The sequence below is a fragment of the Pinus tabuliformis genome, chromosome Q (assembly GCF_031772625.1).
Source record: "Pinus tabuliformis cultivar Carrire ecotype Pingquan chromosome Q, CPIR1, whole genome shotgun sequence".
In the NCBI taxonomy this organism is placed as follows: Eukaryota; Viridiplantae; Streptophyta; class Pinopsida; order Pinales; family Pinaceae; genus Pinus; species Pinus tabuliformis.
Genome location: NC_142296.1, coordinates 643,013,354 through 643,085,442, shown reverse-complemented (window position 1 = coordinate 643,085,442; position 72,089 = coordinate 643,013,354). Strand labels below are relative to the sequence as shown.

At 38.1% G+C, this 72,089-nt stretch overlaps 1 protein-coding gene across 2 annotated transcripts; it reads right to left on the bottom strand.

The window, feature by feature from the left end:
- Window positions 1-46,149: 46,149 nt before the first annotated feature.
- Window positions 46,150-62,386, bottom strand: LOC149221106 (uncharacterized). 2 transcript variants are annotated; one of them, XM_089385006.1, is made up of 4 exons: window positions 62,150-62,386; window positions 61,517-61,725; window positions 47,386-47,706; window positions 46,150-47,022 (listed from the first exon to the last, which is right to left on the bottom strand). In XM_089385006.1, the coding sequence occupies exons 2-4, from the start codon at window positions 61,661-61,663 to the stop codon at window positions 46,375-46,377; spliced, it is 1,116 nt and encodes a 371-aa protein (XP_089241132.1). In that variant the 5' UTR covers window positions 61,664-61,725; window positions 62,150-62,386; the 3' UTR covers window positions 46,150-46,374. The 2 variants fall into 2 exon arrangements, with proteins under 2 accessions (XP_089241132.1, XP_089241131.1); XM_089385005.1 differs by having other exon boundaries at window positions 61,517-61,720; window positions 62,150-62,384.
- Window positions 62,387-72,089: the final 9,703 nt, after the last annotated feature.

Sequence of the window (72,089 nt, the reverse complement as noted above, 5' to 3'; positions counted from 1 at the left end):
TTATCAAAGATCTAGGAGGAGTGACACAAATGCACATAATTCCCCCATCTTCTCTACCAAATTTTCATGGTTTGAAAAATGAAGATCCAGATACATTCTTATTTGAGTTTGAAATACTTTGTAGAGGATATGATTATTGTACTAACAATCAAAGATTGAAAGTGTTTGCTCTTACTCTAAAATGAACAACTCTCTGATGGTCCATAAGCCTAGGTGGGAAGTGCATCCAAACATGGGAGGACATGAAGAACATATTCTTGAAGAGGTACCAAGACTACTGTAAATCCAATGAAGATGTTTTCTGTATGATACAAGGGGGAGATGAAAGCTTGGAGGACTATGTAGAGCGATTTCAATATAACCTTCAAAAATCAAAGCATAAGTATTTGGAAAAGGATATCTTAAAAACACTCATACTCAAAGGAATCAAAGATGAATTTTTAGAACTCTTAAATCTAATAGGAAAAGGTGATGTTTTTCAGTTTTGATATGATGATGTTTGTGAATTGTGCATAGGGTATTCAAGAGGAATCTCCAAGGCTGGTAAGAATTCTAGAGAATTTTCTTCTTTATTTTCCAAATCTACTACAAGAACAGGAGACATAAGAGCTGAAATCAATGTTTTATTTGAAAAATTTAAAGTTGATTTTATTAGCTCTTTAAATTCAAAATTGGATGTTTTGCAGGTTCAAAAAAATCAAGAAATTGAAGAAGTGTTTTTCCCTCATTACCGAAAGGAGCATCCAATAGATAGTTGTTCTTCCTTATCTAGGATGGAAGTAGCATATCAAAGAGATGGGGAAGCTGCAACAAGGTCAAAACCATGGAAATCATGGCCTACAGGTATGGTTCAAAACACTTCCTCTCCATTCTCTTACTTGCATAATCCATTATGGAATATTCATGTGTTAGGGCAGCCATGTCAATCTCAATATAACCACCACCAATCTTGTCTACAAATTTGGCATGGTTCATCTTATGATTATATGACTACTCTGCCTCATCTTGTAGCACAAACACATCCTCCATATTCTCCACCATTTCTTCCAAAACATCCTGCTTGCCTATCAAAATCATCCACTCAACCCAATCAACTACATCATCAAAATGCTGCATTCTGTACACAATTTCCTGCTCAACTCATTTCACACCCTCACCATAATAAACCAGTACAACATACTTATGGTGTTGAGCTGCAAAATTTACCCACCATTCCCACCCATTCTATCTCACATGTGCCATTGGAGAAAACTTACAATGAGATTCAGAATGTTTCAAATTCAAAAATTGTAGAAGTTATGGATGAAAATGAGGTTTCTTTTAGTCTGCATCAACAAGCCATTTTAAAAGCTCAAGAACTTCATGATATGGTGGCTATGGGAAATCAAGAAAGTAAAGGATATGTTGAAGATTGGTTTCACTCCATCATTTGTTTGCAGCATCACTCCATACTTCAACAATTTTTGGCACCATCTTTTCAAGGGAAGTTGGCTTCTCATACCCTAAAATTCATTAACATGCATTTTTCAAATTTGGGTATGAGCATACTTGAAGCCTTATTTCGAAAATGGTTCCACTGGAAGTACTCTTATACATAATCATATTCATTTTTCAAATCAAATTAGGTTAGTGTAAAAAAATAAAATAAATAAGAACATAAATAAATGCATTTTGTTTTTAATGTAAAAATAGTTGTTTTTGCTGCAACGCGCTGTGGAAATCAACATCGGTGATAAATATTTTAATTCATTTGTGTATGTATATTAATTATAATGGAAATAATATTTCTACAAACACTCATACTCATTTTTACCACCAACTTAGAAAAAATGCTTGAATATCATATTTTTTAGCTTGTGGGCTTGATGAAATTTCTAAAAACACAGTCGGGATAGTCATGTTTTGAGGGATCAAAAAGGGAATTTTTTAAAATCTGTTTCTTTACTAAGTAGCCCTTTATGTCTACTTTCCAACCCAATTTGAATCACTCAATTTGGACTTGAAACGAAAAACTTAGAACCAAAACATTGACAAGGTGTCTAGCAGGAAACTCAAGAACAAAGTTGGGACAGTCTGTTTTTGAAGGCCTAAATGACCATATTTTTGAAACCTGTTCCTATGTTATATTCCCCTATGAATCTAGTTTACAAGGCAATTTGAATCACTCATTTTCGATATCGTATGAGGAAGTTATGACAAACATACTGACTGTCTATCGTAAATTAGCACTCTTAAAACTTTATTTTTTCGGTTGTTTCTTAGAGTATTTGACCTTTCAATTATTCTTTTCTTCAAAACCTGTTTCTATTGGGGATAAATAAATGAATCTACTTTCATTTCCAATTTTAATCATTCGAATCCGACTTCAAACGCAAAATCTATGCTTAAAATATCCACTGTTGTTTTAAGTGTGGTAATCGAAAATGGCTCTGTTACGCAGGTTGTTCTAAGTAAAATTGACATATCATATAATTGAATCTTTAATCTATTGGAGATATACCTTTGAATTAGCTCTCATCTGGTTTTTTAATCAATCAAATTGGACAAAAACAAAGGAGTTGTGATTAAAACACTGCTGGTTAGTATGGTCGACCATTGCTCTCCCGCGGGTGAAAAATAAATTTTACTTTGTTATTTTCTCCATGGATTTGTTTTACAGAGTAACTAATTGTTATTTTTTGCATCATTCTCGCATTAGGGGAGCCCGATCACCTCTCTTTCTCCATGATTTAATGTTTTATTGCAGGTAGACACTCGTTTTTTGCAGGCCCTGGGAGAATAAAGAAGGTCAATTTATGGACGAGTGATTCTTGAAAGAAATTTTAATGAAACAAGGGAATTTCATCCAATTCATTACCCAACATATTCATAACAAAAGCAATGAACAATTGATTTCCATTTGAAGATTCATGTCATGTCATTGCTACCAAAACACTTTTCAAAGAAATCATTTTTTTCCTTGCCTTAGTAAATAACATCATAGTTGTTGTAACTTAATAAAGTGTTGTTTCTTTTCTGTTTTATTTTATGTTTTTGTGTTTCAGGTGTTGCTCCCTTTAAATTATATTTTTTTCTCCATTGAACAATGAGGACCCCACAATACAAATTCCTTGCTACAGAAGGAAACTCTTCAATAACACCAGTCCACTAAACAATTTATTCTCTTGAAACCTGTACATAAGTTTACCTTTTTTGTTGTTTTCTTTTTATTTGATTGGATTCGCTTGGATAATAGATTGTACATTAGTTTTTTTTTCTATTTTTCCCTTGCTGTTCCAATTTTCATATGAATTTTTTTGTTGTTCTTCTTAAGGAACATTTTTTGTTCCTCTTAAGGAATAGCAGCTATTCCATTTAAGGAACAACAGTTTCGTATGTTTGTCTTTTTGCTATTCCTCTTTAGGAACAGCTGTTGTTCCTCTTAAGGAACACTTGTCGTTCCTCTTAAGGAACAGTAATTTCGTATGTTTGTCTTTTTGTTGTTCCATTTAAGGAACAGTTTTTGTTCCTCTTAAGGAACAGCAGCCGTTCCATTTAAGGAACAGTAGTTTCACGTGTTTGTGTTTTTGTTGTTCCATTTAAGGAACAGTTGTTTTTCCTCTTAAGGAACAGCAGACGTTCCATTTAAGGAACAGCAGTTTCGCATGCTTGTGTTTTTTCATTGTTCCATTTAAGGAACAACTGTTATTCCTCTTAAGGAACTGCTGATGTTCCTCTTAAGGAACTGTTGTTGTTCCTCTTAAGGAACAACAGTCGTTCCTTTTAAGGAACAACAGTTTTTGGGCAAATTGGCCAAAAGTGCAGCGCCACTTTCCACCTGCTTTTGGAAGTCTTCACTTTAGCAAAATTGGGCATGCAATATCTCATTGGAAAGCTCGAGTCTACTTTCTAGAAAATCTTGAATTTTTCAATTTGGAGTTCATTTTCCCTGTCAAAAGTCCAATCTCCCAATACTGGTCAAAATGTGCAAATGAGGCTGCCGAAACGCATAGTGATGTTGTAGTCAACTTTTGAAGGCCTTACTCAACTCCAAATTGAGCACATGATAGCTCATTGGAAATCTATCTGTGTCTACTTATCAGTTTACTCATCAAGAAAGTCATTTGGTCATTTCATATAGGCGAAAAAATGATTTTACCAAGGTCACTCCAAAGGTGCATTAACCCTCCTGAGGCAAATGATGTTTTCGACATTTCTCCCAAACCATGAAGCTTGTGTAAAAAATAAAAGAGGTTTTTCTTCTTAAGTAAATGATGGAAAAAAACCTTTCTCACTTTTCTCAAATTCATCTTTTCTTTCCCAAAAACATAGTTTGAAGAAAACCGTCCCTTATGTGTGGAGAATGGCTTGTTCCTTGGAATGACTTCTCGACAAATGATGGAGACCTGATGTTTGATGATATGAAATGGTCTCATACCTTCTGATATCTATCATACCTCCTCTGCTTAGATATCTATGAACAACACTTTTCCATGTATTTTCCTTTGCTGTTCCCTACAAAGAACAACACTTTTTTGAGTGTTTTTGTTGTTCCTTCAAAGGAACAACACTTTGGGAGTATTTTCAAGAACAACCCTTCCTTCCTCTTGTGGGATTATTCCTAGTTCATCTCAACCACATTTTACTGATTCCGTTTCATGGTATGAAGTACACTACTTTTATGAGGACAAGAATTATGGATTCTATTGAAGCAATTTAATATCATTCACGTTATGATCTTTAACAGGACAACTCCTAGATGATAGATTCTTTTCAAAAGGGACACAATTATTTATATACTATTTTACTGCATTGTTTTCTGCTGTACACGATATTGATTGATCATCTTAATACCATGATGGTTCCACCCTTCCTGGTTATAATGTTCTCTTGTCTGTAGTAAATGAGATTATGGGTATATTTTTTTCTAATGACATGTTCAACTTCTTCCACCATCCCTACTCTTAAGCAGTACTGAGCCTCCTTCTTTTTATCATAAAAATGTGTAATAACAGTGAAATTTTGTTTGCAAATGGAGGATAGGGGGTCTCATTATGAGTCGGCCTACCATGTTCATAAGGATGTAGCGAAGTGACATTCCCACTATGGCCACCACACCAGGGTTATGATCCATTGGATAGCCAAAATATCCTTGGAATAGGAGGTCTCATCACAAGCCGACCTGATCACTTTTGCTACATCCCAGTGAATGGCAGTGTGATTATATGATTACCACGCCAGCACACTGATCTCTTCTATAGAATATCACTAGAACTCTCCATTTATAAATTGATGATCCAAGCTCATACGAGTTAAAAAGCGACCTTGTCGAGGCTATGGATGCCTATCGGCAGCAGAGGCTCTGCTTATGGTATTGAAGTTATATCTTATCGACAATTATTACTATAATACCCTTTTCTTATTCTCTTTTTTTATCAGAGAAGTTATTTCCTTAATTTTTCCCTGTTTTGAACCTTTACGCATGAGAAATTGTTTTTCAATCAATCACATCATTTTCAGCTAGAATACCGTCAGCAAAGCATCTTTCTGGCATATTGTTGTCCTTTCTCTTTTTCGCATAACTTAACATCAATCCAAAGCATCCTATCTCTTATTCATAACTATCTTTACACACGCTGGTCTCGTTATAACCATAAATTTCGTCATCCTATCATTGATATGTGTACTCTACTTCATTCACTATCGTATTGTTCATTCCATTGCCTTGTCGTCAGCACAACACCTTTAATATGATTTATGGTCATGGAATCCTTTTCTAATTGGAGGGGGGAATGTATGCATTATTGGATAGCATATGATATAATTATTGAACTCTGCCATAACTTGTTGATTTGACAAAAGATTAGTATTGCATATATACAAAAGTTTTTCTGATTGAAATTTTTGCATGCATCTTATATGTTGCTATTCAAAACTAATACTGTGGATTCAAGAACATTGTATGAAAAATAGTGATTTTCTTACAGGAGAACAACAAGTATGGGGGGAAACTCTATTCACAGCATGACCACACTATTGCAACTAACAGAAAAGGCTCAAGCAACTCACGAACGTGAACAATTGTTTAGACATGATGTGTGTTAGAGTCGGTCTGGTCAGCCCTCCGTCAGAGATCAAAGCTCTTTGTGCATTTCAATTTTAGGTGCCCCTCTTCATCCACTCAGCTGCATTTCGCTAGGGACATGTCATGGTCTGACGGAGAAAGTCATGCTACTCATTTTCCCTCATGTCTAGCCTCTGCTGGTTCAGGTCTTGGTCCAAAATCAATCAAATTTATGATAGTCAAGGTTTGGTCCTGTTACAGGACAGAGTCATTTTTTATGGTTTGGATCTAGAAATTCATCAATTTGGTCTCTGAAAACATGCCCAGAACAAAGTCATGTAGGCCAGAGGGAGGTCTTATACACCTACAGTACAGAAAGCTTCATCATCACCGCAAGAGACATCGACTCTTCTTCAAAACTTTGTTTTGAAGAAAAGTCAAACAGTGCCATTTATAGCAAAATTTTCCAAAAAAAAAATCGACAGTTGACATTTTCAAATGCAGTCATGGATTTCAAAGCCAGAGGTCCAGTCACACAGTCCCCGCAAAGAAATGCCGAAAATTTCATCAAGAAAGCCACAATTTCAAAGAAAAAATGGAAAAGCAGAGTGTTTAAAAATCAATAAAAAGGTGCAAAACTCAACATTAGAAAGTGGGTTTTTTTTAAAGAGGAAAAAATCAAACCAGTTTCTCTCAAGCCTATAAATACATATTGTGGCCCAAAGCAAAGCCATTGTGCCATTGAAGACTTGGAAAGACATTGCATAAGGTGGGAGAGTGAGATTAGTGAGCGTTTGAGTGAGTTGGGAGGTGATTTGGGAAGCGCAGTGCACACAGGCAGGAGCGCGGCGCACTCACCGTACGCGACGCATACACAGCCAGCCCGCCGTTGAACGAATACACAGGCGCGGCGCATATAAGGCGCGCGACGCACTGGGAAGAGCGCGTGGCGCACACAGTCCAGTGGCCCAAAAACGGTGCCAAAACACTTCAACAGTTGGGAAAAGCGATCAAATCGACAGGTAGGCCTTGTGACATCCCCGCCCATCAAATTTTTGTCAAGAATATGCTATTTGTGAAGAGGTTGAATGATATCCAAAGCACAATGGCCAACCATAAAAATTCACCAAGTAAAACAATGGATGGGGTTGCAAGTTTGCATTGATATCACCAAGGTTTTGCTCCCCTCCCCTTGTCCCCTCACTCCGCATCATTTTCACCTCCATTCCATCATGATTCCTAAAGAAAACACCCTAAAACCTCCTCAAAACCCCCTCCCCTGTTTTGCAAGCAAAAATGGTGTCATTTGACCGCACGCGGCGCACACACAATGTAGCGTGGCGCACTCAGGGCACGCGGCGCACTGGGAGCCTAGCCACAGTGCTAACAATACACTGGCGCGGCGCACTGGGCAAAGCGCACGGCACGCAGGCCTGTGAGCCTAAAATGGCACCAAATCTCTCAAATTTTTGTAAGTTGGCTCTCAACATTGCAAAATTGCCCATAAATCTTTTCACCACTAATCCTAAACTCAAAGAAAAAACATGTTTTGATGGCCATGAAATCAAAAGGAAATTTTTATTAAACAAACAAAAAATGACACAAAGAGGGACAAAGAACTAGGGTTTTGCTACAGTAACTTGATTATTAAATATGCTCCTATCCTATCTCTAACTGCTAAATTCTCCTGGGGCAAGTTTTCCTAATAGTCACCCTAGCTGCATTGTAAACATATCCCTTTGTCCCCTTTACTCCTATAGCTCAAATATTCTTAACCCTACCTCATCAAAACCACACCCCAAACACTCCCAAATACCTGATAAATTTCCCCTCTAAACCCCTATCCCTATTTCATCATTCCCCTCCTCATACTCCCTATTTTATTGTCCCCTTGGTGACAGATTTTCAGGGCATCTATCAATCCAATGGGTTAAGAGGGTAGCGAAGAAATTCAGGGTACAATACAGCAGTAATGGCATCAGAAATTTCATCAGATTATGAGGGGGAAACTCACAGTGATACAGCTTCAGGAGAACAGGCTCCCTAGAGACCTAGGAGTGGCAGACATGTCAGGGATGAACCAAACACCCTCACTGAGTTGCAGGCATGCCCTCTCGCTATGTCTTGTTTCCAGCACTTAGCATGTTTCGAATTTTGTCAGAGGGTGGCAAATGTCAGAATTCATCATGAGTTGGCCCGTCTTTTTGCACTTCACCTACATGGAGGTCAGTCTATCTTGGCAGGGGTCACTTTCACATTGACACCCGAAACCATATCAGTGGCAACAGGCATACCGAATGTTGGAGAACAGTGGCACAAGAAGATGAAGGTGGAGAGGGAACTTTATGAGCCTTACATTAAGGCCAGTTGTTTGAGTCATCTCACTAGAGTTTTCCCATTCAGGTTTCTGAGAGATGATTATGCTCCGCTCATGAGATTGATCATGAAATACTTCAGTTGTGAGGGGAGGTTTTCTTGCCTTTATGCATATCACATCAGGTTTCTCATGCACTTTACCAGGGTGCAGATGATGAACCTCCCATTTTTCATTTGCGGGAACATAGAGAGGATGAGAAAATTCATGCAGCACAAGACCCCTCGGCAGCAGCTCAACAGCGTATATCACTTTGCTCTTATCCAGATTTTGGTGGACCATCAGCTGGGATTGCAGGGCATTGCTTGGGAGGACTTCATCTCCCGTGACTTCTTCAGCGCCCCACAAGTAGTATCAGAGGCAAAACATGAGACAGGTGGTCCTTCTCATCAGCATGAGCACCATGAGACCACGGTGGTGCCATTTTCCATCACATATCAGAGAGGCTATCAGAAAGGCACCAAGCCTTTGTTTGCAGCAGCAAAGCGAGTGCTATCTCCCCCGGGGTGGAAGGGGCCTCGCTTCCTACATCGGCAATACAGGTACAGGACGGGCAAGAAGCCCAAGCATGAGGAGGGGCCTTCAGGTGTGCCACCAAGTGAACGAAAGATCGGACTCAGTCTCCTTCGTGATGATTATGATACAGATACACGTCCACAAAGTGAACAGCTGAAAGAGATCTTCCAGGAGCAAGAGACAGAGATTCAATCCTTGACCCTCAAGTTGGAGATGGCCAAATGGAACATCAGGTATTTGGAGCAGAGGAAAAAACAGCTGGAAGACTAGCATGTGATCATGGAGCTGCAGAACATCTGTGAGGATCGCCTAACTGCCCAGCAGAGGAGGATTGAATTCACTTCATTGAAACAACAGGTTATTGATGATCGTGAGTCTGTTCTCGAGAGAGTCAACATGCACCTGGAAAACATGTTGAACAACGCCGACGAAGACAACACACTACTGTGACATATGGCTCGTCATTACAGGGCACGGAACTTGAGTTTGAGAGCTCAAATAAGGAGTTTGAAAGCAAAATTGAGGAAGGCCACCAGAAGGGCAAAAAGGGAAAAAGAGCAAGATAGGCTCAGAATCTTGGCTGAGGCTTCCTTGGCTTAGCAAGGCACCCCATAGAGAACTTCCAGCCCAAATCTCGAAAAATTTGGGCAAATTTTGGTCACAAGGAAACTTTTTGGGCAAAAACCAGGGATTTTCTCCCTATGCGCGGCGCTAAAATTCTAGAACTCAGATTAAGGAACGGCTTGCATTTTTCGATTCAGCATCAAAAAATACATCTACCGGTGTACGGGCTAGAAACTTTGATAAGTTTTTGGTCTCCTAAAGGTCAAAAAACACCCAAAAATGGCCTCTCTACCACTTTTTGGACACACAGAAAGCAGTCTTGGGAGAATGAAGATTTGGAGGGGCAAATGAGCACCAAATTCAAAAATTCCAGTGGGGTTAGAAATTAGACAGGCCAAGCTTTCCAAAAATCCCAATTGGGCACATTTTGGACACCTGCAAGTGCCCCAAAATAGGCCCCAAAGTAGCGCGACGCACAGAGAAAAGCATGCGGCGCACAGAGGAAATTTTGCCCAATTTGCTCCCGTTTCGCGAAATTTCGAGTTGCGACTTCTCCAAGTGGGCCCGGTCATCCATCCTTCGGTTTTTTGGCACCAACGGTGGCTTTTGAAGAGTTTTCTCTCCAGGTGGGCATCTATCCAAGTGGCGAAGAATGCAAAGGGTCACCACAGCCAAATGTCATGCTTGAGAGCGTTGCACCTGTAGCTGATGGTTGGCTCTCCATCTCCATTTCGAAATGATTAGAGTAACTGCCAAACCCCTGGGCGTTCCATCTCTTCTCTACACTTTCTATATATTGTATGTATTTCATTTGCAAAGGGTTGGCTGGCTTGTAACTTCTGGGAGATTGTGGGAAAGAAACTCTGTTTCTGCACTGTGTATATTTTTATAGAGAGTTAATGAAAGGCAGCGGCTCTATTTCATGAGATTCTTGTGGTTGTGAGTGTAGCAAATGTGTTCCTATGTTCCATATGTATCTTGTTATGTTTCATAATTCATTTCATGTTTCATTTCAGTGAAATTTTCTAAGTGAGATTAGGTAGAATTCAATTTATATTTCTCTGCTTGTGGGAAAATTTCATGTGTAGTGTCATTCTTCTGTTGAAAAGTATTCATGCGACCATGCCCTTTTCACCATCTTCAGCAATCTTTCCATTCCATGTCACCTTAAGTTGAAATTGTTGCGCTTCCCGCCTACCTTGCCTCACGGAATAATCTGTGCCTTCATTCTCAATTCTTTGTTCTTTGTTAAGCGCCAGTCCCATATACATCCCAGAAGCTCGACCACTTTCAAAAATCTTTTCCAAAATCATTTTTCACTTACTAGCCTAAGGTAAACATCGTATTGTAAGTCATATCAAACCATTTTGCATATCCATTCGCTGAGTGTGACTCGGAGAGAGCCCTCTCCTGCTCTCGTAGGGCTAGCTACGAGACTGAGCGTGGTTTGTGGTTACCCTAATTTTTTCCTTCTTCAGCCTAAGGCAGATTTAGGTGCTAACATAGTGGCGACCATACTAGGGACATCAAGTTGAAAATCAAATCCCCTTGTTTCATAAGAATTCTAGGCTCCCAGATGATGGGCTTAGGATTGGAAAGGCTGAATAAGTTGGTTGTGTCCCGTAATTTTTCTCAATAGCACGTTGGCTTCAAGACGATATACCAGAGTGAATCCGGATTCAGATCCTCCTCACATTTACGAAAATCCCAATTTGATCCCAAAACTCCTTCGTCAAGAAAGCACCTTCACTCCCGTATTCAAATCCCCTTCATGTCCCGACATTTTTGAATACCTTGAAGAGTTTGAGTTTGACGAACGATTTGAGATATCTTTGTTTGAATCTAAATCTGAAAGGGCTGTTGATTACACCGTCCCCGATCCTAAATTTCTTGTAGACCTTGAGACAGAAAGAGCTAATAGATTAATTGATAATTACATTGCCACACAGCCCCAAACTCCAAGTGCAAGCCCCTTGCAGACTGTGCACACTCCTCCAACACCTCCAAGGCCAAATCCACCCAGAATGATGGCTGCCCGTTTTGCTCCTCTTGTTCTCCCCCAAGTCCTAGATGACATGCCAAATGATTATCAAAGTAAAATTCCATTTTTTGATGGCACTCCTAACGGTGTTACAGCTCAACAACATGTAGACAAAATGGCAGACTTCTATGAACTTCATGAGATTGATGCGGAGAACGTGGCAATGAGGCTCTTTGTACAAACATTTGCAGGTGATGTGAGGAAATGGTTTAGAGGTTTGAAGGTTGCAAGTATCACCACCTTGGCTGAGCTACAAAGACAATTTTTGAACAGGTGGGAAGTGAAAAAGAATCCCCTTCAAATTTTGGCCGAGTATGAGCAAATCAAAAGGAATGCAGGTGAGTCGGTCCAAGATTATTGTGTTAGATTTAATGCAGTCTACAACGACATCCCAGACCATCTAAAGCCACCTGTGGGACTAGAAATGATGAAGTTTCCGGATGGTTTCGATGCTGACATGGCGTACCAATTGAGAGAGAGAGAACCGGCTACAATGGAAGATATGCAGAAAATTGCAGTCAGCGTTGAGGCTAACCTGTTGTCCAAAAGAGCAAGAGCGAAAGCAGAGAAGAAAACCACGGTGAAAGAAGAATCTTCTTCCATGGATCAGCTGCTCAAGAAGGTAGAACAGATGCTTGAAAGAGTGAAAATTGACAAGCCTGAGCCACAAGTTAGGAATCCTAACTTTCGCGGCCAGCAGCAGCAGCCACAATATAGGATAAGACAAAGAGATCAGTGAAACCAAGAGCAGGCAGCGCAGCAGCCCATACAGACACCTTTGCAGCAGAATTTTGTGCATGGACCAGAATCAGATGAGGAAGGGAATGTAATAGGCGAGGAAAATCACCTCTTCACTCCAGATGAGCTGCCTACTTACATCACCGAAGAAGAAGAATGTGCAGTAAATTCAGCTACACACCGAGACACTGATTTTATTCTAGCTAATGAAACTGTGTTGGAAGAAGAGTCAGAAGAATACCAAAGAGGCTATATGAATGCTCTATCTGCCCAACAGAAGCGATATTCACTGAGGAATAGAGATGTGCCAGTCAAAACAATTCAGAAAAAGAAGGAGGATGAAACAACAAAGAAGGATCCATCAGCTACACAAAGAAAGGGAAAGGAGGCAGTGGTCCCAGAGAGCAGCAAATCGAAGTCAGCAGAACAATCACAATAGCAAGCTACATCAAAAGAAAAGGAAAAGAAAGAGACTCCAGTCAAAGAGGTAGAAAATACTCCCACTTTTAGCTTAGAGAATGAAATTTCTAAGTTAAAAATATCCATCCCTTTGACTGAAATCATGAAATACAGCAGCTATAGAGGACAGATTTCCAAAATGTTGAACTTGGACCTAACGTCCGACATGGTAAACGTGGAAGATGATCAGCCTGAGATGATTTTTGGGCCATCAATGAATGGCGAGTCTCCCGAGAGCGAGGTGCCACCCTTCTACATCAGTTTACGATTACATGACTTTGTGCTACACAATGCCATGTTCGATTTGGGAGCCTCTCACAATATCATGCCCAAGTCTATCATGGATAAGCTTGGTCTGGACATCACTCAGCAATATCATGATCTCTATTCATTTGATTCTAGCAGAGTAAGGTGTATAGGGCTCATCAAAGACTTAGTTGTGAGTTTAGATCAGCTTCCTATGAAAAATGTTCTGATGGATGTAGTGGTAGCAGACATTCCTCCAAGGTTTTGCATGCTTCTTTCCAGGTCTTGGGTGGAAAAATTGAAGGGGACACTACAGTTGGATTTCTTCTATGTGACAATCCCGGTGTTTGGAGAAATGAGGAAGCTATATCGGGAAAAAAAGATGAATTATATGATCACAAGCAAGGAGAAACCGATCAATCATCCTGTAAACTATGTACATACAGATTTAGAGTCTTTTGTTTTGTTTTTAGATAGTTTAAATGAAATAGATAGTCAGATAGTAGAAGCAGATGACATTCCATAGATAACATAAAATTTTAGAGAGATTTTGAAGAAAGAAAGACAAGAAAAGCAACAAGAGATTGGGCAATCAGTTGAAAACAATGGACAGCCAACAAACAATAGACAGCAAAAGGATTTTCAGCACTTGCAAGAAGAAGAAGAAGGCTTATGGACCATGGATTTTGATGGAGTGGTAGGGAATGATGGCACTGGTATTGGTATTTGGATACGCAGTCCTTTCTCCTCCCAAAACAAAGTACCTAGCAGCGTGAGAGTTTGCTCCTACAAGCTGGCCTTCGAATGTTCCAATAATGAGGCTGAATATGAAGCTCTGATTGCTGGCCTAAAAATTCTTAGAAAGCTGAATGCAAAGAGGATTTCAATATATGGTGACTCCGAGTTAGTAATAAAACAGGTCAGAGGTGAATATCAAGCAAAACATCCTAGGATGCGGGCCTATCGAAATGCAGTTTTGGACATCTTGAAGCTATTTTCCGAATACACCTTGACATGTGTGCCACGAATACAAAACAGTATTGCTGATGCTCTTGCCAAGGCAGCGAGCAGCTTGAAGATCCCCATGAACTCCAGCAACAAATTTGAAATCCATGTCAAGCACCGTCCAACCATTCCAGACAATCAGCGACATTGGCAAGTGTTCCAAGATGATGAAGAGATTAAGGATTTTCTGCTCAACCAAGGCAAGTTCAAAGAAACCTTAATTGATGCAGAAAACGATGAAAACAAAGGGAATGGTACAGAAGAAGTGCAGATCAATCAAATGGACGTATTACAGCTGAAGAATAACATCATTCCTAAAGGCTTGATACCCCTAGAAGAACTTTTCGATCAGGATGATGTAGCCCGCAAGCCAACATTGCAGCCAACGGAAAAGGGTGTGGAAGAAGTCAACATCGGTACAGCTGCAAATCCAAAATTGGTGAAATTGTCCAAAGCATTACCGCCAAAAATCAAGGACAAATATATCAGTTTGATGGCTTCATTTGCAGATGTATTTGCTTGGGATTATTCTGATTTGAAGACTTATGATACAAACATCATTCAGCACACCATACCTATCAAGCCCAATCAAAAGCCATTTAGACAAAAGCTAAGAAGGATCAATCCAAATTTGCTGTCATCCATCGAAAAAGAGGTAAATAGGTTGTACAAGTCAGGTATCATTGTGCCTATCAGATTTTCAGATTGGATATCTAACTTAGTGCCTGTACGAAAGAAGACCGATGAAATCCGCCTATGCATCGATTTCAGAAATCTAAACAAGGTCTCATTGAAGGACAACTATCCGCTGCCCAAGATGGACCATATACTTCAGCGAGTAGTGGGGGCATCTCGTATGTCGCTGCTTGATGGTTATTCCAGATATAACCAAATTTATGTCCATGAAGATGATAGAGATAAGACAGCATTCACAACTCCATGGGGAACATTTCACTATGCCAAGATGTCATTCGGTTTGAAGAATGCAGGTGCCACATTTCAGCTTGCAATGGACTTGGCGTTTGCAAATGAGAAGGATGTGTTTTTGGTGGTGTACTTGGATGACTTGACGGTGTTTTCAAAATCAGATGAAGAGCACATGCATCACCTAAAAATTGTCTTTCAAAAATGCAGGAAATATGGTTTATCACTGAATCCTAAGAAGAGCTTGTTCGCCATGGAGGAAGGCAAATTACTTGGGCATATCATTTCAAAAGATGGCATCTGTATAGACCCGGCACGTGTGCAAGCCATTCAGCAAATTGATCTGCCTAGGAACAAAGAGGAGATACAGTGATTCAACAGTAAGATGAATTTTTTGCGTCGCTTTGTACCTAATCTTGCGGAACACTTGAAAGAAATGACCAACATGCTTAAGAAGGACAGCCAGGTGAAATGGACGGATGAGGCTGTAAAATCTTTCAACTTGGTCAAATTGGCCCTTTCTTCAACTCCAATTCTAGTCAGCCCAGATTACACTCAAGATTTCATCTTGTTTTCATTTGCTTCTGAACACACTATGGCAGCAGTATTATTGCAAGAAAGGGATGATCATGAAAGACCCATTGCATTCTTCAGTATAGCTATAAGAGATGCAGCGTTAAAGTAAAACATCATTGAGAAGCAAGCTCTAGCATTGGTGAAAGCATTGAAGGATTTCCGGGTATACATTCTACACTCTCACATTCTGGCCTATGTTCCTAATACTGTTGTAAAATATGTTTTGGTGCAGACTGATCCGGAAGGGAGAAGAGGCAAATGGATTGCAGCCTTGCTAGAATACGATGTGGAGATAAAGCCTACAAAGCTGGTCAAAGGACAGGGGTTGGCGAAACTAATGGCTGAATCAAACTTGCATGCATTAGACATAAATCTGATCACTGCCATGTCCGATGAGAATGAGGAAGGAACTTCAGTTCAGGTATCCGAAATGTTTGCTTTGTCCCCATGGTATTCTGATATAATATATGTGCTGAAAAATCTATCACCACCGCCCGGCATGGCTAGGAACAAAGCGAGAACACTTAAATTGAAAGCTGCCAAGTTTTGTATTTTGAATTCTGCATTATATTGGAAAGATCACGGTGGCATTTTGTTAAACTGTCTGGTGGAAGAGGAGGCAAGGAAAGCCATAGAAGATTTCCACGGAGGAGTGTGGTGGACATCTTTTTTGGAAGTCAACAGCGAAAAAAATCTTGAGAGCGGGGTACTACTGGCCTACTTTGTTTGCTGACGTGCATAAGATGGTAAAGTGCTATCATAAGTGTCAAATTTTCGAAGGGAAACAGAAATTACAGCCTTTGCCACTCAAGCCTATCGAAGTGAGCGCTCCTTTTCAGCAGTGGGGGTTGGATTTCATTGGGGAAATTCATCCCGCATCTTCCGGACAGCATAGATGGATCCTTACAGCCACGGACTACTTCACAAAATGGATTGAGGCAGCACCTACCAGACAAGTGACGGACACGGTAATCATCTCATTTCTCGAAAATAACATCTTGTCTCGCTTTGGTTGTCCAAACAAAATAATCACTGATAATGCAGCAGCTTTCAAATCGAAAAGGATGGTAGAATTTTGTCATAGATATCATATAATTTTGGGTCATTCAACTGCCTATCATCCGCAAGGAAATGGATTGGCGGAATCTTCGAATAAATCTTTGGTCAACATCATCAAGAAGCTGCTGGAAATTAATAAGAAGAGCTGGAACAAGAGGCTGGTTCATGCACTTTGGGCAGATCGAATCAGTCAGAAAAAGTCTATTGGTATGTCACCGTTTGAGCTAGTTTATGGAATGGACACAATTTTTCCCGCTTCCCTTGCTGCCCCGGTGGTCAAACTTCTTCAGGAGGCTGGCAGTGAGGAAGATCCCATGTAGAGAAGGCTGAATCAAATGATCCACTTGCAGCAAACAAGAGAAGAAGTTTTCCAAAACACATCCAAGTTGCAGGAGAAGATAAAGAAAATCTATGACAGAAAAGCTAAAGCGGACAAATTTCAGTTGGATGATGTGGTGCTGAAGTGGGATGCAAGGAATGAAGAGAAAGGCAAGCACAGGAAGTTCGAAAATCTGTGGAAAGGTCCTTTCAAAATCGCAGCATATAGAGGTCAAAATGCCTTTCTTCTGAAGGAAATGAACGGGGAAGACTGTCCTGGAGGGCCGATCAATGGTCGGCTGCTCAAGCGGTATCATTGTTGATCTATTAACGTTGCTTCCACTGTCATTGTAAATACCATTTTTATTTTAGTTTGGTTTCAGTATGTACAGTCAGTTTTTGAGTTATTCCAATTGTCAAGTTTGAGTCAATTTCTTGGTTACTCCAGTTTTGTAAATAAGTTAGTCTTGTGCTGTTTATCAAAATGATGACTCCATAGCCCAATGGACCAAGAGGCACTGTCTAGCTCCTCCAGAGATCTGTTGTTCTTGGCACCTCCAAGGAGCTACCATTCCCCATTGGAGCCAATGTTAGAGTCGGTCTGGTCAGCCCTCCGTCAGAGATCAAAGCTCTTTGTGCATTTCAATTTTAGGTGTCTCGCTTCATCCACTCAGCTGCATTTCGCTAGGGACATGTCATGATCTGACGGAGAAAGTCATGCTACTCATTTTCCCTCATGTCTAGCCTTTGCTGGTTCAGGTTTTGGTCCAAAATCAATCAAATTTATGATAGTCAAGGTCTGGTCCTGTTACAGGACAGAGTCATTTTTTATGGTTTGGATCTAGAAATTCATCAGTTTGGTCTCTGAAAACATGCCCAGAACAAAGTCATGCAGGCCAGAGGGAGGTCTTATACACCTACAATACATAAAGCTTCATCATCACTGCAAGAGACATCGACTCTTCTTCAAAACTTTGTTTTGAAGAAAAGTCAAACAGTGCCATTTATAGCAAAATTTTCCAAAAAAAAAATCGACAGTTGACATTTTCAGATGCAGTCATGGATTTCAAAGCCAGAGGCCCAGTCACACAGTCCCCGCAAAGAAATGCCGAAAATTTCATCAAGAGAGCCACAATTTCGAAGAAAAAATGGAAAAGCAGAGTGTTTAAAAGTCAATAAAAAGGTGCAAAACTCAACATTAGAAAGTGGGTTTTTTAAAGAGGAAAAAATCAAACCAGTTTCTCTCAAGCCTATAAATACATATTGTGGCCCAAAGCAAAGCCATTGTGCCATTGAAGACTTGGAAAGACATTGCAGAAGGTGGGAGAGTGAGATTGGTGAGCGTTTGAGTGAGTTGGGAGGTGATTTGGGAAGCGCGGCGCACACAAGCAGGAGCGCAGCGCACTCACCACGCGTGAAGCATACACAACCAGCCCGTTGTTGAACGAATACACAGGCGCGACGCATATAAGGCGCGTGGCGCACTGGGAAGAGCGCGCGGCGCACATAGTCCAGCGGCCCAAAAACGGTGCCAAAACACTTCAACATTTGGGAAAAGCGATCAAATCGACAGGTAGGCCTTGTGACATCCCCGCCCATCAAATTTTTGTCAAGAATATGCTATTTGTGAAGAGGTTGAATGATATCCAAAGCACAATGGCCAACCATAAAAATTCACCAAGTAAAACAATGGATGGAGTTGCAAGTTTGCATTGATATCACCAATGTTTTGCTCCCCTCCCCTTGTCCCCTCACTCCCCATCATTTTGACCTCCATTCCATCATGATTCCTAAAGAAAACACCCTAAAACCTCCTCAAAACCCCCTCCCCTGATTTGCAAGCAAAAATGGTGTCATTTGACCGTGCGCGGCGCACACACATTGTGGCGCGGCGCACTCAGGGCGCACGGCGCACTGGGAGCCCGGCCACAGTGTTAACAATACACTAGCGCGGCGCATACCCGGCGTGCGGCGCACTGGGAAAAGTGCGCGGCGCACAGGCCTGTGAGCCTAAAAAGGCACCAAATCTCTCAAATTTTTGTAAATTGGCTCTCAACATTGCAAAATTGCCCATAAATCTTTTCACCACTGATCCTAAACTCAAAGAAAAAACATGTTTTGATGGCCATGAAATCAAAAGGAAATTTTTATTAAACAAACAAAAAATGACACAAAGAGGGACAAAGAACTAGGGTTTTGCTACAATAACTTGATTATTAAATATGCTCCTATCCTATATCTAACTGCTAAATTCTCCTGGGGCAAGTTTTCCTAATAGTCACCCTAGTTGCATTGTAAACATATCCCTTTGTCCCCTTTACTCCTATAGCTCAAATGTTCTTAACCCTACCTCATCAAAACCACACCCCAAACGCTCCCAAATCCCTGATAAATTTCCCCTCTAAACCCCTATCCCTATTTCATCATTCCCCTCCTCATACTCCTTATTTTATTGTCCCCTTGGTGACAGATTTTCAGGGCATCTATCAGTCCAGTGGGTTCAGAGGGCAGCGAAGAAATTCAGGGTACAATAGAGCAGTAATGGCATCGGAAATTTCATCAAATTATGAGGGGGAAACTCACACTGATACAGCTTCAGGAGAACAGGCTCCCTAGAGACCTAGGAGTGGCAGACATGTCAGGGATGAACCAAACACCCTCACTGAGTTGCAGGCATGCCCTCTCGCTATGTCTTGTTTCCAGCACTTAGCATGTTTCGAATTTTGTCAGAGGGTGGAAAATGTCAGAATTCATCATGAGTTGGCCCATTTTTTTGCACTTCACCTACAAGGAGGTCAGTCTATCTTGGTAGGGGTCACTTTCACATTGACACCCGAAACCATATCAGTGGCAACAGGCATACCGAATGTTGGAGAACAGTGGCACAAGAAGATGAAGGTGGGGAGGGAACTTTATGAGCCTTACATTAAGGCCATTTGTTTGAGTCATCTCACTAGAGTTTTCCCATTCAGGTTTCTGAGAGATGATTATGCTCCGCTCATGAGATTGACCATGAAATACTTCAGTTGTGAGGGGAGGTTTTCTCGCCTTTATGCATATCACATCAGGTTGCTCATGCACTTTACCAGGGTGCGGATGATGAACCTCCCATTTTTCATTTGCGGGAACATAGAGAGGATGAGAAAATTCATACAGCACAAGACCCCTCGGCAGTAGCTCAACAGCGTATACCACTTTTCTCTTATCCAGATTTTGGTGGACCATCAGCTGGGATTGCAGGGCATTGCTTGGGAGGACTTCATCTCCCATGACTTCTTCAGCGTCCCACAGGTAGTATCAGAGGCAAAACATGAGACAGGTGGTCCTTCTCATCAGCATGAGCGCCATGAGACCACGGTGGTGCCATTTTCCATCACATATCAGAGAGGCTATCCGAAAGGCACCAGGCCTTTGTTTGCAGCAGCAAAGCGAGTGTTATCTCCACCCGGGGTGGAAGGGGCCTCGCTTCCTACATCGGCAATACAGGTACAGGACAAGGGCAAGAAACCCAAGCATGAGGAGGGGCCTTCAGGTGTGCCACCAGGTGAACAAAAGACCGAACTCAGTCTCCTTCGTGATGATGATGATATAGATACACGTCCACAAAGTGCACAGCTGAAAGAGATCTTTCAGGAGCAAGAGACAGAGATTCAATCCTTGACCCTCAAGTTGGAGATGGCCAAATGGAACATCAGGTATTTGGAGTAGAGGAACAAACAGCTGGAATACTAGCATGTGATCATGGAGCTGCAGAACATCCGTGAGGATCGCCTAACTACCCAGCAGAGGAGGATTGAATTCACTTCATTGGAACAACAGATTATTGATGATTGTGAGTCTGTTCTCGAGAGAGTCAACATGCACCTGGAAAACATGTTGAACAAGGCCGACGAAGACAACACACTGCTGAGACATATGGCTCGTCATTACAGGGCACGGAACTTGAGTTTGAGAGCCCGAATAAGGAGTTTGAAAGCAAAATTGAGGAAGGCCACCAGAAGGGAAAAAAGGGTAAAAGAGAAAGATAGGCTCAGAATCTTGGCTGAGGCTTCCTTCGCTCAGCAAGGCACCCCATAGAGAACTTCCAACCCAAATCTCAAAAAATGTGGGCAAATTTTGGTCACAAGGAATTTTTTTGGGCGAAAAACAGGGATTTTCTCCCTATGTGTCGCGCACCCTGCGAGGCACTAAAATTCTAGAACTCAGATTAAGGAACAACTTGCATTTTTTGATTCAGCATCGAAAAATACGTCTACTGGTGTCCAAGCTAGAAATTTTGATAAGTTTTGGGTCTCCTAAAGGTCAAAAAACACCCAAAAATGGCCTCTCTGCCACTTTTTGGACACACAGAAAGCATTCCTGGGAGAATGAAGATTTGGAGGGGAAAATGAGCACCAAATTCAAAAATTCCAGTGGGGTTAGAAAGTAGACAGGCCAAGATTTCCAAGAAGCCCACTTGGGCACATTTTGGACACCCGCAAGTGCCCCAAAATAGGCCCTAAAGTAGCGGGACACACAGAGAAAAGCGCGCGGTGCACAGAGGAAATTTTGCCCAGTTTGCTTCTGTTTCGCGAAATTTCGGGTCGTAACTTCTCCAAGTGGGCCCGGTCATCCATCCTTCGGTTTTTTGGCACCAAAGCAGCTTTTGAAGAGTTTTCTCTCCATGTGGGCATCTATCCAAGTGGCGAAGAATGCAAAGGGTCACCACAGCCAAATGTCATGCTTGAGAGCACTGCACCTGTAGCTGATGGTTGGCTCTCCATCACCATTTCGAAATGATTTGAGTAACTGCCCAACCCCTGGGTGTTCCATCTCTTCTCTACACTTTCTATATATTGTATGTATTTCATTTGCAAAGGGTTGGCTGGCTTGTAACTTCTGGGAGATTGTGGGAAAGAAACTATGTTTCTGCACTGTGTATATTTTGACAGAGAGTTAATGAAAGGCAGCGGCTCTATTTCATGAGATTCTTGTGGTTGTGAGTGTAGAAAATGTGTCCCTATGTTCCATATGTATCTTGTTATGTTTCATAATTCATTTCATGTTTCATTTCAGTGAAATTTTCTAAGTGAGATTAGGTAGAATTCAATTTATATTGCTCTACCTGTGGGAAAATTTCATGTGCAGTGTCATTCTTCTGTTGAAAAGTATTCATGCGACCATGCTCTTTTCACCATCTTCAGCAATCTTTCCATTTCACATCATCTTAAGTTGAAATTGTTGCGCTTCCCGCCTACCTTGCCTCACGGAATAATCTGTGCCTTCATTCTCAATTCTCTGTTCTTTGCTAAGCGCCAGTCCCATATACATCCCAGAAGCTCGACCACTTTCAAAAATCTTTTCCAAAATCCTTTTTCACTTACTAGCCTAATGTAAACATCATATTGTAAGTCATCTCAAACCTTTTTGCATATCCATTCGCTCAGTGTGACTCGGAGAGAGCACTCTCCTGCTCTCGTAGGGCTAACTACGAGACTGAGCGTGGTTTGTGGTTACCCTAATTTTTTCCTTCTTCAGCCTAAGGCAGATTTAGGTGCTAACAATGTGCTTGCCTGGATTCCACCTTTTGCATCACTTTCAGCACCAACTCTACCTACATCAGCTTCAACAAATTCCAGTCCATACATGTCATTCTACATTTTTTTTAAGAGGTAAAACTTGAGGTAAAATAGCATAATTTTCTGATTTATTATGAATTTAGGAGAATTTCATGAAAATCCATTGAGCATTATTTATCATCATTCATTCCACATCTTTACCACTTCCCATTTTTCAGAGACATATGATCTTTCAGTTTGGGGGAGTGTTGCTTTCATTCATTTCTTTCTTATGACCATGTCATTAATATTCTTTATCATCCATTGATATTGTTATTCATTCTCAACACCTCCCTTATTCCACGTTGTTTTACACCAAGCATAGATTTCAACAGATTGTGGCAACCGCCTCTATTTGTTTTCTAGCATTGCACGAAGGCATGCTAATTCTTCAATTTGGGGGAGGAACTGCTACGCATGATGGATGTTTTCTACTTTCTTTCTCATTTAACACATACAATTTCATTTTTATACAGTGCAGAAATTGATTTCCATATATTTTTAAAACTATGAAATCAATTCTTGTGATTTCTAGATAACAAAGACGTATCATTAAAATACACAAACCCAGATAATTTCAAGTTAAATTAGTTCATAAAATTTCAGAAATCATGCACTACCACCTACAGCCATTTTGTTTATATCTCATGATCCGTGCATCAAAACGATCTGATTTTTGGATCATAGAAGCATTAATGTATTATAAATCTACTTGAAAATTTTCAGCAAAATCTGGTTTGTAGTTTTTGAGAAAATGGTTAATGAAGTTTGTTGTTACTTATATCATATTTTGTTACAACTTCATATACACATAAGTTGAACGTCAATGAAAAAATTGCTACGCCTTCATCAACATTGTTAAAATTGAATATTCATTATTTGAGGAAGAATTCAATATATTTAGTTTGGGGGTATGTTGGGCCGTTAATATGTCATTATTATTATCACTTTTTAACACTTATTTCATCCATTTCTACTCTTCTTTATCATGTCATTTATCGTGATTTATCATATAATCCCATTTTATAATTATTTATGCTCTTATGGATAAATATTATTTCTTCTCCTTTATTTTTAATAAATTGATTATTATGCATGTTTCTACCAATGATGGTTTATTAATAAATTGGTTGTAACATCACTCACCATTTTAGCCTCCAAGATATTTTCCATATTGCAGATTTGATCTCCAGCTCATCACTAAATGTGCCAACTCAGAAATTCGATGGAATAAGAAGTGACAATTTTGCATTAGTTTTGGGCAAATGGAGAAGAATCTAGAAAATCCGAAACATGGGTTTTGTCTAGAACAGACCAAATTAGTTTTGAAATAAGTCGTTTTCCCAAATTCGGTCCGTATTAAGAGAAATGGGAGGCTCTCTGAAGACGTTATTATCAGACTCACTGTTGTGGCCATTTTCCAAATTATCTCAGTTGCAATACCAAATTCGACCTGTCCCTGTTGAATGTTGATAGAAAGACATTTCAGATATAATCTTGTTGATCAATTTGTTGTGAACACTCCAATTTTGTAATGGGAATCACATTGTAATGATCTCTGTTGTAACTGCTCTCTGCTCTCTGTGTATTTAAATGAAAACAAAGATCAAAGCAAAAAATCAGAATTATGGGGAATTAGATGGATTATTATATTAGAGATAGATAGGATAGCATAGGAGGAGGGGGATGGAACGATTATTATTTCGAATTGTAATTTTATTTGCAGACTCTCGCTACTGAGAAGACACAACTTACTATAATGTTGTCCGATTTGATGATTAATATATAAGTAGAGTTGTTGTTCCTTCGCATCTCCTAAAGTAATCCGACGGTATTCACCAGCGGCTAAGGCCCCGGCTCCTAGTGGATCTACTTGTTGTTCCTGTATCATACAATGTGGTTTGCCTAATTTATGATTTCTACAACTGTGGTTTATTTAATGATTACCTTCTGCAATTGAATTGCGTTGCTATTCATTTCCCTCATAACAAGATCATTGTTTTCTGCAAGTATGTCGTTGTGTTGTTCATTCTAATTACAGAACTTCGTTGTTCATTACAGTAACTTAGTTTTGTTGTTCATTGCAGTCACATAAGTTTTGTTGTTCATTTCTATTATATAGCTTTGCTGCTCATTTACTTTCTGCAATCATCTATTTTTGCCTTCTAGCATTCTTACAGTTAACAGAATTATCTTATTTACATAATCTGCAGTGGTATTGTTGATTTACTTCACTGTCATTTCCAATTTGGTTATTTAGTGTGTTGTGTGTGAGGTCAATAGCTGTAAAGAACATTTGCTATTGCTGTTAAAGCTCTCAGATTGGGAATCTTATTTATGCTTGATTTAGTTTCCATTAGTTAAACAAGGAATGAGTTATTGCTACTCTATCCTTGACTGATAATTGTTGTTCCTTTGTCGAGTAAATGATTTAGTTTCAAAGCATTGAGTTTCCTTTAATTGCAAGTGAGTTTTATTTAAAGCATCCATTTACTCTTGTATTTGATAGCACTGTACTACAATTTAGAAACATTACTCTTGAGTAAATAGCCGCCACAAACTGTGTACACTCTTGAAATAGAAAATCTTGCTCGGATTGATAACTAATGTGACGATAATTAGGAGTTAAAAAGACACCTTTTATCACTCAACAATAGGACCACATACATTAGCGTGAATGAGATCCAAGATTTCTTTTGACCATGAAGCACTACTTCTAAATGGTTTATTGGTATTCTTACCCAATGTGCATCCCTTACAGACACCTTAATGATCCTCATTCAGATTAGGAATTCCATCCACTATGGAACTTTGAGTTGGAAGGATTTTGAAATGTAGATGACCAAATCTTCGATGCCAAAGTTCACATGGACTAATTTCAATGTGAAGTAGGGCTTGGGTCGTAGGAGATATCAGTCTATAGAGTCTTCCTTCTCGAATGCCAATAAATTTAGCTTGATCTATACTTGATTCTTTTCCCCAAACAGTGACCTTTCCATCAATAAAGGCTATTCTATCACCCTTATATTCTAGTCTTGAAATAGAAAGTAAATTATTGTGCAAACATGGAACAAATAGAATGTTGTTGAGGTGAATGTTGCTTTCATCTTCTAGCTTTATGGAGGTTGATCCAATACCTTTCACGGGATAGCTCTTGTTGTCTCCAAGTTCCACTGAATAAGTAGATTTACCTTTTCATAAGATCTTCAATCAATTGGAATGACCAGTCATGTGCCTTGATGCACCATTGTCAATTACCCAAATGTCTTCATCTTGAAATGTGCCAGAGACAGTCGAAAAGAGACCTTCATCCCTTTCTTTGATTGATACCTTCATTGTAGAAAATAAGAATTTCCATGCTTCCTTAATACCTTTCTTGAGATGGCTTGCAATATTCTTAATGAACTTATTCACTACAGAGGAGATCTTCATGATGCCCTTAGATAACCTTTGCTTTGATTCCTTGTTGAGAATTCAATAGGGCAATAAGTATGTTAATTCTCTTTAACTTGATAAATTTTTGTGTTACCTTCTTCCTTATTGTTACAGTGTGAGATACATCAAATAGCTACCAAAACAATAAGAATAGTGACATAGTATTTAGGCTACAAGCCAAGGCCAAAACCCCTCCTCTTGAGGGGAAAACCCTTAAATTTCTTCTCTTCTTATATATCTTTCAATTGATGAATACCATGACCTAATGACTTAGAAAAATACCCTCTAAGATCAATATCAATTTGGCCTTCTGCTGCAATCACTTCGACCTCCCACTATAGATCTGAAATTATGTCTTTGAGCAATTGTTATTGCTCCTCTTAGAGACTTCGATCTCCCTCAAATAGCCTTCTCTTCTCTTCGCTTGCCTTTCCTCGAGACTTAGGGATAATGAAATGCCCTAAGTGACCTTTTATTTCCTTTCCTTCTATCTTTCCTTCAAGATCGAACTAGAGATATTCCCAGTGCAAAAACCCTAACTTCGACTTTCACAAAAGAGAGAGAACTAGCCAAAGCACCTCAACTTCTTCGACTTCCTCTTCGTACCTTCTTCTTAGACCGTTCTCCTTCCTCTTCTTAGAATAGAATGGGATGAGTGAGTGTGTCTAATGGAGGACGAGTTCCTCTCTATATATAGGCTCCAAGGGTAGATGTGGCTCTTCATGTAGGTTGACTTCACAGCTCCTTAGGCCGACTTGATCTTGGAGGTATTTCGACACTTTAAAGACAAAATAATTATTTCTTTTTAAGATACAATGTGCCCATAGGGTCTTCAATACATGAAAATGACTCTTTAAGCTAGAACAAACCCTAGAAGCACTAAATGGTTGCTTGACCTATGAAATAAAATAACTTGAGCATGAAACCCGTGCTCCAATAATAATTTCTTTTCATTTTATTATTTACAAGAGTACATTTCATACTTATTAAAACCGAACCTAGTTACACATTTTTCAACACCAAATACCATCTCCACTAAATGCCCTTCATAGTTTTTTAATAAGTAAATCCATGTTGAAGCTTTTTGAATCTTTGATGTCCCAACCACCCGCATCCACCTCGCAGGGAATCACTTCTAATCGAACTAAACGAATTTTCTTCTCTTCACCTGTTCTAGCCATAGGAACTTAGCAATGATGGATTTAATTCTATTGATTATCACTTTAGGCAATTTATAGATATACATCCAATAAATGGATATTCTTTGAATAACGAATTTAATCATAATAATTCATCCTCCCATCAAAAGCCATTTGTAAGACTAACATTTCATCTTTTTCTCGAATTTTTTAATTAACCAATCCCAGTCCTGGATCTTATATGTGTTTGGTTTCAGATAGGAACCGTGGTATCTAAAACCTCCTTCAAAAGGAATTAACTTCACCTAAAATTTCCTAGAAATGTCCTCCATCATGGCTTCCCCAGAGTTCCAAAAGCTCCACTTTATTGTTAGTTCATTCGCCACTGAACCAGCTAAATAGATAATAACTCTTGGGCTTCATTATAATATACGCCCCATGGCCAAATACTATAAAGGATGAAGCTCCAACGAAAAAACCCATTGGATACCTTTCGCATATCTCCTTTATTTGACACTCTCTACTAGGTCGTTTTTCCATATTTGGCCCAATCTCCATATAGTATGTTGAACTTCTAAGACAAATGCTTATAATATCTGGCACAACATGATCAAAAATCAAGATGTTTCTTTCCCTCCATATACCCTCAGGATATAGAAGGGTAGTGCTCGAAAACGTTTTTAATTTACAAACCAATGTGATAGAAAATCCACCAGAAATGATTGATCCCAAGAAGCATGTAACTTGAGAATTTGCATAATCATGATCCATATTGACACTGAAAATGGACATTTGAGAAATATATGAACCACATCTTCTGACATTTCTCTGCAAAATGGGCATCTCCCCAGTCCTTGAAAACTTCTCTTTAATAGATTTTCGCAAGTTAAAATTCGATTGTGCATAGTCAGCCAAGAAAAACACTTTAAATTTGAGTGGAATCATCCATTTCCATATCTTTTGAAACCATAATTCATTTTCCCTCCTCTCTATACCCTACAAGATGTGAGAATATATTTCTTCAACAGAAACCTTATCTTTATAAACCCGACCATCCCATGACAAGAGATCCCCATTATGTGATAAAGAAATACTTGCTAAACTTAATTGTAATATGTACATATCTGATTCTGCAATTAGAGATCCACTAAGACCAATCTCTCGTGAATCTAACCAAGAATTCGACATCAAATTTGAGAGGTGATTGACATGTATATCCTTCAAGAAAATAAATCAAAAGAAACATAAAAACCTAATGAGAGTAACACATAGGTAATGGTTATCTTCCATAAATTTTATAGAAGCCAATCCTATCTCCACCATCAAGCCCTTTCTAACCTTCCATCTTAAAATTCCCAATAGTCAATGCATAATCTTCATCATACTCCTCCACACGAAAGATGCAACCTTCCTTTCATGGGGATTCCTCTCTAATCCAGGTAATAAGTTGTTTATTTTTAAGATATTTCACTTTGATGATCTGCTGCCAAATGTTGAGAATTCAATAGGGCAGTAAGTATGTTAATTCTCTTTAACTTGATAATTTTTTGTGTTACCTTTTTCCTTATTAACTTTGTTCCTTATTATTATAGTGTGAGATACATAAAACAGCTACCAAAATAATAAGAAAAGTGACACATTATATAGGTTGCAATCCAGGGCCAAAACTCCTCCTCTTGAAGGGAAAACCCATAAATCTCTTCTCTTCTTATAGCTCTTTTAATTGGCAAATACCATGACCTAGTGACTTAGACAAATACCCTCCAAGATCAAGATCAACTCGGCCTCTTACTGTAGCTTCGACCTCCCACTATAGATCCGAAATTATGTCTTCGAGCAACTGTTATTCCTCCTCTTAGAGACTTCGATCTCCCTCACATAGCCTTCTCTTCCATTCTCTTGCCTTTCCTTGAGACTTAGGGCTAATGAGATGCCTTAAGTGACCTTCGCTTGCCTTTCCTTCTCTCCTTCCTTCAAGATCGAACTAAATATAGTCCTAGTGCAAAAACCCTAACTTCCACTTTCACAAGAGAGAAATAACTAGCCCAAGCACTTCGACTTCTTCGAATTCCTCTTCGTACCTTCTTCTTTGACCTTTATCCTTCCTCTTCTTCGCATAGAATGAGATGAGTGAGTGTTTCTAATGGAGGATGAGTTCCTCTCTATATAGGCTCTTCCAAGGGTAGACGTGGCTCTTCATGTAGGTCGACTTGACAACTCCTTAGGCCAAATTGATCTTGGAGGTATTTCGACACTTTAAAGAAAAAAATAATTGTTTCTTTTCAATATACAATTCTCCCATCGGGTCTTTAATATATGACAATGACTCTTTAACCTAGAAAAAACCATAGAAGCACTCAATGGGTTCTTGACCTATGAAATAAAAGAACTTGAGCAGGAAACGCATGCTCCAATAATAACTTATTTTCATTTTATTATTTACAAGAGTACATTTCATATTTATGAAGATCGAACCTAGTTACACATTTTTCAACACTCCCTCTTAACTAGGGAGGTATCCATAAGAGGTACATGGTCATTCTCAATCTGAAGATATCTCATGAAAAGAGTCGGATTGGTAACCCATATGTCTAGAATCATATCAACCAACATTGTTACATAGGAAGGCCTTGACTAACAGCTCTATCCACATGATTAGAGCACAATGTTGGCGATACCAATGATTCATAGGCACCATAATCCTTGTCTTTAAAGGTACATACTCCACCCAGGTGTTCACAGAGTATGACCTTCCTTTGGACTATTCTTATCTTGGATATCTAGTCCTTAAAGAATATCGGTACGTGACTACTCTCATCTTGAATTCCCTACCACATTCTCAAAGAGTATTGAATGTCAGATGGTTATCCAATCCTCCATTATTTCTTCCCAAGTGAAGAAAATAATGTGGTGTCTATCTCTCCCTCTCAATTAGGGAGGATACATCGACCAAACCAAGCTTGTCCCTTAAATATACAAGCTTCTTGTTTGGAAGTGACTTTATCAATATATTAGCTACCTGCTCATCGGTGGAGATGGAGTGTAGCTATAGCACACCATTTTGTACTATCTCTTAGATATAGTGATACTTGTTATTTATATGCTTTGTCTTTCCATTAAACACTGGATCTTCATACAAACGTATAACACTGGTGTTATCACAAAGTATCATTGTAGGGTTCATCGATCCTTCAAACAGATCGGATAACAACTTCCTCAACCATACTTCTTCTCTGATTACTTCACAGGCCGCAATATATTCAGCTTTAGCACTACTCAAAGCAACTGAGCCTTGTTTTCTACTCATCCGTGTGACCATGGAGGATCCCAAACTAAAACATCCTCCCATAGTGCTCCTTCCATCTTTCTCACTACCTCCCCAATCAGAATATGTATATCCAATTAATTAGACAGTGTTCCTTCTATCATACTTTAGACAGTATTGGATGGTTCCTTGAAGATATCTCATAATATGTTTTGCTGCTACCCAATGATCATGCTTTGGATTCACTTGGAATTGACTGAGAACATTTACTGCAAAGCATATGTCTAATTGAGTATTCACTGTTGAAATTTCTAAGTATTACCCGTTAGAAATTTTATCTGTATTCTCTGGTTTATTTCTCCTACTTGTTAATTATGAACAAGTTATTTAAACATATAAGTATTGAAATAAACACAATACAGTCTCAACCATCTACAGATCAACAGCTGAAAGAAATAGCAAACACACAAGTGACACCGTTATTTTTTGGACAACTCGTCCCCGGAAAAAACTAACTTGGGAAAACCGATGCAACAATTCTAAGGCTTTATTTTATTATGTAGTCTATCCTTGAGTACAATTAGGTGCTAAACTAGCTCACCTAATAGAGAAAATAATTCGGCAGTATTACCTCTTTATTCAGAAGCAAATAGTCAAAAATCTGCCCCACGAAACCCTCTCCAGCAACCTCTGAAGCTCAGCGTCAGCCCAGAACCTTCTACATCAACCTCTGAGGCACTACACAAACTCTACAGCCCTCTGCACCACTCCTATTTCCCTTTACATGGATGACGCAGGCCCTTCTGGCCTCTGAGCAGTCCCTTCTGGGTCTGCGTGGCTCCCTCTAGCTCAGCGTCTACCTCTATCTACTTTTGCATTGGTCTCTTGGCACTATCTCTACTTTTCTATCCAGTACTCACTGCCCCTCACTGCAAACTAATCATTGATTTGACTTTTCTTAGCAAACCCCGCTCTAGAAAATCGAATGACTGATCACTATGATGTATTCTCCAATTGACCCTCAAGCCTCCTCTTATACTTTTCATGTTGGTCCTTCAACGACAGAGATTACACCTCTAATCAACAGCTAAGATTATATTTGTCTTGATCCATGTCATTTAGAGCCTTCTAACCCAGTTTTATATTAATACCCATTAATATTTTATTTTTCCTAAATTTAGACTTAAGAACTCCATTAAAAATATTAATTATTTTAATATCTCCTAAACCGTGTAGAATCTGCCCAAACCATTTCTGGGTCTCGGACATCTCATGTGTTTTAGCCTCTCCACCAATTTTCATGGCTAGATCACATCCGATGCTACCCCAAATCAACACTCCCTCTTAGTGAGGACTCTGCTCTAATAATACTCCACACTGAGCATCACCCTAATTATACAGCATCAGTACCTGTGTTGATGCTAGGCCTCCCCGCCAAACATCCTCTGCACTGTTGCATCTTGTATTTCTGCCCATAGCCCTGCCACTACCACTGCTGCATCTGTACGACAGCTCCCTCTACATCCGTGTTGCAGCTGGTCCTTTCTCCCAACATTGCATTTGCACTGCAACCCCCTTTCATCATGTTACATCATGCTACTCCTAACTGCTACTACACATAAACTCAGTTACTGAGAAGTAAGTAATTGATCCACCCAACTACTAACATCCTTGTCAAGCTAGAAACACTCCTGATGTTGAAGCTCTCTCTGTCGTTATCTTTTTCTCCCTCTATTACCTCTACACTGCTGCAACAATTCCCTACCTCTTGCACCATTGAAAACCTCTCCATGCCATCCTGCACGGCTGCAACCTCCTCTGTACCTCTCACATTGTTTCAACCCTCTATGTGCTTGCTGGGACTACTGCATTGTAGCACTCTCTATCACTTCATCTGCATCTGTTTCTACCGACATCCGCCATCTTGCTACTTCTCACTTCAGGGCTCTCATAGCAAGGTATGATCCAAGAGTTTGGGTACCTCAAGGATCATTCCCCTCATCGCATGTAGTCTTCCTAACTACAGCTCAATGTTTCCCCACCTCTTCTCTAGAGGTACATGAGCACTCATGGCACAATCGCCATCCTCCTCAACCTCCTTTTCTGCCTTCCTTGGTGATGCCTTGGAGTCAGACGCCTCTCCCTTAGTCTTCTTCCTCGGACACTAGTTCACATAATGACCCAATTCCCCACAGTTGAAGAACATAACCTTAGAGAGGTCATTTTTCTTCCTCTTCTCCTGCTTCCCTGCAAATGCCAGAGTTGCATCCTCTTCCTCTTCCTTCTTGATCCGGGCTCCTTTGCTGCTACTTCCCATCTTGCTAAGTTGTCTGATCTCTTCTTGGCGAAGAGCTGCCCATAATTCTTCCCAATCTGGAAGATTCGCCCTGCCCAATATGCTCTGGACAAATGTCTCCCACTCCTCGGAGACTACGTTTAGTGCGGTCTTCACCATCAACTCCTAATCTGGCGTGGCCCCTACGGAAGTCAGTTGGTCCCGGATCTCCTTCAACCTACTGAGGAAGTGATATATCTGCTCCCCCTTCTACATTTGTTATGACCGCAGCTGATTCTCAAGTAACATATTCCTCTGCACGGAAGTATGCTGGTACAACGTCTTCAACATGTTCCACATTTCTTTTACCGTCTCCTTCTCGGAAATATGTTGGACCACAAGATCCTTGACCCCATTAAGGATGATGCATTTCACCTTAGCCATTACCTCCTCGTACTTCTCATTATCAGTCGAGTCAACTAGGATAGCCACTATTCTCAAGGTGAAGGCCTTGATGTGATGTCTATCTAGAATGGACGAGATCTTGGCCTTCCAGACCACAAAGTTGGACGCCCCGTCCAGCCTGTCTTGATCCCTCAGTCCATTCATGGCCATCTCTCTGCTCTTCCTTTTGAATCCTCCAAGTCTCTACTTCCCTCTGGAATTTTTCTCTTCAACTCCCTCTGAGTCGCTACTTCTCGTCTGGAAGTTCTCTGCTAGACTCCCTCTGAGTCTTGATTTCTCTCCTGGAAATCTGCTTTCCAACTGTCGAGTCACACCTCTCTGATCTCCTATGCACCTGCAACACTGATCCAGATTCCTTGGCTCGAAATCCGCCTCGGTAGCAACTCCCTCTACCTTGGCTTTTTCTGTTAGGTACTGTTTTGACTTGGCATCAACATCACCCCACCATCTTCACTCCCTGCAATCTGCCCACAACCTCCTATGCCCCAGCACTAAAGGACTGAGCCTCTAGGCTCTACGCAATCCTGGCACTAGCTGAAATGCTCCCTAGCCAGCTACGTAAACCCTCTTGGTCTCTGTGTGGCTCTGCTTGAGCCTTTTCTACCCTCCTCAGCCTCTGCATTGGCCTCTCTCTGGCCCAAACTGATGACGCACTCCCTCTGCGTGAACCCTTCTCTGCGGCTTTCTACTAGGAACAAATTTTGTCACTCGGGTCAATTGTTTCTACTACAAATTCTCTACTTCAACTGGTGCCTTCAGCTCTCATGTGATCTGCAACCATGCTCTGATACCATGTTGAAATTTCTAAGTATTACCCGTTAGAAATTTTATCTGTATTCTCTTGTTTATTTCTCCTACTTGTTAATTACGAACAATTTATTTAAACATATAAATATCGAAATAAACACAATACAATCTCAACCATCTACAAATCAACAGATGAAATAAATAGCAAACACACAAGTGACACCACTATTTTTCGACATCTCGTCCCCGCAAAAACCCAACTTGGGAAAACCGGTGCAACAATTCTGAGAGTTTATTTTATTATGCAATCTATCCATGAGTACAATTGGGTGCCAAACTGGCTCACCTAAAAGAGAAAATAATTCAGCAGTAGTACCTCTCTATTTGAAAGCAGATATTCAAAAAATATGCCCCACGAAACCCTCCCCAGCAACCTCTGAAGCTCAGCATTAGCCCACCAGGCCGCAGCGTTAGCCAATAACCCTCTGCGTCATCCTTCTGAGGCATTGCGCAGCCTACGTCACTCCTATTGCCCTCTGCATGGATGACGCATGCCTTTCTAGCCTCTAAGCAGTCCCTTTTGGCTCCGCGTGGCTCCCTCTAGCTCAACGTTTGCCTCTCTCTGCTTCTGCGCTAGTCTCTCGCCACTATCTCTACCTCTCTCTCTAGTACTCGTTGCCCCTCGCTGCAAACTGATCACTGATTCGATTTTTCCTAGCAAAACATGCTCTAGAAAATCGAATGACTAATCACTCTGGCGTATTCTTCATCTGACCCTCAAGCCTCTTCTTAGACTTTTCATGATGGTCCTTCAATGATCGAGATTACATCTCTAATCAATGGCTAATATTATATTTGGCTTGATCCATGTCATTTAGAACCTTATAACCCAATTTTATATTAATACCAATTAATATTTTATTTTTCCTAAGTTTAGACTTAGGAACTCCATTAAAAATATTAATTATTTTAATATCTCCTAAACCGGCTAGAATCTCACCAAACCATTTCTGGGTCTTGGAGATCTCATGTGCTTTAGCCTCTCCACCAATTTTCATGACTAGAGCACATTTTATGCTACTCAAAATCAAAATTCACCAAGTACATCAATGAACCAATGAGTTGCCTATATTTGGAAGGATCCACAGGGCTAGATTCAAAACTCCCGAGTCTCTTCAAGTTTGTGATCATCGGAGTAGTCATAGGTTTGTAGTCCATAATGTCAAACATTTTTAGTATTTCGATCACATACTTTCCTTGGCCCAAATAAACTTCGTTTGGTCTTTACCAGACTTCTAGTCCCAAATAGTAATGCATAAGCCCAAGATCCTTCATATCAAATTTTGATTCTAGTTTCTCCTTACATTCTTCAATTCGACCTTCTACACATGTCAAGAGAAGATCATCTACATACAAAAGAATGATTACAGGGTCACCATCTACAACCTTAATGTAAAGGTTTGAATCAGAAAAGCTTTTTGTGAATCTTATTCTTTGAAGGTTTGCATCCATTCTAGCATACCATGCCCTTGTTGCTTGCTTGAGGCCATATAATGCTTTCTTTAGTCTGAAAACATATACATTTCTATCTTTAACTTTGAATCCAAAGGGTTGATCTAAGTAGACTTCTTCATCTATTGTGACATTCAGAAACGAAGTCTTGACATCCATATGGTGGATGGTCCATCACATCGATGCTTCCAAAGAGACTAATGATTGAATCGTTGTATATCTTGTCGTTGAGAGAGAATCATCTAGCCACAAATCTTGCTTTATACCTATATATACTTCCATCAACTGCATGTTTGATCTTATAGATCCACTTGGAAGTAACCACAGATTTGTCTTCGGACCTACGTATGATCTCCCAAACTCCATTCTTCATTATAAATTGATACTCTTCGTTCATGGGATCCTTCCATTCTCAATTATTTATAGCCTCTTCAAAGGAGGATGTTTCTGCTTCTATGAGTTTTGTCATGTATGCAGCATATCCAGAATATCTCTTGGGTTTATTGATTTCTCTAAATGATCTTGTCACTACTCCATGACCTTTTGCATCAAGTAGTGTATATTTCAACCAATTAGGTCTTTTCCTTGTTTCAGGGATGACCATAGGTTGAACAGGTTCACAAGGACCTTCTTCTTCATGGTGTGATTCTTCTTTTCCTTGGTCAACTTCCTCCTCAAATATCAGAAGTTCTTCATCATCAAAGTCTATGGAAAGTTCCTTTGATTTCTTGAATGTTATGCTCTCATCAAATATGACATCATGACTGACTTCTATGTGATGTCCATCTCTCATGTAGATCCTATAATCTTTTGATGAGTTTCTATACCCAAAAAATGTTCCCTTCATGCTGGAAGGATCCAACTTCTTTCTTTTTTCCTTTGGTATATGCATATATACAGGACACCCAAAGGTTCGGAGATGATCTACAAATGGCTTCTTTCCATTGAACACTTCTTCTGGAGTTTTGTTGTCTAGAAATTTGTGGAGACTTCGATTATGAATGTAGATAGTTGTCTTCGTGGCTTCTCCCCACAAAATCTTAGGTAACATTGCTTTTACACTTTCTTCAATGGATATATTCTTTCTTTCTACAACTCCATTTTGTTCAGGATTATATGGGACTATCAGCTCCCTCTTAATCCCAGACTCCTTACAAAATGTTATAATCTCTTTGGATGTATATTCTCCTCCATAATCAAATATTAGTATCTTGATTCTTTTTTTGTAAGGTTCTCCACTTCAGCTTTGAATTCTTGAAATTTTGTAAATACTTTATCCTTTATTTTCATTAAGTAGACCTAGGTATTTCTTAAATCATTATCTATAAATGTGACATAATATAGATGACCTCCAAGTGATTTAGGATTCATAGGACCACATACTTCAGAGTGAATGAGATCCAAGATTTCTTTTGACCATGAAGCACTGCTTCGAAATGGTTTAATGGTATTCTTACCCAATGCACATCCCTTATAGACACCTTAATGATCCTCCTTCATATTAGGAATTCCATCCACTATGGAACTTCGAGTTGGAAGGATTTTGAAATGTAGATGACCAAATCTTCACTGACAAAGTTCACATGGACTAATTTCAATGTGAACTAGGGCTTGGGGCATATGAGATATCAGTCTGTAGAGTCTTCCTTCTCGAATGCCAATAAATTTAGCTTGATCTATACTTGAGTCTTTTCCCCAAACAGCGACCTTTCCATCAATAAAGGCTATTCTATCACCCTTATCTTCTAGTCTTAAAATAGAAAGTAAATTATTGTGCAAACCTGGAACAAATAGAATGTTGTTGAGGTGAATGTTGCTTTCGTCTTCTAGCTTTATGGAGGTTGATCCAATACCTTTCATGGGATAGCTTTTGTTGTCTCCAAGTTCCACTGAATAAGCGGATTTACCTTTTCATAATATCTTCAATCAATTGGAATGCCCAGTCATGTGCCTTGATGCACCATTGTCAATTACCCAAATGTCTTCATCTTGAAATGTGCCAGAGACAGTCGAAAAGAGACCTTCATCCCTTTCTTTGATTGATACCTTCATTGTAGAAAATAAGAATTTCCATGCTTCCTTAATACCTTTCTTGAGATGGCTTGCAATATTCTTAATGAACTTATTCACCGCAGAGGAGATCTTCATGATGCCCTTAGATAACCTTTGCTTTGATTCCTTGTTGAGAATTCAATAGGGCAGTAAGTATGTTAATTCTCTTTAACTTGATAAATTTTTGTGTTACCTTCTTCCTTATTAGCTTTGTTCCTTATTATTACAGTGTGAGATGCATCAAATAGCTACCAAAACAATAAGAACAGTGACACAGTATTTAGGCTGCAAGCCAAGGCCAAAACCCCTCCTCTTGAGGGGAAAACCCTTAAATCTCTTCTCTTCTTATATATCTTTGAATTGATGAATACCATGACCTAATGACTTAGAAAAATACCCTCCAAGATCAATATCAAGTTGGCCTCCTACTGCAATCACTTCGACCTCCCACTATAGATTCGAAAGTATGTCTTCAAGCAACTGTTATTGCTCCTCTTATAGACTTCGATCTCCCTCAAATAGCCTTCTCTTCTCTTTTCTTGCCTTTCCTTGAGACTTAGGGCTAATGAGATGCCCTAAGTGACCTTTTATTTACTTTCCTTCTCTCTTTCCTTCAAGATCGAACTAGAGATAGTCCTAGTGCAAAAACCCTAACTTCGACTTTCACAAGAGAGAGAGAACTAGCCCAAGCACCTCGACTTCTTCGACTTCCTCTTTGTACCTTCTTCTTAGACCTTTCTCCTTCCTCTTCTTAGAATAGAATGGGATGAGTGAGTGTGTCTAATGGAGGATTAGTTCCTCTCTATATATAGGCTCCAAGGGTAGACATGGCTCTTCATGTAGGTTGACTTGGCAACTCCTTAGGCCGACTTGATCTTGGAGGTATTTCGACACTTTAAAGACAAAATAATTTTTTCTTTACAAGATACAATGTGCCCATAGGATTTTGAATACATGAAAATGACTCTTTAACCTAGAACAAACCCTAGAAGCACTAAATGGGTGCTTGACCTATGAAATAAAATAACTTGAGCATGAAACCCGTGCTCCAATAATAATTTCTTTTCATTTTATTATTTACAAGAGTACATTTCATACTTATAAAGACCGAACCTAGTTGCTCATTTTTCAACACCAAATACCATCTCCACTAAATGCCCTTCATATTTTTCTAATAAGTAAATCCATGTTGAAGCTTTTTGAATCTTTGATGTCCCAACCACCCGCATCCACCTGGAAGGGAATCACTTCTAATCGAACTAAACAGATTTTCTTCTCTTCACCTGTTCTAGCCCATAGGAACTTAGCAATGATGGAGTTAATTCTATTGATTATCACTTTAGGCAATTTATAGATATACATCCTATAAATGGATATTCTCTGAAGAACGAATTTAATCATAATAATTCATCCTCCCGTTGAAAGCCATTTGTAAGACTAACATGTCATTTTTTCTCGAATTTTTTAATTAACCAATCCCAGTCTTGGATCTTATATGTGTTTGGTTTCAGATAGGAACCGAGGTATCTAAAACCTCCTTCCAAAGGAATTAACTTCACCTAAAAAATCCTAGAAATCTCCTTCATTACGACTTCCCCATTCTTTGACAAAAATAAATTTAACTTACCTTTGTTTATAAAAAGACCTGAGGCTTCCCCAAAAGTAGAAAGAATATGATGGAAAGCCTGTCATTCTGAAATAGATGTTTCCCCTATAAAAATAACATCATTGACAAACATCAATGAGTAAGTGATATATATCTAGACACCCTACAACCTACAATAATGCCCCTATATCGAGCCTCCTTTATCCTCCTATTAAGACCATCAATAACTAGTAGTAATAGAATAGGTGATAGAACACACCCTTGCCTTAGACCTCTAGACACCTTGAAAAAACCTATAGGAATTCCATTAATAATAATAGCAAATTTTACTGATGTTAAACATGTCATTATCTAACCAAATAATCCTGCACCGAATCTGATCTTATGAAGGATCAACCTTAATAATTCCCAATCTAATTTATCATAAGCCTTTATCAAGTCAATCTTCATCAGCCATACCTACATCTGATGAGATTTAATAAAATGGATGCATTCTTGAGTAATATCCATCGCATCATGGATTTGTCTATTTTCTAGAAAACCAAATTGTTCATGTGTCATATGCTTAGACAAATAAGGCTTAATCCTGCAGACAATGATTTTGGAGATCATTTATATACAGTATTTCATAAGGATATAGGTCTATAATAAAAAAATGTATAAGGCTTTGCCGACTTCAGAATAAGAGAAATGAACATCGCATTAATCGACCCTGCCATCGAACATAGGAATCTCGACTCCTCGGCCATCTCCACAAGTCCACAATCATTAAATCCTGAAAATGTATAAAGAGTTCCATTGTCCATCCATCAGGTCTTGGACTCTTGTACTTGGCCAATACTTTTAGAACCTCCAATACTTCTTCCTTTGAAACCAGCCTACCCGATTGTTTATTATTCGTTGCATTAACCATGGTAGGAAGTAGGTTAATGATCTCCATTTCTTTGTCAAAATTTATACCTTCATATGCTCTGTATTGATTGCTAAAGTATCTTACTACTTCCCTTTGTATGTCTTTTTGAGATGTGAGGATGTTTCCCTCCTTGTCTTTGATGGACCAAATGGTGTTTTGTTTCCTTCTGTAAGAACCCTGATTATGAAAGAGAGTGTTTTGTCTCATTCCATCACGCATTGTGTCCTGCTCTTAAACTGTCATTCCTCTTCTTGAATTTTAAGGATCTCATTCTTTCTAATCTCCATATTCAATATCTTTGTTTTGGAAGACTTGGTGAAATAATTCAAGGAGTCTGGATCAGACAGAGCATTGATTAAATTGTCGATCGCAATCAATTCCCTGTCGATCGCAAAAAGCATACTTTCTTCAACTTTTCTAGCCCAATATTATGTGTATTCTAAAGTAGTGACGAATTTGTCTCTTAACATCAAGCCAAAGTGTCCATCATAAACATTGGTGTAGTGTAAAATGAGTACATCATTCGAAGGTTTAATATTTCCAAGAAAATTATCAATGAATTTCTTAAATCTATCATCAAATTCTTTCACAATTTCATTTTCTTTCATTTTTATCTCACGAAATTGAGTTAATAACACCTACCATCCTTTCTAATATGGCATGTATTTATGAACACACCGTAAAAGTCTTACTAACTTTTAATACTTCCATTGTTTACACTCCTTAACTAAACTTTATTATCTTCCTCTAAAGATAGAGAAAACAATTTTGTCACTACATCTTCATGGTTTTGGGGAATTTCAGCATTTGAAATTGCACAATGGAATCTAGCCAAATGATCCTCTATAGTAATCACATTGTTTCCAATGATCTTGGAAAGGTATTTTTCAAGGATGTCACAACATGGACCTTGGATTCTGGATATGTCAAGAGCTATGTATACATTTCTCATCCAAGGAGGAAGAGCACAATGATGTGTAAGTCTTCAAATAGAAATCTAAGATCTTCAACTATGTGACCAAGGTTTGAAGTTTCTAAGATTTTGCTCTTGTTTACCCTTCTTTCGAGGTATTTTCCGGGTTTTGGATTTGAGTGAATAAGACTTTGTGGAGGAGTTCTAGTTGGATATCTTGTGAATACAATTTTAGTCAATAGAGTTGTTAGATAAGTATAAATATCTAAAGTTGTAGTTTAATATACATCAAATGTTTATGAATCACGGAGTTCTAAACTTGAGAAGAAATAACTTTACTCCACAAAGATGGTTCCAAAATGTTACAACAAAATATAGTACATTTAACTTATGAAAGTCCCAAGAATAAGGTGGTGCAACCACGAAAGGAAACCCACTATTACCACACTAGCACTTTCTCACTTTTTAGGTTGGGCTTTCTCCAATTCAGGGGGGTGCCCCTATGGAACATGACTAAGACCAAGTTCGTTGATGTGAATATATGAGTTGGTGGAACAAAGCATTCACTTGGAATCTCATTTTAGTGTTTTTTCAATTGTAAGAGATGGTTCCCAAATCAGGGTATAAGTATTCTTGTGATTTCCTAATTAAAATTAATTTGACTTGTTTCAAATCTTAATCTCAAAAATGTTCGTGTAACATTCTTTTAGATTTGCATGTGAGTTTAAAGAATGAGAAGTGAATGCTCAAATATTAAGAAAATATTTCTATAATTTCTATTTAAATTTTGCATTACGTTTATTTTTATTATTTTGCATTTTGCATCATTTGTTATTCTTATAATGGCCTCTATAGAGAGTTTACAACTTATTATGGGAGAGATGTTGGAGTGATGCCTTTGATGAGATAATGTAGTGAAACATTAAATCAAAAAATAATAATAAATAAATAAAACATAATGTTCATTCAATTAAAAACTAAATAAAAGTAATAAGTAAATTCAATTCAATTCAATTTGTTATATTGTGATTTTGTTTTTATTAAGAAAATTAAAGTTATTTGGAAAAAAATAATATCATATTAAAAAACATTTAAATAATGATGATCTATTCTATCATGGTATTTCAAAACATTATATTTAAATTTAATTAATAAACATATACTCTCTCTCATTACCATTGCTATTACACACATACAAGCACACATATAATCAATGCTATGCATATCACATTAAAAAATAATAAAGGGTGTCAAAGAAAAATTCCAAACATATATACATGTAGCTATATATCTATGTAATTATATGTATTAAATTTTTATAACATATAAATAGTATTATTAAGAATCACATAAATCCATTTTAACTTTAGATCTATTAAGCAATAAGAGATGAAAATCTTTTCACAAATTTTGCACTCGAAAAGAAATTTGCATTTTGAAATATTTGATCCCCTTTAACACTAAGCAAATCTAGAATTAAAACAGTAAATCTAAAATTAAAATAAATCTACGTTAATTTATTTTCAAAATTTATTTTTAAATAATTACTTTTTAAGTTTTAAACACACCTTAATCAATAAATCATAATAAGAATTTTAACTTGATTTAAAACCATCCTTTACGATAAATCATAATAAGACTTTTAACTTGATTTAAAACCATCCTTTACAATAAATCATAATAAGACTTTAACTTGATTTAAAACCATCCTTTACAAGTCCATTTGAACGAGATTCCAAACAAATACGCTAGTCTAACAAACGTCTTAAATTCACATCAACGAACTTAGACTTTGATCATTTTCCATAAAAACATACGATTATATTGGATAAGCAATCTGAAGAGTCAAAAAGTGCCACTGTGATAACAATGGATATTTTTTCCCGTACTTCAACAAATTAACCTCTCCTCTCCTACATGAGAAGAGATCATTATAACATGAAAGAATAACACGAAAGTGTTAGAAGACAGTATTTCCAACCACCCGCATTAATACACTGTTCTAGAGAATTCCGTAGGCAGTGTCTAGAAGTCATTGACAAATGGGAAAGCTTCCTAGAGAATCCACCGCCCCACCGACTCCAGAAAGATCTGAGATATGTATAAAACCCTGTTCAGCGATTGAATGAAAACAAGTTCAGAAGTTCTAAGTTTTCTGAATTCTGTGTTTATGTGTGAGCTGTATAATCTCTAATTTGGTATCAGAGCTCAGGAGTGTGGGCTGTTTTGAGTTGTGAGAGGTCGCCCTGTGGTGCTATGTGCGCGGTCCAGCATTGTCTAGAAGAGAGAGCTCAGGTAAGCTGTGAGGCCACTTGTGAAGTTGAGTGATGTTGTGTTGTGAGAGAGTGAGCACAATGTTGTGTTGAGCTCTAAGCAATGTTTGAAGTGTGATAATGATAGAGTGAGAAGGAGCCAGGAAGGCCGAGGAAAGGCTTTGAGCCTTATCGTTGTTTTGAGTTTTCTGTGTTAAGTTCTGAGTTGTGCGGCACCAAGTGCTATGAATGCCCTGTGGACTCAGCCATTTGACTCTAGAATCAAGCAGCAGCGTGAGTGTGTAGTGTGTCATAGAGCACTGTGTATATGATCTCTTGAACCTGTTGCTTGTGGTGGATATTGAACATGTGATTGTTGTGTGACTGAGTGCTAAGTAACATTGTTGTGTTGCCATTAAGTAAAAGTGCAGCACTGTCACGGAAGATTGCAGCGCGTGGAAAGTATTTGTAGAGTGGAAGCCGCAGAAATCCATTCGAGTGTGAAAGACCCTCGAAGCCGAGGAATTTCAAAGAAGAGCGTCGAGGAGAGCCAAGGATTTCCGCTGTGTGTTTCGGCAAGTGAGGTGGAGGAGAGCGAGCGCCGAGGAGAGCCAAGGATTTCCGTTGTGTGTTTCAGCAAGTGAGGCGGAGGAGAGCGAGGCCGAGGAGTGGAGACACTTGTGAAGGTCTCAGGAAACAATATGTGTGTGAAGAGTGGTGGATTGTGTGCCACCTGCGAACATTGTGAAGCTGTGGAAGTATAGTCAGACTTCCTGAAGTGTCAGGTATATTGGTAAGGCTATTTTGTGCATTTTTTTTACTCACTGTTGACTTTGTTTGTTGCCGCAAGTGGTGAGGTTGTGAGAGTTCTTCTGCAAGTAGTGTGGTTGTGAACTTGCAGTCCCCCTGGAGAGATATGTTTGTGTGTAAGAACTGTGTTGGCTGTTGAGAAAAGGCTTGGTGCAAGCCCATGCTTGAGGACATGAGAGAAGCAAGGAGATGTGTAAAGAATTTTCACTGTTCGTTGGCGTGGCATTTTGAGGAGTTGTGGTGCATAGCAACTGTTCCACTGCATATTGAAGATTTGTGAGGATTAAGAGCTCAAGTGTTCCATCTTTGGAGCAGAAAATGTAAAAGAGAGGAGCCAACCAGTGGTGAGTATGTCAAGTCCAGCATGATGATTTCAGCTATTGATCTGGTGTATTGGTGATGGGAGTTCCTAAGTGAATTTGCCATTATTTGCTGGATGAAAAACATTGTAGAAAATAGGAGGAGCACGCGTTGCAGTCATGGGTCGGAAAAGGAAAATCAAACAATTCCAAAGAGAATTTAAACAGTTTAGGAGAAAGTATAATGGGGTTGAGGTGGAATATGAAACGCTAAATATTGATTTGAATCAGCCGGAAATGAAATGCAGTGAGAAAACAAATGAGATAGCAGAGGAAAAAGTTGTGGATGACTCAACCACAACGGATGAATTTGCAATTAAATTTGATAATGGATATTTATTTTATGAAAATGAATTGCAAGTTATCTCTGAAAAGAAAATGATTGATAAATTGCTGTTTGTTTTTGATGATCAAGTGGAAGAACATGAAGAAGAAATTGAAGATGTCAAGCTTGATTATGATGCAGAGATAAAGCTAATTGAAGGATGGCTTGAGAAATCTTTTATTGATGTAGGTTTGAAAGCAGCAATTGACATGGTGAAGAATCTTGAAACTGAAGAATCCATGAATGAGCAGGGTGACAAAAATCAATATGGTTCTGTTTATGAATCTAACATTGTTTTTGAGTGTGCAGATATTGAAAATCAGGAAGAAGCAACAAAACTTGAAGCAATTGCAAGCATTAAGGACAAGTATCAGTCCCAAGAACGTGAAGCAATGTTGAATACAAAGAATAGTAACCTGCAATCAAGAAAGAAGAAGCTCAATCACTATCTTATGACAATAAAGGTGAAGATGAAACTGCACCAGCAAAGGAAAAGGAACAAGCATGGACCCTTTAATAAGAAGGCAAAAATGAAATGTTTTATTGTAAGCCTAGTTGAGACTTAGACCAGCAAGCAAAACAATTAAGAGTATAGTGTCTTGTTTATTGTGCTATAGTATAGTTGTCATATGGTAGGAATTAAAGGGGAGTGTTGGAAGACAGTAATTCCAACCACCCGCATTAATAGACTGTTCTAGAGAATTCAGCAGGCAGTGTCTAGAAGTCATTGACAAATGAGAAAACTTCCTAGAGAAGCCACCGCCCCACTGACCCCAGAAAGATTTGAGATATGTATAAAAACCTGTTCAGCGGTTGAATGAAAACACGTTCAGAAGTTCTAAGTTTTCTGAATTCTGTGTTTATGTGTGCGCTGTATAATCTCCAACTCAAAGTACAATTCAAATTTCAAACAATAAACGATATCAAAGTATTTAAAAAAATACTATTTTAAAACCAAGATAACAATTTGGTCATGAAATATCAACATATCTAATCGAGAATGAAATCTTGTAAGTAATATAAAGTACATTTCTATATATATAATTTTTTATATTTCATAAAAAAAATATTGAAAAACTACACATCTGCGTTATATATATAATATGGTGTATCATTTGATGACTCGGATAACTCTATATGTGACCACATCCCACACAAATGCTAGGAACCCAACAATTAATAGTTTTCAATCCACATGTTACCAGCAATATCAAGTCCTACATAGAAAGGCTCAACTTAGAGTAGAACGACTTGGAGTTCCATACCGACAACGTACTCAGAAGCCTCAAAACAGTACGATAACCGCCATAATGTTTTTCGAAACTAACACGTTACTAATGCAACTGCTACGCTACTTTCCTTCTTGGCAAGAATAACTTGTAGAGTTGTTACTGTTGTTTTCATGAAAATATGGGAAAATCCAAATGTTCCATACACTACATATACTTCATTAACAAGTTGCAAATTTTCATTTTGTCTAAGAAATATGTTTACGTTCATTCACCAAAATGACACAAGTGACATTGTCTTTGCTTCTGTTGTAAATCTTGCTCGTTCTTTGACATTTAGGTTGTGCAGTAACAGCGGATCTACCAAGATTGAAAACATGCACGCTCCATCATCCACTTACAATCCTTGCAACGTCTATTTAATATATAAATGGCAAATGCCTTATACAAAAGCGATACAGTCCAAACTACCAAACTTTATTCAGAATTCAAATTGCAAACAGCAATTTTTGGGGGCATCAACCTCATTTGGAATGACAATGGTTATCAGTGTCGTTACCTCTTTAGAGCACTACAAAACCATCGTGCAACCAAACAATTATTATTCTACACAAAGATTAATAAGCACTAACAGCATCGGAAGAGGGATTAGTACTCGCAGCAGTGTCCCATATCTTAGTTCCACACTGGGAGCTCACCGTGCCCTTCTCATCAATGGAGACATAAACAGTTGCAGGAATCGGAGATTTTGTGTCCACCTTCACATGCTCATAAGTGTGATTGACAACATTGGGTATATCTGTTGAATGCTTAAGTCTTGCTTTTTCTGCTCTTGACCCGATCACTTGACCCAGAATAGACGCTGCAATTGTGAAAGCCATAGCAGACTTTGGCATGTTTACAGACTTCCTCAGCATCGCAATAAAAGGAATTGCAGAATGAATAGCAACAAACCACGCTGGTGAAAACTTCTCCGTGTGTTCCCTCCAGACACCTAATGGGACATTAACAGCCATCCCCAGAAGCCCAATTGCAAGCATCTTTGCAGGTAATGGTTTTGGTCTCAAAGACTTCACTAAGGGCGTCCTTGCCAATGCAGCACGGGCTGCAACCACAGCAGGGGGACATTTTATCTTCATTCCAGGTGGGGGTTGCAAAAGTTTTGCAACCAAAGGCAAAACCTTGCTCACAGCTTGATAAGATTTGGCAATCGGACATTTCCCTGTCTCCAGCCATTCAATGCCAGTTGCCTCGTGAACTTGACCCTACAACATTGCAAAAGAAATCTCAGCGTTTTGATGAAATAACAGGAAGATTTTATAGAAATAGCATTTCTACAGCAAGAATAGATAATATGTGTAAAGTAAGCAATAGAAAACAAAATTCATGGAGATATCATCCAATAAAAGAAACTGACTGATAGCTCTAATTCAAAAGCATAAATCAAAGGAAGAATAAATGCGCATAGACTTATAATGACAAGATAAGTTAAAATAGCAAATCCTTTAATGAATAATCCTAAATATCAGAAACCTGCATGTTGTAGGTGTGGCTGGGACTAAAGTTGGAGCATTAGTTACACAGGTTGAAGCAGAAAACTACAGGGTTACCCAATATGCCAAAGTTACCTCTTGTAATGGGTCTGACTTCTTCTTTTCACTTGTATCTCTCCTCTTTTCGTTTTTCTTATTGTGTCTGTGCTCTGCCATGAAAGAATCAAAACTGAAAGGACCACCCAGCCCAAATGCTGATAGGCTAATAGTTGCCGCTGATGCTGCCAATGGGTGAAACTTTTCACTTGCAGCATTGTCTGCATTGGACAATGTCTCAGACATGTATACCGATGACCTTCCAGAAAGTGGAACCACCCCATCATGGCCATGAAAAAGTCTGAAAGCAGTCTCAAAACTTGGTCCATCCTCAAAAATGGGACCCCGTCCTCCTTTTACCTGCACATGCAACACCAACATTTTCATACCTCTTGGTTAAGTCCTCTATAATAGAAATAGTCACCCTAGAATAATCCCAAGTTCATACAAAATAGTGACCTGAAAATTCTACTACCAAACAATATCATATGGAGGAAAATTAAGAGAGCAAAATGATAATAAAGAGCTCAAGACCAATTGCTAAAAGTAAACAGGGTGAGGATCAGTTATAGACCCTCTACAATCTCTTGAAAGTCCACATGTGACTAGCTACACATATATGAGTAATGAGAGCTGACATGGCATCCACTTGGTACTGTGATGGTCAAACCCGTACATCAACTTCCAGAAGGCATAACTCTCTCATACGGACTTTGTTTTTAGTCTGCAATAGCTGGTTTTTAGACTATCAACATGTACTAATCCATGGAGACATTGTTGAGGCTAATGATGCCTTTTGACCCCAAAAGTGCACTTTTGGGCCCCAAGCAATTTTCAATTTTGGCCCTACTCAATGGATTTCGGGATCAGTCCAATTCTTCATCGGAGAAAGTGACAAAAATAATGAAAAATTTTATAGTAATCCATTTCAGATCAACAACTTGGATTCATAAGCCATACTGGGCTTGGTGCCTAAACTGGGCCAAGTTGACATGGCCCAGTAAAAACTCATCCCCTATTGGTCACTAAATTTAAAAAGAACCTGGAAAAGGGGTTCTACAGTCAACTCGTTTTTGCAAAGTGATTACAAGGTCTGAGTTGTGCACTTACTATCTCATCCATCGATGAAAAGCATATGCCATTGGTGCCTCTATTGTTCGTTCATCACCTTTCTTCCCTTGGTACTCTAGGTTAGGAGTAAGTGTGGCATTCAACTAGTCACAGCTAGATAATTGAATATTACTGTCAAACAACTTATCCGGGTAGTTGGATCAATCAATAGCGTTATTTTCTGAAATTGAATTATAGTATTAAATTTTAAAGTAAAACTCAAATCCTGTAATAAAGAATCCTTTTGCAACATTTGGAACAAAGCCCACTTTGGAAACCTCCCAGTACAGTATAGTTTTGAACAAAGAATTTAGCAAGAATCAATCACATGGGAATTCTGATCACACGAGGAATGCTAAAAAGGAATCTTGATGAAGTCTGTTTGAAGAAAGAAATCTTTTGAAGACAGAAGTTGAGAATCCAATAGCTTGAGGATGGGGACAGAAATAACCCTTCTTCCACAAGGCAACTCTGGCTCAAAGAAACTAAAATAAAATCTTGGAAATTAGTTGGAAAGTCAAGATCTAATAAAGCAGCTGCTGCCTTCTTTAATTTTTTTCTTAGACATCTGGCAATAAACACATCTGCCACCCAAGACCTAATTCTAAATAACATTCATGCATTCGATTTCATAGTATTAAAAAGTGAATCCAAGGATATCCGACTCAATGGAGTTTCAAGGAACAGCTCACAGTTTGAAAAAGAATAAAACCCCAGGTCCAGGCGGTTCCCCTGCAGACCTTTTTTCAGCAATGTGGTGTGTAGTTAACAATGATATGTTGGATGCAGTGGAGGAATCATGTTCCATTGACAGAATGCTAAATGATCTGAATTCCATGTTCTCAGCCTTGAATCCTAAAATGGAAAATTTCTCCTACTTTGCCTATTTAAAGCCAAAACCTTGCTGCAACACTTTGTATAAACCATAACAAAAGTGATGGCTAGTAAGCTGAAACCCTTGCTTCCTTCCCATATCTTGCAAGAATAAGGAAGTCTTGTTGCAGGGAGGTAAGGATGGACAACAAGTTAATGGTTCAAGAGTTGATCCATTAATTGAGATCCAAAAAAGGGAGAATGCCCATGAAATTGGATCTGGCAAAGGCCTACAACGATGTAAGTTGGCAGTTTTCAAAAAGGGTTTTGGACAGATGCACATTCACAGAGGATTGGGATAAATAGGTGGATAAATCAATGAATGCTTCTCCACTGCATCTTTCTCAGTTTTAGTCCATGAGTTTTGTACAAAAATCTTTGAATCCTCTATAGTTTGAGGCGCTGTTACATTTATCAGCACATATTGCTTGTATCACAATATTTCATGAGTCATTCCTTAAGCCAATAATATCCACAACACTTATCCTGATAATTTCATCTTTTGAAATCATCACAAGTAGATGGAGAGTTTCACCTTGTAAGCATCAATCTTGCCTTGTAACCAAATTCTTTTGTCTTTTAACCCTTATTTTGCAAGAGTGAGTAAGGGGAATGAGCTCCGAGGATAGTGTGACTATTTTTCATCAAGCAAACAAGGGTAAATCCACTGTTTTGCCATGATTAATCTTGTGAGATACATTTATTTTTGTTTTGATGTAAGTTTGTACCATTCTGTTGGGACATACTACTCAGAAAAGATATTGTATTTCCATATTGATGTGATGTACCACTTGACATCTTATATATCAATTTTATATTAATATTTATGTAGCAATGTGTTTGTTTGATATTGTTGTTGCTTTAGATGTTTAGATTAAAAATATATATGTTATTTAATAGTTTATGTATTTTTTAAAGTTCCCCAATATTTCCCCCAACATTGCCAATAAGTTATAATTCAGGCTGTCGGTGATAATTTGCTGAGACAATAAATGTAACGTTTCTTTGAGGCAAGGATGCTCACTTTTGGCCTTTTTTTTTATGATTATGTTTGAATCTTTAAGCATAATAATATCTGCAACAAAGGTAATGAAAGAGTTGGAAGGACAAAGATCACTGCAGCCCTCCCATATGTCTCTCATTTTCAGTTAGAAGGTGATACGATGTTCTTGGGAGAGGTTCTGTCAAGGAATAAAAAAACTTTTTCATATAATTCTCAGTCTGTTTGACTTAGATTTGGGGCAAGAAATCAGGCAAGGAAAATCTAAGGACTTCTTCCTAAATGTTCCTCTAAGGTTGCACTCTAGGATCTTCAATGTCTTGAATTCTCAAATGTCTCTTTTATGAGGCCAGATTGAGGGACTGGACTGATAAAACAAATAAGTTCAAGGCAAGAATTTCCGCTTGGCGAAATAGACCTTTGCCATTGGCCAGCAGAATTTGACTCACTCAATTTTAATTGCCATCCCAATTTTCTAGTGCCGTATAGTCCAAAAGGTTTCTTATCGAAGATAGAGGATCTTGTAAAGGAATATTACAGTGCAGATTGAATACTAGAGTCTGCAGCATGAAGATGACATGGAGGAAGAGGTTGATTATGAATTTATGACGAGTGAGAAGAGCATATTTGAGGGTTGATTTTTAGCACTGAGGAGGTAATCGAAGTGTGAAAAGGTACTAGAGCTTACAATGATGAGCTGAACCAAAGGCAAGAAATGGACTTTCAGTATGAGAAAACCATAGAAAGCATGCACAAAGGGCAGCAGTGCTTAATCGCATTGGAAGTTCTGGGTCATAATCAGGAGTCCTTCATCGCATGCAAAATTCTGGGTCATAATAAGGAGGGTAACAAATTAAGGTTTCAGCACCCCTATAATGAATGAAAGGGACAGTCCATCAACCTGTCAGAGGTAGGATTATCCCAGGAGGTTAATCTCTGAGGAAAGCGCAAACAAGAGTTAGAGATAGATATTAGCAATAGGGTAGAGATCCACATTCACTTCACAAAACAAAAATAATTCCCCTACATTGTCTCAGCCTTTACACAACCCTCATGCAAGCCAGGACTTGAGCTCGGTGCTTTATCTCAAGCTGAGCAGAGAGGTGGTGGTGTGAATGAACAGAAAAAGGAGGTAAGCCTGGGAAATAGAGGGAATAAAAAAATGTATAAGGCACATTTGATTGCAGAAAGGAAGGGTCCACATGGTATTAGGAGAAGACGTGAGTTTGGAAGAAGATTAATCATTAGACACTATCTGAAAGAGTGCTTACAAGTAATTTATTGGGAAATCTACAAGGAAGCTAAGTCACATGACACGAGGACACGAGACACGGAGGACACATAAATACGAGTATTCGACATGAGACGCAACGACCCCGGAAACAGGGCACGAGGGACATGTTTTATATATATATATATATATATATATTAAAAAATACTGGAATATAGTGCTTGATCCATATAGATATGAATCATGATGATATCTATTTAGTATTTAGTATACACTATTTACTAGTTAGTTTATTAATTTACTACATCAATAATGTTCACTGTTCATGTTATAATTTTTGTTATTAACTTCAAACAAGATTGATCATGTTCAAACTTCACATAAGGTAGTTTATGAACTATAAATTTATGTGTTCAAACTTCATTGTTGACCAAAGCGTTAGTCGAGCTTTCCCTCCCTTTAGACCTTGAAGGTGTAGTGAGCAATGAGCACATGATGGGGAGCTGGGATTTTTATTTCAACACACGATCTATACATGGTCACTCGTGTATAATTAAGTTAAGTTCCATAAGCTATAACACAACTTACAAGAAATTTAAGTGCTCCAAACTCTCAGCAAATCATGCGAACGCTCGTCTCCTACATATCCAGGTCCAGGTCGATGTGAAGTTGTGAGCATTGCGCTTGAATCTGAAGGAATTCCTCACGCTGCACAACAAATTGGATTCCAGCGACGAGCAAACTCAACTTCGATGGCGAACAATGACAAGAAAAACCCCAAAAATAAACCATGTTGTAGGTTTTAAATGTCACTTTTCATGGGACACGTGTCCTAAGAACCAAAAACATTAGGGCACGTTTTCGACACGTCCAAAACAAGTGTCTCGATTGGAGGACACGAATAAAAACGTTTTCGACACGTTTTAGGGTGGTTTTCGTGTCCAACACGTGAAATACGAGACACGAGACCTTGAGGGACGTGTCCTGTGACTTAGCAAGGAAGGAATCAATGATAGGATGGATGGAAAAGAATTTAGAAGGAAACCCTTGGGTACATTCTGGAATTCCACTCTTTGATTTGGGTTTGGTATCATTCAAATTCAAGACAGAGAGGGATGGAGGGAAAATTATGTAAAGAAATGGTATTGGGGTTTGTCTACCCTTTACCTCAAGTATTGGAACCAAGGTTCAACCCTAAGGTGAAAAAATTTCTCCTCACCCAGTATGGGTAATAATTCCTTGTCTTCTAATGCAGCTATGGAGCCTGGATATTCTGAAGATGATAGGGAATGGTTTGGGTAACTTCATCGATTCCCAACAGGACTTCAAGACAAAAATAGGCAGGAAAGCAATCAAAATTAGAAAATCCTAGTAGAAATGATCTAAGGGATGGCCCACAAGAGATAGAGAATGTGGGGATCCTGGAGATTTGTTCAAGTACTGGACTACTGGAAGCTTCCATGCAGATGCCCGAAATATCACAACTCAGAAAGTAGGACATGTCTAGAAAGATTGTCTAAAAAAGAACTTTTAGTGGATAGGAAGAAAAAAGGAGCAGATTTCCCATGATCACTCAAATCCCCTAGAAAAAAGGCTTACGAAATGGCACAAAAGGGCAATGAGGAAACTCTAGCATGGGCTGTTCAAAAAACCCTGCATCGGGAATAAAAAGAAATAAAAGGCATGACAGCCTCAACATGCATGACTGGAAAAAAGGTATGTCCTCTATACATTTTTAACCTTTGTCTTACTTAAAAGGGGTAAAGAAAACAGAATTTTTAGAAGTAGACACATAAAATAGCACCCAAAACATGGTTACAGATCTGCTAGATCTTGTGGCTGTCATCGTTGAAGAGACAGAAAAAATCCCTAAAAGCCAGATATTGAAGCCAATTGGGCCTCAAAGAGCAATGAGCTCAGATCCAACAGAAGAACCATCATTAAAAGGAGTGGACCTGTTCCAGAGGATAGATAGGAAATCCCAGATCATATATAAACTTATACCTCGGAAAGAGCTTATCCAAGAGGAGAAAGGTATTGAAGGTGGATTGACTTGAGCCCCTAGATTACCACACATATTAGGCAGAAAATTCTACTTGTCCCTAGCAAAAAAAAGAGGGGAAAAAAAGAAGTTGAGGAAAAAAACCAACTATAAAAGTGGCCCTTAGGGGAAGGATGGCCCTAGACAAGGTGCAAACATGATTATACTGTCCCAAAATATGAGAGGAAAAGGGTTTCCAACAAGAAATGAGCCCTCAAACTAGAGCTGCGGGAGAGCTTCCCCCCCAATCCACTCCCAAAGCGCACTCCGGCAAAAAAGAATCACTCCCTAGCTTTCTTCACAAAAAAAATCACAAAAATGTTCCAAATGCAATTCTTTTTTCAAAAATAAAAAATTTTGAGTGGGGAAGCCTAACATTCAAGCCTATGGACCTAGTGTTGATATGCAATTCATGGTAGTGAAAGTGTCATTCTCCTTTATCTTTCATTTTCATCCTTTTACTTAAAATTTTAACATTACCATGAAATGACTCAAGATGTTTGAGAGTGGTTTTGACCTCATTGGATTTCATATGGAGAAAGTAGAATTTTAGATCTCACTCAAAATCCAGCAGACTTATCAATTTTTCAAGATTAGGATTGGGGGGATTGAAATGTTTCCACTGGATTTTGTCATGTACTAGGGTATGAAACTCATATTTAATCAAGAGCACCAAGCCCTCTATGTACCTTGATGTTAGTGACATTGGTTGTCGAAGTCCTCTATCATGACCCTACTAAAAATGTGCCCATTACTCAAACAAAATCTTGACTTGACATGCTACATTTTTACTATCTTATGTTAACACTTAGAGGGTGATATTAATGACAAAGATCCCAAGATAGGCAATGATTTTGATGATATGTAGGTATTTGTTGTAGAATGATTTTTTTGGATGTTAGAGGTCATCCAAGGCATATTTGTTGATGTATTTTTGGTTCAAAGATGGATTGCACTCGATGCTATTTTGGTTATGTGCACCCTTACAAGCTATATAAATGAGAAATTGTAATTTGTGGACCTGTGGTTGATGAAGATTATAGCTACTAGATGAATGATGTTATATGATTTAATCAATGTTTTTAAGTTTTTTATCACTAATTCATCATTATATATGTTTTCCTTGACATATATGCATCAAAATATATAAAAGTATATATTATATAACATTTGATCCCAAAATCGCTCCCGACCCGGGAGCTTTTGAAAATGTCGCTCCCCGCTCCCGCTCCCAAGCAATGATGCCTCAAATGTTTGTTCATAAATTACAAGCCAAATATTATTCTTCTTGAAGAAACATGCATGGGAAGAATAAGGCAGTTCCTGTCTTAACTTCCTGTTTGAAGTGTTGATGATTTTGCTCCTTAAATTTAGAGGGAAATTCAAGGGGGGCTTGACAATAGGGTGGAAGGAATCCTTTGAACTCATTTGCTCATTTCTTTTTAAGGCGAGTATCCATAGTGAGTTGAAGTCTAAAGAATTGGAAAAGGTTTTCACCATTGTTAACCTTTATGGCCCTTGGGATAACTTCAAAAGACAAATATGTTTTAACTAATAAATGATAATGTGATTAAGGGGGATCTTGATTTTAAAAAATGAAGTTAGGAGAAGTTTGGAGGAAAAGTGCCAAAAAAGATTCCCTTGTAGAATACTTTGTTCCATTATTTGAAGATTTGGGATCACAGAATGTACAACATATTCAGATAGTCCCTACCTAGAGGAACTTTAGAAATGGAAGGGATGGAGTCTCTAAAAGGATAGGCAAGTTTATGGCAATGTTATCGGAACAAGACCAAAACTAGCAAGACTAGCTGGTCTGACTAGTTTGAGCCCTAAATCGATTTGACTAGTGGTGCAAAACTGGAACAGGGTGGTTCAATGTCGAACCAGCCAGTTTCTAAACTGAACTCAATAGTAGGACCCTAGGTTTGAATATTAGGCAGCCCCACTCATAAAAAATAAAAATAAAATGCATTCAGAGTGTCCTTGGTCGCATTGTACGGAAACAACCTTTTTTCACCAAACCAAAAGGTTTCGTACAATGCGACCAAAGATGCTCCAGAAGAAAATTTACTTAAAATAAATAATAAAAGAAAACAATAATTTATGAGTGGAGCAGCCTAATCAAGCCTAGGGCCCTAGTATTGCTATGCCATTAATGGTAACATTAAATTCTTAAAATTATCCTAAAGGAGGATGAAGTAGCCTATCCAACCGTGTACATTATAGTCTTGATAAAAGGGGGGAAACCCAATTATCCAATATTTGGGGCAACATCGGGTAAATTTTGGGTCGGTTGGGGCAAAAATCCCAAATTGGGGGTGGCATTTGCAACCCCTCACATTGAGAAACCCCATGAGGGAATCTATAAATAAACGAGAGTTGGAATCACATTACCATCATCAATTTGAATTGGAATATCTCTTATTTTCTTGAGTCTAAGGTTTTGAGGGTTTTAAGACCCCTTCTCTTTTGATTAGCTTCGGTGGAGGTGATCCCACCCTATCTAATTCTTTTGGCTTGTTTCGGTGGAGTTGATCCCACCCTACCTAGACGCCACTTCTTTTCTTGTTTTAGCATAGCAAATTCATTTGGAGCAGCTTAGATTTGTCTGGATTACAAGGAAGAAAGATTTGGTGGTTATCATCTTGTTGGTTTAACCAGAGCATAGGACAATTTCGAGATACATCTAGCCACTGAAAATTCATCTTGAACCGTGGGCAGATTTCTCTAAGGCATCAAATTTGAGTCTAGGCAGACACATGATCACAGGGCCACAAGCGACAGCAAGGCCATAGGCCGCTGTCACAAGTCCGAGGGCAGGGCACTGAAATACCCTAGTTTGCTTGCCAGAACCCTCCCATAACAAACAAGCAGGTCTCCCTGGATCACTTTGAGTTGCGGATAGAAAACATATATTGAAATTTTATTAAAGGGAAAGGATTTGATCCCTGAGGCTATAAGTCTAGGTTCCCCGGAGCAGAGATTACCATCACAACTGTGCATAAGCATTTCTAAAGTAGCGGCATTCATTTGTGGACTAGAGGTCTAGTGTAGCTCAAACTGTCCATGGCTTCACCTGAAGGCTGAGACAATCAGCACAGTTATCACAACAAAGGCTACTTCAATCACGGGTGGAACAAGGGAAAGCAGTGCCTAGATAAGCAATAGTTGGGCAATAAAGCTGTTAAATTAGTAGACACAAGCCTGAATAAATCAGTATAGATTACAATTGGTTATTTGCAGTGCAAAATAATTACATTGGTGGATTTTTGGTTCTATGTGCAGTCAGCCCTAACTTATGGTATTTGTTGAAGAATCATAATTGTTGTCGAAAGATATTACTTGCTATTAGAAATTTTTATGCTACTATTGAATGAATAATGCAAATGTACTAATGTTGTATCATTCTTTTGACTGATTGTAACCCTAGACAAACATAGAATCCTAAGGGCTAAAATTACCCTAGGACATTACATTATTATTAATTGTTTCAGGATGTTTGAGAGTGGTTCCAACCTCATTCGATTTCAAATAGAGAATTTAGATTTTAGGTCCCTTTCAAAATCCAGCAGATTTAATAGTTTTTAAGATTTCAGGCTTGGGGGATTGCAACATTTCCATTGGATTTTGTCATGTACAAGGATATGCAACTAGCATTTAATCAAGAGCACCAAGCCCTCTCTATACCTTGATACTAGTGGCATTGACTGTTGAACTCTTTTGTCATGAGTCATGACCCTAGTAAAAACATACCCATCACTCAAACAATATCTTGACTTGACATGTTGAGTTTTTTCTATCTTATTTAATGCTTACAAGGTGATATTGATAATAAAGATCCCAATATAGGCAATGATTTTCATGATATGTAGGTATTTTTTGTAGTATGATCTGTTTTGGACACTAGAGGCCATCTAGAGTCTGTTGGTTTGTTGATGTATTTTTTGTTCAGATATGGTTTACACTTGGTGCTATTTTGGTTATATACACACCCTTGCATGCTATATAAATGAGAACTTTTGCAATTTTTTCTATAAATGGTTTGGATTCATATGGATGCACATCAATATATATGTTAATTTTGAATATTTTATGTAGTTTTTGAATTCAATAAGAAAGCAGACAGATTTTCTAAGGAGGCATTAAATCTACAGGAAGGCAAGTTTTATGAAGCAGAATTCTTCGAGGAAGGAATGTCTTCTGAAAATACAAATCTCTGTTCCGATAACATCAAGTCCTAGAGACGACTACTCTTTGAATATTCAAAAAAAGTTCTGTATGTCAATCTTAAGGTTGTTTCCAATTTTCTGTTTTCTTCTACCTAGAAAAGATCGGGCAGCCACTGAGGAGTGTATAAAGAAGATCTAGATTCAGCATTTTTGACAGGACAAAGAAATAGAAAACCCAGGCTCTCGTAGTGCCAGGCTGCCTAGTGCCAGCAAGACACCTCTGATGTATATTTAATTTCTCCTTGCAGTATAAAATATAAGTTTTTTCCCTGGAGGAAAAAGTCCTGTAAAGAATTTTCTTTGGTCTAGGTGGGGGAAGAATCTTGTAAATTGCGTTTAACAACCTGAAAGAAAGCCTCACTTCTTAAATGAGCCAGGGTAGTTAGGATCTGGGGTCAGCTCAGAAGAGATATGGATAGAAGTAAGCGACTAACGGAGCATAACTCAAATGGGCAATCAGTTCAGGAAATTAGAGAGCCTTTATGGAAAAGTCGTGACCAATAACTTGCAACCACAGCTACCATATAAGAATTTAGATTTGGATTCGGCTTTGAGTTTAATATGATTCAGAAAACATGTCGAAAAAATAGCATTCAGAAAAAATTCGAAAGTATGAATATTATTAAATGATTAATATGAAAAAGCAAATCAATGATACATGAACATCTTGAAATGCATGCTTGAAAATGGTCCTTACATGGAGAGACCTCATAATACACCTTATTTACTGAACAGTTTGAGGCTTCCATTTTAATTTTATAGTATTAATTATTATATTAAAATTTTAAAGTAAATTTCCCATGGGGCGTAGAATAGATGGGGATGGGGTGTATTGTTAAGCCACTCCATGATGTGAAGGCCACTGGTTTGAAACTCCATGGGCAAAAATCCAGCCATCATGTTAAGGGCTGGTGTGGCCCAGGCCAAGTGCGATCCCCGGGTGATTTTGATGGCATAGATGCCCCTGGGTCTCGGTATCTCAAGCCACACATCAAGCCTAATGTAATCTCTGGAGAACTTAGACAACTTAACAAACAAACAAAAAAATTGAAGTAAATTATTGTTTTTTCCATATGTGGCTTTTGTACAGTGTCAATTGAACTTGAGGGGGAATTCAGTGGAATTCCCATATGGAAGTGTCTGATCTGGCCAAATTTTGCTACTATATTGGCAACCCAGTAGAAAAGCAACTCCTTCAAGAACCTTTTTTAGCCAAAGGTTCTGCATATGTCAAGTTTAGATAAAATGTGCTGCAATGCAAACGGGAAAGGCTCATTCTCTTTTAAGGAAGGGTACATTTAAGCATTATTCAGGGAATCGGTGTAAAAAAGGACTCTTTTTGACCCAGACTTTGGAGAAAGGGGTCAGTCCAAACATAGTAGCTTTTGGATGGGTAGCAATCAAAAACAAACTTCTAACCAGACTAGCCTGAAGAAACATGGAGTTGCAAGTCACTCCAGAATCTAGATGCAGTATGTTAATAACATGACGCAGATGTCACTCATCTCTTTCTTAATTATGTAATAGCAAGATCTCTGTGGCAATTTTAGGAAAATAATTTATCTTGCTCCAGGCCAGAGGCCAACTCAATCCAGGAAATTTTCCAAAACTGGAAGTGAGCTCACTTTAAATCTAAGTTTCTAAAGTTCATATGTAGCATTCATGTACTACTTGTTTTGTGGAATTTAAGGAGAGATGTGAACTCTATGACCGTTCAAAACAAAAGTCTCATCACTCTTTAAATCTGAAAGAAAATTGAAAAGAGCCATTGACAAAATAACTGACATGAGGCTGTGATCTGAAGACGATGAGAAAATTCCCCAGGAGATTGGTGCAGAATCCAATTGCAGCTTATCAACGAACAATGGAAACCTTCAAAACTAGAAACTCCAAAGGTTCATGGGGCTGCAAAAGGAAAGCCATCAAAGACTGCCAATGGAGGGGCCTTGAGGAGAAGTGTAATGGGAATGCAACTGTATTTTCATGGTTAATATATGAGTTGATATGAACACTTAGGCTGAGCTAAATCTTGAAATGGAAGGATTAAGACTTGCACCTAGCTGGGTAAGCAAAAGATCAAGATAGAAGGTAATTTAAAAGTTATAATTATCCTGATGCAAGGTAAAGCATCAACTTTAATTTAGAGGTTAAATTACCAGAGCAATTAGATTAAGGATGTAACCTTGGGAAGCATGGGGATTAAATTTTAACATGTCGGAAGGCTTGCAAACAAGATAGCTAACTAACTTGCCAACCAAGCCTTCAGCCTAAAGGAAAATGACATGAAGATTTAATCAATAGGATGGATTAAAAAAAGGCGTCAACTGGAAAGGAGAGCTACTCAAATTAGTCGAAGACAATAAAGAAATTAGTCACTCTCAAGCTATGGTTCATCTGCTGGTACTTGTCCCTCTTAATCTATGGTTCATCAGTTGGATTCGCAACTGTATACAGCTCTATAAAGAAATCTGGTTGAATAGATTCTTTTTTCGAAGAAACTTCCTTGTACCCTGGGTCTTTCAGAGCAAGAAGACAAAGTGTACTGTGAATGTTTCAACCTTCTTACAATCCAACTGATGTCTCTCCACTGCATGAATAAAATTTAAGGCGTTCCAATTCCTCTCATAGCTTGAGGATTGTAGCCATGACACCTATCATACAGGTCTCAGTTGTGCCAAAACAGCTCACCCATGTGAAAACTGGGCAAGTGGAGTTCAGATAAGGGATGCTTTCTTTAAATCCAGACCATAAATCTTTCTTTATTGATGTCATTAATCTCCTAATAACCTCTTAGTCACTAGGAGACCTCTTCGTCGTTTCTTCAATATCATACCATGTTGGATTCAAGGGATAATCTGATGTCATATAAAGAAGTGTGTTTAGTTTGTTCCATTGTCCATGTATATGATATTGGAATTGTGGAAACAACTTCTGATCTCTTTTATCTGTGATGGTTTTAATTTTTAAGGAATTTAGAATTCTGTGATCCATAACATTGTTAAGATAGTCTTCGGCAAAATCACATAACCAATCTTTTGTCGACGCGTTTCGAACCAACCAATGTGGTTCATCGTCAGGACAAGTTGAAGAACCAATCTGGCTTAGCTCGATTAAATATAGTGTGCAAAGACTCCAACGGCTAAAATTCTAACGGCTAATTTGACCTAACACCTTAACATGTGTTTCAGACATTTCACCTTAACATGAGCTGTCTGCAATGATACTTGTTGGAGGATCATATTACACACTGGTTCAACGAAAATAACTACAAATTTAACGCTTCCTATGAAGGGGTCAATGGCCCTATAACAAATTGGGGACATCAATGTCATATGGGAGATGCCTAAATTCTCTTCAGGGACACAGGGTAGATCCCCTGGACAAGTTTGATTGCAGATTCTAGACCTTGCAGAAGTCAACTGTAAGTTCCCCTTGCACCTTTACAAACCAAACAGAATTGGAGAAAATTCAAATGACAGAATCTATTGTATTTCTAGCTTTGACGAAGAACATTGTCAGGCTCAACTTAGAAGATGCACTGGTTCCCCATACATGCAATGCCCCATGCATTTAAGCTCCTCTAATATGTGTACCAGTGACATGAATCTATAGGAATAAAAAACATAAGGATTACCACTCTGTTAAATCCGACTGAATTTTCGCACAAGCGGAGGTATACTTACCGGTGTCGGGAACCGTATAGGAGAAGCAAAGCAAAAATTAGTTGGCTCGGTGATGTTTCTCAAGAAAGGGCACATTTGAACGCCCTGATCGATTATCCCTTGCGATGGCGCGCCATCGCCATTCCTGCCTCTTGAGAAAAAGTCCATCTTTGCCCAAAATTACGAAACCGAATCCTCGTCCCAAGACCTCGAACGCGAATTTGCCTGCCACGAAAAAAAACAATTCCTCGAAATTTCATATACCGTGAAAGAAAAATTTCAAACCAAAACCCCACTTCTAACCCACCTTACGCATGCATTTATGCCATCATATATTCCAATAAATGCAGAGTCAGGTATCATCCACAACATAAAAGCCAAAAAATCGAGACAATTTGGCCTCAAAATATCAGAGAGTTCAATAATTTCAGGATTTTCTACCCCATAAGGACCTGAAACGTCCCGTTCGTCTGTAATTCCAACCAATTTTCCATCAAAGCATCACGGCCAACCTCCAGGAGGAGCCAAACTTCGGAGACCCCAAACATATGATAGGGTTGCAGGGAAATCTTGAAATCCTTAAAGCAGGGAAACAATTTTCCGCGAAAACGCACGAAAATGAACGGTGAAACCCTCAAATTAGACATCACTCACCTCAGAACAAAGAACTGGGAAAAGATATGGCGGACGGAGAAGTATTAATATCGCTTCCAAGGCCGAAAGTATCCGATCTGTGTGTGTTCTCCTCGTTACAGGCGTGTGTTGCAACGCAAAATCAACACACCCAAATGCGTTTGCAATGCAAGCATTAGATGATGCGTGGGCTTGCAACACTACCTACCCACACTCATATCGGCATTACTCACCTGCCTCAATTAAAAAGCATTCTGACAAGACATTGTTCGAGCTATCCCTGGTCATCTGGTCAAAACCTGTGCACAGGACATTTCAGCCATCCGATCTCTGAGTTGTCGTTATCATCTGTGTTGTCATTATCGAGCCGTCCAATCAAACCTACGTTAGCTGCGCTGGAAGTTGTGGGTCAACGCCATCATCTGGTTGTTAAGCACGTGTCTTATAGCGTCGACTCTGAACATGCGGGCAAGGAATCCCGACGATAAACTAGTCTACACACGGCGGGGGCGGCGGGGATCACATGGGTTGTTCGTTTCACACTCAGATGGGCGTTGTGTACGAGGGTCAATTTAGAAACTAAAAATCTCAGTATTTTGGTGAGGGAGGGTTTGAATTGTGTTTTTGGTGGAAATAAATTTAACATGACATATTTAAAATTTTATTTGAAATTTGATAATTATAATTAAGATTTTCAAAACAAAATTCCAATTTTATTAATCTAAAATTTTATTATTTTTCGTAAAAACAAAATCCGGTCAAAACTATATAACGCATTATTAGTGTTTCGAACTTATATCCATCACTGATTCCCAGAATATTCCGAAATCTGACAAACATAAACACAGTCAAATCTGATTCCTAAACTTTCAGAAAATAGACTAAAAATGACCTTTCCACCCGGCTGCTAGCCATAATTTTCTACCAATACTACTTTACCATGCCAAACTGTAGCACATAAAGAGGAGCAAGGAAGGTATTCTGCTGAACGAGAGCTCAGGACTGCAAAAAGTGGTGAAGCGCTCACCTGTCCAGTTGGTCGTTTTGAACGTATTTCAACCTCGAGGTTAGATACACATTTCTCCATTTTCCTTCCCACCTTAGCACGATCATACAAGGCCATTGGTAAGCAGAGTTTTCTTCGTTCCCAATGCTTCTATCCATGTTTATCAGTATTATTTGTGGTGAACTCGTAAGTGTATTCATGCAGGGTGGTTCACATGACTAATGGGATTTAAATCTCCCACCACATATTTTACAGACTTCATAAATCTTGATTATTGTCAATAGAGCTTTCTTCTAGACTTAATTTAATAGTTTATTATTTGATCATGTTATTTTATAATTTGTTATTTGGTTGATATGCATTCATTTGTATTGTGTTATTTTATAATTTGTTATTTGGTTGATATACATTTTATTATTTGTGATCAGATAATTTGCAGGAAATGTGAAAAAGTTAAGTATGGAATTAGAGACGTAAAATAATTGATATTTGAAATTTTATGACTTCATAGAAAGGAGGTGATGAAAATATGTCAATATTTTTTTTATAATGATAGATTTAGATTAAAAGAAAAATTGATCGATTAGCATTCTAAAATGTCTTTTAAAATGTGAATTTTAGATCTTTTATACTTATTCATATATTTTTTGTTATTATTTATGATAAAACACGTCTATAATTAGTCTAGTATATATAGAGGTGATAAAAATATGCCAACATCTTTCATTTATAATCATAGATTTAGATTAAAAGAAAAATTAATCTACTAACATTCTATTAAGTCTTTTACAATGTGAATTTTAGATCTTCTACAATTATTCATATATTTTGTTATTATCTATGATAAAACATTTATAATTAGGAGGTGATGAAATATGCTAACATCTTTCATCTATAATCATACATTTGAATTAAAAAAAAAAATTAATCTACTAACATTCTAAATCTAGAATTATTCATGTATTTTGTTTTATCCATAATAAAACATTTTTATAATTAGTTTAATATACATGTATAGAAGGTAATGAAAATATGTGAACATCTTTCATTTATAATCTCATATATATAGTAATGAAAATATGTCAACATATTTCATTTATAATCATATATTTAGATTAAAAGAAAGATTAATTTATTAGCATTCTAAAAAATGTTTTGCCTATTACTTATATATTTTGTTTTTACCTATGATAAAACATTCCTATAATTAGTCTAGTGCATGCTTCTTTAATGTTGTCTAATCCATTTTCCTGGTCTTTAATCTTATTCTCGGTGTTTATCAGTGTTATGCCTAAACAATGTTGCACAGTGTTGTAGGCTAAGTTGTTGCCTCACAAATTTTCTTGGCATTTGATGTAATTGTTGTAAGGCAGATGAAAGATAAGCTTGCTATTATAATGGAGGAGCATCTTACTTATGAAATTGGAAAAAGCAAATGAAATGTGGAAGGCATAGATTCCTTGATTTTATTAGTAAATAACTTTTGTTTTAGTTGAAAGATTAGAAAGTTTGGATAGGAATGATGTTAGAAAAATAAGAAATATTTTCAGCTTTTGTGGATATAGATGGAAGTAGTTTTTTTATTTAGTAAAATAGAGATGGAAGTAGTTTTTTTATTTAGTAAAATAGAGATGGAAGTAGTTTTTCAATTAAGTTTAGTAAAATAGACCAGATTTGGTAGGAGGAAAAAACTGAAAATAAACTTTGGTTTGTGAGAAAAAACAAAGAAATTGAATTCTTTTTTGGGAAATTCCAACTCATCTAAATTTTACTAATGATAGAGAGTGAATTAGATATATGATTATCTCTAAATATATGTAATCAATTTTTTTCAATTTGAAAGAGAATAAAAAATATATTAATAATTAACTAGAAACTCTGTCTATTGAAATTTTAATTCAAAAGTGTGAGTGAGTAAATAATGTTGGCACATTCCAGTGGCATCATATTAATTCAGTGAATAGAGCATTAACTAACCAAACAATCAAATTAAACACCCAATTTTGATGAATATTATCATTTCCTCTGGTATGCATCTAATTTTGGGTTTGTTTACATTAAGTTGCAAATAATAAATACTAATACCCACATTTAGCTCCTCTTCAATATGTCTCACAATTCTAAGAAGCAATTCTCTTCCATAATGGTTTTTTTTAAATCTAGGATAATTGGTAACTGGTGAGAGTTATCCTGAACAGACCCAGGATCAAATCTAACTGGCTGCCACTATAAACCTAGGCACAACAGCAAGAAACTTATCCCTCAACAAGAGACATGAACAGACCCAGGATCAAATCTCACTAGCTGCAACTATAAACCTACTGAACAAGAGACCCGAACAGACCCAGGATCAAATCTAACTGGCTGCCACTGTAAACCTAGGCTACCTGCAACAGCCTGCAAACCGCACAATAGTAAGAAATAGCAAGAAACTTATGCCTCAACAAGCTGCAACTATAAACCTACTCAACAAGAGACCTGAACAGACCCATGATCAAATCTAACTGGCTGCCACTGTAAACCTATCAAATCTAACTGGCTGCCACTGTAAACCTAGGCTACCTGCAACAGCGTGCAAACCGCACAATAGTAAGAAACTTATGCCTCAACAAGAGGTGCCTGCAAACCTATCAAATCTAACTGGCTGCCACTGTAAACCTAGGCTACCTGCAACAGCCTGCAAACCGCACAATAGTAAGAAACTTATGCCTCAACAAGAGGCGATCAAATATAACTGGCTACCACTGTAAACCTAGGCTGCCACTGTAAACCTAGGCTACTTGCAACAGCCTGCAAACCTAGGCTACCTGCAATAGCCTGCAAACCGCACAATAGTAAGAAACTTATGCCTCAACAAGAGGCGATCAAATCTAACTGGCTGCCACTATAAACCTAGGCTACCTGCAACAGCCTGCAAACCGCACAATAGTAAGAAAATTATGCCTCAACAAGAGGCGATCAAATCTAACTGGCTGCCACTGTAAACCTAGGCTGCCACTGTAAACCTAGGCTACCTGCAACAGCCTGCAAACCGCACAATAGTAAGAAACTTATGCCTCAACAAGAGGCGATCAAATCTAACTGGTTGCCATTGTAAACCTAGGCTACCTGCAACTAGGCTACCTGCAACAGCCTGCAAACCGCACAATAGTAAGAAACTTATGCCTCAACAAGAGGCGATCAAATCTAACTGGTTGCCATTGTAAACCTAGGCTACCTGCAACAGCCTGCAAACCGCACAATAGTAAGAAACTTATGCCTCAACAAGAGGCGATCAAATCTAACTGGCTGCCACTGTAAACCTAGGCTACCTGCAACAGCCTGCAAACCGCACAATAGTAAGAAACTTATGCCTCAACAAGAGGCAAGACGTCCACTATGGGGTCGCCTACTCTTCTAGCCAAGATACAAGAGGTCATAATATATACTCAATGAGATTTGAACCCACATCTCGTGGGTTTCACCCAACAAAACTTACCGTTAAACCCCACATCATTGTATAATTCTCTTCCATATTGTTAGTTACTCTTAACCGCAAAAGTGGTATCTCTACTTTCAAATCAAACTACCCTACAAATAAGATGGAAAAAGAAACAAACAACTCAAATTCAAATATTTTACATACTTGGCTGTAGATTGAGGATATTGAGCCGAAGAATATGGCAAAAACATATGAGACAACCATCCATGATCTATAATTTTTTCATGTGGAATCTCTACAAACACAATGGTCGGTTTGTTGAGGGTGTTTAAGTGAAAATGATAACTGTGTTTTTTATTTGTGCAAGGAAACATGCGGTACAAAGAAAACACTGTTATTCTGAAACTCTGCTACATGAAGTGAAAGAAAAAAGCAAAAGGGAATACAAATGCACTCATACATTGTACATAAATTTATTAAAATGGCAGGAAGGGAACTTATTAAAAACACTAAAACACATTCACATCCTAGGAGTTATACACAGATTTATCAAGCTAGAGAAATACCCTTTCCAAGCATAAACAACTATGGAATATGATTAAAAAAAATGAGGAGCGAAGTTCAAAATTCAAATAGAATGCAAGTTTTTGTCCGCAGTTCTGCTCAGAAATGTTGTGAATTCTCCATTCCATTGTGCTTAGTGTCGCTGTTCTGCACTGCCACAGTTATACACTGTGAAGTGTGGCTCCTTTGAACCTCTGTCACGCTTGTGTTTCTATCAGCACCCGCCTTGAGCGTTTCCTTTTTCTTTTTCATTTCCCTTCTCTTTGTTCACTATCCAACAAGTTGGATCTCTTTCCCAGTGAGGGCTCCCCTTTCTCTTATAAATCACCGCACGCCTACCCCTGTTTACTCAGTTGAAGGAGAACCATGGCCGGAGGTAATACTCCCTTTCTTGTACAGGACTAATTAACAGCGAGAGGATCGAGACTAGAGAATTAATTCTCAGTACACAATCCAAAAACCCATTTCACGTCCATCCGTAACTCCTCAAAACCAGATTTTGAAGGCACTGTGCAGATAATGTTTAGGAGTGAAAAATAAGAATATTTCAATATATTAGGTAAAATTTCAACACCATAAGATTTTTATTTATTTAGATGGTAGAAATCAGGGATGGAATCTGATTTACAAATTGCTTATTATATTAAGATTTCCCTGTCAACGTCAACAAAAATTAACTGCGGGTCAATATATAATTATTAAAATGATCAAAACAAAAATAAATTTGAAATTCCATTAGTATTATTTTGATGTGGTTTTGCATTTTTTTAATAAGTTTAATAATTGTAAATAAAAATAGTAGTAAAGTGAAGTTTTGCAAAAGAACTTAATTTAAAATAGGTGAAAAACACATTATTATTATCAAATTTTCATTCAATAAACAGAGGTGATGTTTAATTTTAATTTAATTTAAAATGAGCTTCATTATATTATAGATTTCAGAAAATTGTGGAAATTTTAATAAATTAATGTAAAATTAAACACTTTATTATTTATCAAAGCTTTAAAATATTCTAAAATTTTTGATGAATATAAATATTAACTTTCCAAAATGTTTGATACTGAAAATAAATGCGTCATTTTTCTTGATCTTTAAAATATTCCAAAATCTTCGATGAATATAAATATTAACATTCCAAAATGTTTGATAGTGAAAATAAATGCCTCATTTTTCTTGATCGTGTCTAGTCCGCATCTATCAATGTGATTCGGTATATTCAATTGCACAGTAATAAAAGGATTACCTGCACTTAAATAAAAAGGGTTGGCTCAGGAACTTGAGAACATTATCTGCACTTCAATAAAAAGGGTTGGCTCAGGAACATGAGGACACTTACTATATGACTGGGGAATATAACTTTCTAGAAACAGCGTGATTTTCCAAGAATTGAAATTGAATGCAACATAGAGAGCCCATAAGATAAGGATCTATTTTAAAAAAACCGAAGGCCTTTAAATTTTTTATTTTTTTAAAATAGCATTCATTGACTATCGAAGGCCTTTAATTTTTATTTTTATTTTAAATAGCATTCATTGACTATGGAAAAAAATGGAAATGGTCAAGGCGACCCATGTATATATTGCGCAATAGCTATTCATTTTTCTCACTATTTTCTTATGAAGTATGTTGTAGGTCAAGGTACCATCAACATAATTGAGTATTATGCTTTTTAAATTTTGATGGAAAAACAAGGGAAAAGGACAAAACGTATGGACTTTTTGAAGATTCCAATTAAAACACTTTTTTTTTTTTCCGAAGGTGGTAAAACCTAACAACTCAGGTCTCAAACCAACAGTGAGGACAGCCATCTCTGGCTGCTATCCGCGAATGCTGGGTTTGACTCATCACTGTTAAATAGGAAAACCACGCCACCTGGCATAACCCTGCTGGTGGTCCGTAATCGGGCGCAGGCTCTCACTCCTGCCAGATGCCTCTGGGTCTTGGGCCGTTAACCTGTTTCCTTACGTCCGAGGAAGACGAGCTCTTAGCCAAGCAGAAGCAGTTTTACGGCATACTCCAATTAAAACACTTATACACTTATATTATATTATATGGTATATTTTATATTATTTGAAAAAGCAAAAAATTATAAAAATTATTATTATTATTATTATTATTAAGATAATTAGTATTTAATTGAATATATATGTATTTAAAAAACATGTAATGATATTATTAACTATGGAGATTCACCTCATTTTATTATGGAGCTTCTTAACCTATAAAGCACCAAAATACATGTAAAATAAGCAAAACACCTATCATCGTGTTTAATCATCTAAAGTAATAGAAGTTGGATTATCTAGCCCAATGGGGGAGGAGGGCAATACGAACATCTAACATGTTGCTCAAAATGAGCTAGCTAGGTTTTCAACTTGTCTACCTTTTCAGTGAGAAGATTATGCCCCCGCCAAATCACTACCATTCTTTCATGGGCGTGACATTGAAAATATTGCAGTTGATTAAGCATCTTCATCACAGCTTCATGTCCTTCCTTGCGAGTCCTATCCTGCACCTCCATGAGATCCTTCAAAGAATTTACCAAAGTCCGTTGAGCATTGGAACGACTAGAAGGGCCAGCTTGCCCACACCTAGTCGTGCCTTCACAACCATGTCAACTACCATGCCCCTGGGTGCTTCCACCACGACTGAGGCAATCTGTGCCCCTCTGCGGCCACTGCTCCCACGACCACCTTGTGAGGAACTTGCACCACCATGCCCACCAATGTGTGATACATGGCCCCCTGTTGGAAAATAAAAAAGGCAGAAATATTTTCTTATGTTGATAATTACTTGTGATATTCTTATGTTCTTCTTTATCTTTATTTCATCAAGAAATTATCAAAAGAAAAACATGAAGATCAGGGACACCAGATGTAGGCAAGTAGCCAAGGCTAAAATCCCTACACAGGGGAAAACCCAGTCAAGAACTCTTCTTTCAGTAGATTCATATGATAGTGAGACAACCAAGACCTTAACCAACATACCTTCCTCCTCCACCAAGTTAGCCTTTCAATGAGATACAACAACCTTCAATAGTCTCTTCTTTTCCATCAACTTCAACCCAGCATCAACCCAGAAATTTCGGCCATGTTTCAGCCCAGCTTCGCCTACAGCTTCTGAATTTTGGCCTCCCCAACAATTGCAGAATTTCGACCCCTCCAGCAACTTCACACGTGTGGGAAAAAGAGAGATAATTTTGACTTCTTATGCTTGTGAGAGACCTCCTTTTCCTTTGTTATCCTTCTTCTTTTTCTTCTTCGAAATTCACAATTTTTCTAGCCCCAAAAGTTGTAGATCGAACTTGTTGTGAGTGAGAGTGCCAAATGGGGTCAAGTTGTTGCCTTTATATATTCATTTTGCTTCCCAGTTTAGGCTGACTTGTCCAGTTTTAGGCCGACTTGGTGGAGGAAGCTTAATTGACATATTTTACAATAAAATAAATTTCTTCTTTGACAAATAAATCCCAAGAAGAGCTCTTTACAGTATGACATGGACAAGGACACATGACATAAACCATAGAAGTCTTCAATGGAGACTTTGACCTAAAAAAAATTGGCCCAAGCATGAAACCCATGCTTTAATAAGTCAATTTCTTTAGTAATAAAATTTATTTTTCTTTTTTTTGATAAATACATTTCATTATGACTCAAGTACAATTATGAAGACCAACACTAGTTACATTCTTCAACACTCCCTCTTAACTATGTAGGTATTCATAATTACCTATATCTATAGAGGTACATGGAAGATCTCCAAAATGAACTACAAAGAATTTTGGCACACTCAGTGCCACAAACTAGATTCCTGACCAGGGTAATCTATCCAGGTGGGACTGAGATGGACTAAATCTTTCAGCCAATCTAGGTACCATCAGGCTTACTAATAAACCATCAACTCAGGGATCTAGGTGTGTATCCAAGGTTAGAGCTCCAAGACCAATGCCACCCTCCCTCTTCGGGATCTAGACATCAAACACACATAGGTTGTCCAAATATCTCCCCAAGTATCCCCCATTAGATGCTTCAACTCTCCTTAATAAAATAGATATATCCATTTGTCCAAGCATGTTTCCCAAGTGTTTTTCCTTCTTTTTGGAGAGATTTACCTATTCAAACACAACCCCAATCAATAATAAACTTTCAAATATACAAGTAAACACAAACCTTCGAGGTCCTCATTCATTCGGATGTTGTTTTTATCATCAAGTTATTCATATAAAATTTTGTCAGAAGCTTTCTTTTTCTTCTTTCATTTCTTCAGCACCACCAAATACATTCTTAGTACTTCTCAGGGCTTTTTCATGAACATTCATCTGTAGTATTCACTGTCATAATGTGCCCTCCCTCTCAATTGGGAGATATACCCTTTATTCTATCCAGACTCCCTCTTAACTTAGGGAGATCATCTACTTTCTTCTCTTATAACATCGGAGAAGCTTCAATCATTAAGGTCATCATCATGCTTAAATCGACATCTTCATTATCTTGAAGATTGTGTACCTGCAAAACTTTAATAGCAAGTACAACTAAATACATATAGAAGCATGAAGTTAACTATATCATAATCATGTTAATACAATAATGAAAGCATTAGACTTTAGACATCAAATACCTAAAACTAGTTAGTTTCATAGTCAGCAAGAGACACATACTTCTAAACTTCAACTTCTTGCTAGGGTTTTGTTACAAACCCTAAACTATAACATAAGGCAACTTAAACAAGAAATCAATCTCATTCTATTTAGATCCTTAATATAGAGATATATGACACTATTACAAACCCTAGATTCCATTTTAGAGACAAATCCTTAGATATCAACAATTCAATCAAATAACAATTCTACTATACAATTTAGACTCTACTAGTGTTTGTTTCAAACCTTAGATTTAATCATCATATCCTAGAATATCAAACTTTTACTAGGGATTAGTTACAAAACCTAGAATTTACAAACTATGAGCATCAA

What these genes read in the sequence shown, in the direction of transcription:
- LOC149221106 (XM_089385006.1), bottom strand. Translation starts at nt 61,663, where the DNA reads ATGGACTTTTTCTCAAGAGGCAGGAATGGCGATGGCGCGCCATCGCAA. An exon ending in CTATACGGTTCCCGACACCG is followed by an intron (nt 47,707 to 61,516) that starts GTAAGTATACCT and finishes TTGCATGTGCAG; the next exon opens with GTAAAAGGAGGACGGGGTCC. An exon ending in AGTCAGACCCATTACAAGAG is followed by an intron (nt 47,023 to 47,385) that starts GTAACTTTGGCA and finishes GCAATGTTGTAG; the next exon opens with GGTCAAGTTCACGAGGCAAC.